Raw genomic sequence first — 72089 nt, forward strand, 5'->3', positions numbered from 1 at the left:
ATCTCACACCAATCAGAAGCATTGTGCTTAAAAAGTGACCCTAGCAACGCTTTCGCAATCTCTATGTTCAATCTGAACAGTAGAAAAGCTTCAGAAGATCTGAAGTTAATCAAGCTCTGATATGGACTCAACTCACTTGAACGTCCAGATGTTCTGATGGTGTAGAAGACTCTGAAGATCCAGAAGCTGAAAATTGAAGACTCTGAAGTCCAGAAGCAAAATGGCTCTGAAGACCAAGTACTTCTCCTCTGAGTTCAGATTCAGAAGATAAAACGGTCAGAGGATCCATGCTTCCCACTGACTCTGATCAACAAGCTTCACAAGTTCCAACACGAAGCATTCCTCTGATCAGAAGTCTACTAGGTTAAAGGTCAAGTCACTATCCAAAGTACAAAAGCAAATGTACTATCCTGACGACCTAACCTAACATTTTCAGCCACAGCAGAAGCTGGAAATTCCAGATCTGCCCTCCAACGGTAGCATTCCCATGCAATGTTCAAACCCTAATCCTTGGAGTATATATAGAGGTTGAAGATTGAAAGATGTTGTTGGAAGAATCTCATACGCGCAAGCTATATTCAAATCTTCTAAGCATTCTTTCTTCATTGAATTCATTGTGTTTACTACAAGCTTTTAAGAAGAAATTTCTTTGTAATTAATATTTCTTAAACAGTTGTTTAGTTTACCTTTAGGAGATCAAGGTTGATCGGATCCTAAAGAAGACTAAGAGAGTGAATCTTAGTGTGAGCTAAGTCAGTGTATTGTTAGTCACTTGTAGGTTTCAAGTGCAGTTGTAACAATTATCTGATTAGTGGATTGCCTTCATTCCAAGAAGGAAGAAATCACCTTAACGGGTGGACTGGACTAGCTTGAGTGATTCATCAAGTGAACCAGGATAAAATCCTTGTGTGCTTTTCTAATCTCTTATCTTAGGCACCTTACCTGTGTCTCGAAAGATTTGCTAAAATCTTAAGGTGGAAGTTTTATTCTGAAAACGCTATTCAAACCCCCCCTCCCCTTTCTACCGTTTTTCATACCTTCACATGTATCTAACTATATTTGAGTGAGGTGCCGAGGATGTTTTTCTTATTTTCAAAAAGCAAACATGTTATGCACATGCTTATGATATCACATGTTATATATATACAGAGTTGACCCTCGCACTGCCTTGTTTGTCTGTTTTTATTTGGGCGGTCGGCTAACTGTCTAATGGTCGACAACTAGTTCGTGAGGGTTTTCCATTCGGGGCGGATCAGAGCAGAATAATTAATATTAAGCCTTCCCACGATGACCTGGACTCTATGAGGGAGGAGGATGAGGGTCGATGAGATTGGACTAGGGTGTGGGTGACTAGAGCCTACTCTTATGAGACACTTGATGTTTTGACCGACTTTATATTTGGGGCAAGGTAGGTCCCTTACGCATTACTTTTTGGTGTGGTTCTCTGCCGTTGCGAATCACATGGAGTAGTCGGACATAGAGGTCTAACGGAGGCCATTTTGGGCTGATTATTTCCGTCTTTCACTTGTAGTATATTTGGAACTAATAATGCTTTATGAGAACTTGTAAACCTTGCCTTCGGGTCTATGTTCTAACACTTTGGGGTTTGTAATTATTATGTTAGGTTTATGCATTGCATGTTGAGAAATGTTTTATCCTTCGAAAGGAAAAGAAAACAAAAAAAATTTACTTGCATATTTTATATTTAATTTAAACAGGTTTTGTGACCCTTGAAAGTTGGGGTGTTACAGCGAATTCCTTCAATGACCCTAGTAGTCCATGCTAAGCAACATTAAATAACACATTTAGCGGTAAGTTGAATCAACAGCGGTTTTAATCGACGATGGTCTAAACCGTTGCAAAGATTATTGAGTGATGGTTCCCAAGCGTTGAGAATTTCAGTGTCGGGAACACTTTTACGACAGTTTCCCAAACAGGGCAACCCATAATTAGATCACATGATTTAAATGTGATTTTTAAGTGGTCACATGATGATCACATGACTATTAATTATTTTAATCTTGATCATTCATGATTAGATATAACGGTCATGATTTATTCATATGTTATAAAATGACCATAAATATAATTAGTTATAATTAATTTTTTTACAAAATAAAAGTTATAATTAATTAGGATCCAAGTGAGTTGACGTAGTGATTCAACACTTTGTCCCTTAAATAAGTTAAGTGTTTGTTTTCCAATTCTTGTTAATGAAAAAACTCATTGGTTAGCATCTTATACCTCTTAGTGCGATAGTGAGACGAAAGATTAGTCTCACGACTACCGGTTGTGAAAATTACATAATTATAAAAATCATAATTAAACTAATTTTTTGTATAATTTTTAAGAGTAGAAGACTAGAAGTCATCATTATAAATTGAGATTAGTTTCCCTGCACTGACAATGTAAATAAACTTTACACAATCATGCAATCACATCACAACCTCCATTTTGCTAGTTCATAATTAATTTGGAATTTTATAATATTTAAAATAGGGAATAGATGGATATGATTAAATGACTATGTAAAACTTTTTAAGTCGTCAACTGCATAGAAATTAATTTGTTATAAATTTGCTTAGCTCTTTTAAATTATCGCCTCTACTTTATTATTTTTTTCCGTCCCTGCATATATATAGGGGTGGTAAGTGACCATATATAGGATATAAACTGATGAAAGCAAATGAAAAAATGCATCGAATAGAGGCGCGTGCTACTGCCACCCTAGAAAGTGGAGAATATATGAGAAAGTTGCTTCAAACTTGGTTTATCCAAAAAAAAATATGAGAAAGTTGCATGACACGAGGGTGACGAGCATGATAAAGGAGGTCAATGTAGAATTATGCTTTTCTGAGAAGCCACTTTGTCCCCATCCTTTTGGAAACCAAATTTGATGACACATATTATATTATATAATTACATAAAAAAAATGAATACTTCAATTAATCATGTGGTGATCAAGCTAAATAGTAACCACTAGTTTATATAACTAATTCATCGAGTCTCATTAGCCCTATGAAAATAGAATATCAATTAATCATTTTGGGCGGTTCCAAACCCACACGAGTTTTCCCAAAAGATATATCCATTAATTGAATTGGTAAGCTAACCATTTGAATGGAAAGCGATTGATAAACATCTATTTTTAGACATTCTTCATACATACTGACCCGACGAGCTGGAGATGGTCGAATCACGAACCTTCACGCGCAAGGGGAACATAAAAAGAAAAAGGGGAACATCAAACAAAGTGTCAGACAAAGCTGGAGTGGATGGATGGCGGAGGAGCACCGAAGATACATGCAGGGACTCTGATGTCTAAATCAGTAAGGAAATTTCTTATTCTTGAGGTTGGGTAGAGGTTGGTATTTATAGTGGTTATGGGTGTCTTGGCCTGAGGGGTGGCAGCGGCTTGAATGCTTGTGGGCCCTTAGATCCTCTACCTTGAGGCAGGATATCGCGGTGATGGGTGTGGTATGTAACGCCTTGACTTTCAGGGGTCACCGTTAATAATCTGCTAAAATAAATATGCAATGTTTTCCAAAGGGATTCATAAACACGAGTATATATTTTTCTCTTCAAAGTGTTTCCAAAACATGTCATGCCTAAACCCATCTGTAATTAAATTGCATCTAACATTGAACAAGGCAAGTACCCGAGGGTAAATGCGAAAGCACAAAACCTACAAAAACCTAACAAGAATCAGATTCAACAAAGAATCCATTATGCAATGACACCATAAATCCGACATACTCCCTACGATCTCCACATCGGGGAACCGCAGGAAAGCAAAGCACCAGAACCTACCCGAAACCTCAAATATAAATTCCTAAAAACATTATGCAAGCTTTAACCAATAATGGTAAGCTCTATATCCCAAGACTCTAGCCCTACACCCGACTCTATTCTTCGAGTCTTCCGCAGTTCTTTAAGCCCTCATCTCCAACTCGCACAAAGGTTTAACTGCATCGAAGATTCTCCATCGCCTAATAGTGTTAAGCGATCAAACAACAAGTAGCAATCAGAAATGGTTAACTCCATGCAATTTACCACATATAAAAGAGAAAAGCATGCTATTCAAGTTTAAGTGCAAAACATGGCACATAAGCTAGCAACTTAACTCAAGACAGATAACAACATATATCCAACAACATGAAATCAAATCATATATCAGCAAAATCAACGATATGGTTTTAACTCAGATATCAACAACTTAACAACATAAATTAAACTCAGATATCAACAACTTAACAACATAGATCAGCTCAGATCAGATGACAATAACTTCAACAAAATAACATCAAATCATATGTTAACAAAACCAACAACATGAGTCTATCAATAAAGTCTCGTAAGACAAGACAATGATAGGACAACACCTCATCATCGCCACTTATCGTCACACAAGGCGGGACAATTGGGTGGACATAACCACCACATTGCCACTTATACGTCACACAAGACGAGACAATCAAATGGACACAACCTCATGACCGCCACTTATTGCGCCACACAAGGCGGGACAATCGGGTGGACACAACCACCACATAGACACTTGGGTAATTCAAAACATTCAAATAAATAAGCTAACAATATAATCCAAGATAGATATAAACAAAGTCAGCAACATAGAATTAGATCATATATAAACAGAATCAATTGACATAGAATTAAATCATATATAAACACAATTAACATCACAGTATTAAATCACGTATCAACCAAATTAGCTACATAGAATCAGATCATATATAAACAGAATCAATCAACATATAATTAAATCATATATAAACACAATTAACACCATAGTATTAAATCACGTATCAACCAAATCAGCAACATAGAATTAAATCAAGTATCAACAGAATCAGATGTTAGTGCCATATAATACAACTATATGCTGCTACAAGGACGAAGTGTCAAGCATAGTTCTTCGGTATAGTAGGAAGTGACGGATATCCAGGCAGAGTTGTATCGTTCCTGGCTATACCTGGAAAAATAGGAAGTGACAGTCAGCCAGGCAGAGTTGTATCATTCATGTTTCTGTCCGGCATAGCAAGCATAAATGGTTAAACCAGGAGAGATAGGACCGTCTTGACTATGGCCAAGGTGGTAAGCGAAACCCGAGTAGAAATGGTTAAACAAAAGGCCTGTGTTAGGATCGTCTCAAGGTGCCCAGCCCATAAGTGGCAATACCGTTGTATTGTCTCATCGCCAGGCAGAGTTATTGGACTGGGCGAGACCCCAGGGTCCTTCGCCCAGGGGCACTGGCCTAAGTCGAGGAGCGCATCAGGGACTTGGGCCTTTGTCTCGAAGGCCCAACTGGTCCATTAGGATGATTTAGAGGCGCTAGGCCCAACTCCCCCAACTATAAATAGGGGACGGTGACCAATTGTAAGGGACTCTTAGCTCATTTGAGAAATAACAAGCTGGAAATTCAGTTACTTTCTCTCTCTAAGTGGTTACGCTCTCATTCTCTCTAGGAATTTCACATCACGTTCCTTGCACCTTAGGTACTATACCTCATCTCAATGTTCATGATGGAACATTTGGCGCCGTATGATTCACGGACTACGTGGATTGCAATTTGGTTTAGAAATATTCGGTTTTCTGTGAGGTTTTCTGCGATTTGAAGATTTTTGGTCGAATTTTTTGGTTCATCAACGGATTCTGATGGAATTGTTTCGCCAACGGTATAGCGAGGAACCAGAGCGGAGCCACGTTTTTTCCCCGCGCACCGAAAGGCTGGGTAGACATCGCCGTGCGGAGGCACGCCGAGCACTGAGCGGCGACTTAAGACTGCAAAATGAGTGTTTGCAGGAGCAATTGGAATACTATCACCTTAAGCAGTGGAATGAGGAGGAGAAGGAGGCGGAGGCTGTTGCAAAGGTTGAGCCGTTCTCGGCAGCGGTGCGAGAGGTGGCCATACCAGACAGTATGACAAGCCTCGTATTGGAGACGTACGACAGACGAACCGATCCGCAAGATCATCTGCTACGTTTCAATGTGAAGATGGTGATAAGCGCGGTTTCTGATGCGGTAAGGTGTAGAATGCTTTCGTCCACATTCCGAGGCGCAACAATGACCTGGTTTATGGCCCTGCCACAGGGATCCATAAGGAAGTTCCGCGACTTTGCGTCGAAATTCCTGGGCCAGTTCTCTGCCGGCGAGGTCGGGGACCTATTTCAGATTCGGCAGGCGGAGCGAGAGACGTTGAAGCAGTACGTGGAACGGTACAGCGCCGCGTCCGCAAGATTTGAAGAGGCGGAACCTCAGACATGCGTATACGCTTTTAAGAGCGGATTGTCGTCGGGAAAGCTAAGTTGTGAGCTGAGTTGGAAACTAGCGCGCTCGATGACAGAGGTACGCACCCGAGCGAGAGATGACATCATGGAAGAAGAAGACGACGCATGTAAGAGGAAACGGTTGAAGGCAGCAAAGGTGTCGCTGGCGAGGAAACGGATACAGGACGAGGAAGCAAGTAATGTGCTGACGGTTAAGGAGGTTGGCCAATTAATTAAAGAATTCAGGGAAAAGCGTTCTCGGCGGGCAACTAACTTTCGCCAACGAAAGAGGCCAGTGGGGAACGCGGGCGATGAATCGGCAAAGTCGCTCCTGGAGGCGGCGGTTGTGGAAACAGGCTAGGATGGCGAGTACGGAATTGACCCCTGGCACGATGTCAAGGGCCGGTCCAAGTGGTGTGAATATTACAACTTGGGGGGCCATAACACCAGTGACTGTTTATCTCTGAAGTGTCAAATTAGGCGGTTGATCAAGGCGAGGCAACTACGGGTTGCAGGACATGGGTTGTACAGGGACAACATGAAGCGAGCGCCAAATGCAGGAACCGAGAAGATAAATATGGCGAGAGGAAAGGAAGCAGAGGAAGACATTGACGACAGGGATGGAGCGATAGCCAGAGCGGTTAATGCAATCACAGGGGGCCCTTACGGCGACAGCGTCACATCAGCGGCAAAGGAAAAGCGGGAAGAGGCGGCGGCATTGGTCCAGGGATATCCTACTCCATTTGGGTGCCGACATCCAGATATAGTAGTATCATCCGCAGATTTTGAGGGAATTAGAGCCCATACAAACGGTCCGTTAGTGGTAGTGGTAAGAATTAATGGGTTCAATGTGCAGAGGGTGCTTTTGGACCAAGGCAGCTCAACAGATATCATCTACGGGGACGCGTTCGGACAGTTGGGGCTGACGGACAAGGATTTGATGCCATACACATGAAGCCTGGTGGGTTTCTCGGGAAAGCAGGTTCAGGTACACGGCTATGTTGAGTTGGACACAGTTTTTGGAGTGGGCGAGGACGACGAGCTCCTAAGGATAAGGTATCTGGTCCTACGGGTTGCAGCGATTTATAGCGTAATCATAGGTCGAAACACTTTAAATCGCCTCAATGCAGTAATATCCACGGCCCACCTCGCAACAAAGTATCCACTGCTCTGCGGAAGGAAAGGGAAAATAGTGGAAGAACAAGAAGAGGCGAGGAAGTGCTACAACATTAACCTTAACTTGAATGGTAAGAGAGGAGCCGGCGACGGACACAAGTGTCATGAGGTTAAGGTAGTGGAAGGCGGGCAAGAGCGTCCGGCTACACAGAGCCAGAGCGACGCGGGCACGCGAGAAAGGCAGGGCAGCAAAGAGGCGAATAGGACGAAGAGAGAGGGAAGTCAGGGCGAGGGAGCCCGGAAGGCAAGACAAGGCGGATTCCTTACTCGTACAGATAGCGAGCGGTATGGCGAGAGCTGGGACATGGATGCAAGGGGCATGCTGGCGATTGAGCCTAGGCTCACCCATGAGCAGGAACGGCGTCTGAGTAAGTTGGTAGAGGACAACATTGACCTCTTTAACTGGAAACAAAGGGAAACTACTTCCAGGGGGCGGTCCACATTTAGCTCGCCCACACAGAAGGAAGAGGAGAGGGAAGAAGGGGCGGCGTTGAAGGCAGGAAAAAGGGGAATTCGTCGGCGAGCTGGGACTGAAGGAAAGGGAGAGGTAGAAGGAAAGGATAGTCAGTTGCAGTGTCGTCAAGGTAAAAGGAAATGCGGACAATCAGAGGATAGGAGTAAGAGGCCAACGAAATCAGCCCGACGTACCCAGCAGGGCGACAAGGATGGAATACTGGGTACGATACTCTGATCAAGGGAGCGGTCGAACAGTGAGAATATGGCGAGGAAACAACTGAAAAACTAGGACTAAAAATAAAGATGCACTCTTTTTCTCCGACACGGGAGTTTTTTAACGAGGCATCCCTCGATGTAAAAATTTACGAAAATCAAATACAAAAGGATATTCTCAGCAATACTCCTAATTATTAAACTGAGACGGCAGCTTGGTGGGAAAAATTCCCTGAAGGTGGCGATCCCTACACGACCTTGATGTCTGGGGATATCTCTGGAAAGTCGGCGCTGACCGTAGCCCCTACAGGCGACGTGTGCGGATAAGCTTCTTATCCAAAGAACCTCCCCGAAATATGGGCGAGTCAAGTCTTCCCGAAATGCAGGCGAGCAATTTAAACTAGGCTGAAAGTCTCGGGAAACCTATATGGCCAATGGGCCCTGAGCAACTGTAAGACCCCGCCTAATAAGGCTGGTGGGGCCACACCTGCTCTTACGGGAAATATGTGTGTGAACAAAAGCCTCGGTCCAATATCGAGCGGAAGTCCTAGTTATACATGGCACACTCTCAAAGCTTTAAGCATTGAAAACACGTGCTACGCGACAAGGAAACGAAAGGCGGAATTCATGGCGACACCGCCCGTAATCACGGCGGCCCGCTCGCCTCGCCCAGTTATGGCGATCAAGGCCGGGTGGCTCGCTCGCCTCGCCCATCTATCTATTCACTCGTTCTCATTTTTTCCGTTCATTATCTATTTGCTCTCGCATTAATATCAGCACACATCTAGAGGCATTTATATAAAAAAACAACAAAAACTTTTTATTCATAACATTCTTATTACATCTTAAAATGGATATTTTTTCTCATAATCCTACATTGACGACGAAACTCTGTTTTTTCAAGCTCCAGGCGGTGTTGTTTGTACTCCAACTGGACCAAACTCTGACGAGCCTCCTGCCTCTCAGGACTCTCCGTCGCGGCCTTTCAATAAAGCCTCTACCGCTCGAATATCGGCATAATTGTCCATCTCCCGCTGGAACAAATCCTGGAGCTCCTCCACAAATGCAAGGAACCCTCTGAGTTTGTTGTCCATCTCGAGGCTTAGACCAATGCCCAGCAACCAATTGGTCAGTTGGTAGACGCTAGGATCCTCCGGGTGCCTAACGTTGATATAGAGGTCCTCATCAAAAGCTTTTTTCATCAGCCCGCTAATACAACTTTCGAAGGATGCCATTGTGATGCTTGAATTAGGAAACAGATGAGATGTGAAGACTGTTATGAGTTAACGACCATTTATACCCTAAGTTCTGTAAGACCCTAACCTTGCTTATGTATTGCTTAAGTGATTTATTGAATAAAAGTGAAATTTCTAGTGAAGTTTGAGTTAATTGCTAATCTGTCCGTGACATTGTGTGAATTTTTGAGAGGTCTTAAAGAACTAATCTTAAAAAGCTTCCTTCATGAGAGTTGTAGCTCTCTGAGTTAGCTAAATTATCTCGTTAGATTCAGATCATTCCGGCCTCTGTAGCCCGAGATAGTCATGTTTTAGTGACGGAAGGTCAGGCTGTATTGTACTAGCAATTTTGCTAGAAGAAAGTCTCTTAATTCCGAATTTATTTCTTTAATATCAAGGGAAGGAGTTTGCCTTGATTTATTTTATCCTCTTAATCAGTAGTTAGGAGAGTAATTAGTTGGACTTGGGCCAAGTTATGAGGGGAGAAGAGAAAAGGAAAACCTAGCCCATGATGTATGCTAGCCGAATTCCATGAGGAAGGAAGAAAGGGAGACCTTTGGTTGACTTGTAATGCTAGAATCAAGGGGCTGATGGGGGTTATGTTCCCTTGATTAATAAAAATCAGTTTTCATGGAGAGGATTAAGAGCTAATAATGAGCATTGAAAGCTTTGTCTCCATTTGAATTTGAAGTTTTTGTGAATGCTTTGAGGGAGGGTGTTGGGCCACGAATTGGAGGGCAAAATGGGAGGTTTGCTGCAGCTTTGAGAGACCTAATAAGGCTAAGTTAGAAACCTAACCACATACTCTCATTTTCCCACACAAATTCAGAAGAGAAAAGAAAAGAAAACAAGAGACATAGAGTGAGAGAGGGTGGCGGCTAGAGAGAAAGAAAGAGGAAGAAGAAGAGGAAAAGCAAGAGAAACCAAGAGAAGATCAAGAGAGAAAGAAGGATAGCAAGCAAGGACTGTGAGGAGCAGCAAGGAGAGGGTTTCTTCATTCATCCTTTTCATCATCTCCCTCATTCCAATCAGCCAAGGTAAGGGTAGAGTTTAGGTTTCTTGATGAAAATTTCATGAAAGCATGATTAAAGGTTGAATCTTTATGAAGATGAATGATGCATGAGAATGCATGAGAGGTTTAGGGCTTGATTATCAGCCATATGCTCGTGATGCCTACTGTTTAAGATGATGAGATGATGGATGCTATGCCTCTTTGCAAATCACTATTATAGATGTCACTCTTGCTATGATTTTTGCTTAGAGCTGATTCATGATGATTCATATGCCTAAGATTGATTAAATTCTTAATGATTATGATGAGATGTTGCTACTGGAATTTAGAGGAGGAATATGTGCTGTATGTTTGCTGGGACATGGCCTAGAAACCTTGGACACAAATGGTTAGAAATTAATTTGAAGGTAAAAGTATCACTGCCAGTTTTCTGTACTGGACAGCGCGATTCAGAGCCTAATATCACCTAATTCCGGGTCTCAGATGAAAACGTGATAAACTAGAAAGTTGTAGATTTTCAAAATAGCTTTCCAGACATGTATAGTATGTCAATTTAGGCTGAGAAATGAATTCTGGAGTCCAGTTTTAATGCACACTGTTCCTGCTGTCTAAATGCTAGGGTTCGAGTAGAAGAGGAACTTGGACAGCAAGGAGCAGATTATCCTAGCTTCATTCTTCCATTCTTTTCAGATCAATAAATCAAGGTAAGAGCTGATCTCTAGGACATGGGTAGAGTTTAGGGATTTCTATGTGAAAAGCTATGATTTCATGTGTACAAAAATGCGGTTTTGGTGGATTTTTCTTTAGCTTTTTGATGTATTGATTGTTGCTGATTGCTACTGGAATTTTTACCATATTTGTGAAGCTTGTGTGATGCCATGATCAGTAGGTTAATGTTTGGCAAATGACCCCAGGTCTTGTGTATGGAAACCATGAGTTTATGCCAAATTTGCCTAGATTTTCACATGATTTTAACATGTAATTGTGACATGATCAATTCTGGATTTTTGGAGAGTATATGCTTATGGTTGTTGGCTGGAAATTGACTTGTGAAGTTGAGATGGAAGGAAGGAAGAGTTTTAGAAAATCTTGGACCCTTTAGGGTTCGGCTAAGCCACATTTGTGGTTGTTGGCAAGTTTTCTTCCTTCCGATTCATGCACAAGTTTATGTGATGGCTTGATTGATGAAGTTGCCATGACTTAAGTGTTGATGTACATGAGAATATGACTATGTGCTTGATATTGCTTATTTGATGCCTGATTTGAATATTGCCAAAAGGCCGCTCATCCAGCTGTAATTCCTTTTGGTGCTGTGGTTATTATTGTGATTATGTTGTATAATTCTTGTGAAGATGTTAAGACTCTAGGTTGACTAATAGAGCCCTAACAAAGAGAAATGAGAACTTAATCGCTTGCAAGTAAAATGTGATGTAATTGGAACATAGGTCTAGTGAGGACTATGGACCATGAGAACGATGGTATCGTTAGAGACAAACGGTTACTTGCACGCGAGGGTGTTTTGTGGGTTGTACGGTGTGTCCCCACGTGATTTGGTTGACTGCGGTCACCTTGTGATTCTGTGGACGGACGGTGTGTCCCCCCCACATGAATGAGGGTTGTACGGTGTGTCCCCTCCGAGAATTGTTCATCTGCGGATGATCGTGATTATGGCCATTGGTGTTGAGGTGGTTGTGTGAATGGTGAGGTCGTTAGCCTAACTGGACTTAGGTGACTGACTTTGATACAACGTAAAGATTATGCTTATTATACCTTGTTATTTATGAGAATACATGAACATGTGAATGTTTCTATGAGAACATGTGATCTGACCCTGTTATTTGTCTATGTGTTTATTTGGGGGGGGGGGGGGTAGATGGTGACCACCACGATATTGGGGACTATCGTGAGATGGGAGATCGTTCTGAGTAGGCCAGCGGAAGACCGGCTCTGGAAGACCGACGGTTCCGGAGTCTAGAGAGTCTATGTCGGCGATGTGGAGCTCTTAGGGAGGAACAGATCTGGGACGGTTGTGGAGAGGCAGATCCTTAGGGATGGGACTGTTGTGCTGCCACATCCTCCCGCTAGGTTTCATCAGACTACAGTGGACGAGGAGGAAGAGGATCCTTCGGAGGACACTACAGTGGAGTCACGGTTGGTCGAGGAGGAGGAGGCAGTGGAGTCTTCACCACTAGAGGCCAAGTCAGGAGTCTGTGCGCAACGTGTACCTGGGTGTCCAAAGTGCTTTAGAGTGGGACCTCGGAAGAGCGTGATAAAGCTGGAGTAGTCTAAGAAGAGAGCGCGTGGAGCGGGAGCTGACGTTCCGGAGCGGGATCAGGATTAGAGTGTTCCTTTCTGTGGGGCTCGGAATTCGTGTCGAACTATTATTTATCATTTTTACTTTCGGGTTTTCTTTTGATGTACTTTGATGTAGGGCTTCAGCCCAAGGTTTAATTTATGTACTTTGGAGTTACAGTTTCTTTATTTATGAGTATTTCTTATTTATTCCGCAAATTTATTTCGTAAAGTTTCAAGAGTCGCAATTAATGAACCTTTGTCATTAATTCAAGATTAATAATTGAACGACGAAAATTCTTTACGAAAATGGTGATGTTTGGTTTACTGTGTGACACTTGAGAAATCGGGGCGTTACAAGTTCAATCTTCAGGAGTTATTTCCAAAGCGGTTTCTCGAGGAGTTTTTCAAGAAAATGATGCAACTCGTAATAAAGTCATAAGTATTCCTGGCCGGTGGTCAACGGTAACCCTCCGTTGGAATCTGGGGAAGAGGCGTTTAAGGTGCAAGGGTTAGGACTCTATAGGAGGGACGATTCGCAGGGTTCACATCCTAGGACTCTGCGGTGCAAATGCCCAAAGCTCGTGGCAGGAACAGCGTCGACGGAGAAGGGAGGCTTAAGCAAAAAAAAAAAGGCGGGGGGGGGGGGGCGTAGCGAGGCAGAACACAAACGGAACATGGAATTTGCATTAAAAGATAAACAAGAAAATAGACCGCGGTTACAATATCGACATAAAAACTGCTAACAATCTTTGTTTCCCTCTACATCTTCTTCACTCAAGAAACGCTCGGCGACGAAGCCTAGGGGATCGTCGATACAAACCAACCCAATGGGGGTAACTTTCTTGAATGCTCCCATTTGGTGAAGATCGATCTGGGGATAGAGGTGCTGGACTTGGGCTTTGGCGAGGAAAAAGCCACGGACGCGCTAAAAAACGGCGGAAGCAGCGGCGTCTAACCTCATTCTTTCCTCCAAGGCCTTCGCGTCGAGCTGAGCTTGTGTCTTCATTGTGGATAAAGCTTCATCCTTCTTCGTCAGTTCAGCATGAAGGTGTTCGAGTTCAGTCTCCATTAAAGAAAGGGCTTGATCCTTGGAGGCCACCAGATCCACTTTTGCTTCGGATTACTCCTGAGCCTCCTGCTGAAGCTTCGCAAGGGCCTTCTCCAAATCAGAGATTTTTCTGTCTCGGAACTCTAGGCTAGCCTCAGCACGGCTAGTTTGTTCGGCCAATTTTTTGGCAAACGAGGTCTCTTTGGCATTTAGTTGGGCACGGAACGCCTTCTGCTCCTCGACAAATCCAGCGTTAAGGGTGCGGAGGCGCGCCACCTCTGATCGCATTACCTCGGCATCCTGGGCGGATCCCTTATATTGATGAAAAGCGTGGAGCGCCGTCGCCAATGCGCCCTCTGAAACCCTGTCCAAGCCTTGTTGCTTGACCACCTCATCCATCCTCGCAATTTATGCTGGTGTCAGGGACAGAGAATATGGAGGCTCTTGATTTGCAAAGCCCTGGGGCGGGGCGGGGCTATGACTGGGCAATGAAGCGCTAGCAGATGGCACTGAGTTTTTACCAGGAGGCGGTATGGTAACTTTCACGCCGGGGTGTGGCTTGTCGATGGAACCGCCCCGGGCGCGAGGCGAGGAAACCGGAGTCACCAGTGAAGGCTCGCCGGGTTGGTTCGGCTTGGGAGTCTCCTCAGGCCTATAAAAAGCTACAGAGATGACAGGAGTTCTTTCCCCGCCGGAAGACAATGTAGCAGCCGCGGAGTGCGGTCTCTTTGGGGAAGGGCGTGAGGCCTCCTCGCCGAGAGGCCTCTTCCCACTCACTGTTAACAAGGACGTTTTGTCGCCCTTTAGGTTAATTCGGGGAGGGAACGAGACGTTTCCTTTCTTCTCAAAGGCGGTCAGAAGGCCCTCGCTGACTTGGCGTATTCTCTCTGAAGCAAAGAGCGGCAGGGGTAAGCTAGCAGAAAGGGGAAAGATGGAGTAGGTAGTGAGAAAAGATTTACCGATTACACGAGTGCAGTCTAAAACCGGGAGTCTAGCCAGGAAGCTGATGACAGCTTTGTCCTCAGGGGTTAAGGAATCTTCAGGTGGGTCAATTACTGGGAGCGACATTGATGCGAGGAAGCACGGAGCATATGAAGGGGGAAAAGGGAAACCTAATTCCCAAACTGGTGAACATGTATTCATACGCATAGAAGAAGTGGGGAACACCCACGTGGTTGTCTTGGGGACGGAGCCAGGGACGTTCAGCGGTTGTGCACACGCCGTAAATCATAAGGTTGTCAAGAGGTTTCTCATGGCAAAACCCACCGGATTCCGAAGAAATTTCACAAATGGATGACCATTGATCCAAGTCTGATGGTTGGTTGGGCATCGTCCCTGCGGGCAGGGCCCTAACGACGGGAACTGGCAAGGATTCCCAGGTTCTAGTTCGGAAGGCAACGATGTCCTTTTCTTCAAGCGGAGCTCTCCCTGGGGGGGCAGATCAACAAGAGGAACGCACCGTAGGGAGGTGGCGACAGTGACGTCGCGTTTGGGGTTTCTGGTACGGCGCTTCGGTGTCATTATGAAAAGGGGTATAATAAGCAAGGGTCACCTTAACGTCGTGGAGATATGCTGGAAGGAAGGACGGCGCGTGGGAAGCTATGAAAGTAAAAACAGTGGTTTGCAGAGGAGGATTAGCACGTCAGAGGTTAAGGGATAAGTGGAAAAACGTCTTTATAAGCAAAAGGTAATGATTAAGGAGAACGTGTGAAGGGACGTTGTTGAAAAATGTGGAGGAAATGTGGAAGATCGTGTCCCGTAACAACGGGAGAAATGATTGTGGTTGCGGGATTTCGGGAAGTGGGAATGACTCAGTAAGTGGAAATTGCGAGCAGTTGAAGATAATTGGCCCAGTATCCAAAACTGGCAGGCTTTTCGAGGATTCGAGGGGACGTTTCAGGGGAGCAGTTGAGATTTTGCAGACCTAGGCTGCCACGTGTCGTAGGCCCTAAGGCATCAAGGTCTCAAGGTGCAAGACGCGTGCGTAGCCACGACGGGGCGAGCGGATCATGCGTCATCGCCACAAGCTGGCTTGTGGACTTAAGCCGCCAAGGGAACGTGACGAGGCGTTCAAAATTTTAAATTTTTAGGCTTTAGATTACCAAGCCATGTTGGCAATTGTTCTTTGTTTCCGTGCCTTATGTTTAGCATTAGTTTGTTTATTACGTCCATCGCCTTGCCTCTTTTGTTTAAAGACACACTTAGCTCTCATGCTTCGAGCTCGGTGTCTTGTGGACTGGGCGAGACCCCAGGGTCCCTCGCCCAAGGGCGCTGGCCTAAGGCGAGGAGCGCATCAGGGACTTGAGCCTTTGTCTCGAAGGCCCAACTGGTCCATTAGGATGATTTAGAGGCGCTAGGCCCAACTCCCCCAACTATAAATAGGGGACGGTGACCAATTTTAAGGGACTCTTAGCTCATTTGAGAAATAACAAGCTGGAAATTCAGTTACTTTCTCTCTCTAAGCGGTTACGCTCTCATTCTCTCTAGGAATCTCACATCACGTTCCTTGCACCTTAGGTACTATACCTCATCTCAATGTTCATGATGGAACAGTTATATTTATCCGGATTGTGTCAGGATGCATTACAATGGCACCCCATGCATCTAACTATATTTGAGTGATGTGATGAAGATACATTCGTACTTGTGATATGTTGCTTGTATTATACCTTATTCTATGAGTTGACCCTTGCACTGCCTTGTTTGTCAATTTGTGTTTGGGCGGTCGGCAAACTTTCAAATGCTCGACAACTGGTTCGTGATGGTTTGCCATTCGGGGAGGATCCGGAGCGAATGATTACTATTCAAAATCCCGACATGGATCAGGACTCCATGAGGAGGAAGAGGGTTGGTGATATGGGACTAATGTATGGGTGACTAGAGTCTACCGTTAAGAGGCGCTTGATGTTTTGGCCTGTTGTGTCTGTATTTTGGGGCAGGGTAGGTTCCCGACTTGTTACTTTGTGTCGTTTTCCGCTGTTGGGAATCACAGGGAGTATTCGGACGTAGAGGTCTAGAGGAGACCATTTTGGGCTGAACATGTCCTTCTTTCACTTGTAATATATTTAGAACTATTGATGCTTATGAAAAGTTGTAAACCTTGCCATCAGGCCTATGTTCATGGCGCTATGATTTGTAATCATTAAGTGAAGTTTATGCATTGCATTATGTGAAATTTTGTATCTTTGGAAAGGAAAAAAAAATGAAAAAAAAATTACTTGATATTTCATATTTATTTTAAAACATGTTACTATTGTGACCCCTGAAAGTCGGGGCATTACAGTCTACATCTTCATGAAGAATGTGAAACGAGTTCCTTTTGATATGTGACAAGCTTAGTTTATTTTAACAATTGAATACGAACTCGCATAATCACGTTCATGAAGAACCTTTTCTCTTTTTTTCATTATTGATTAAATCAGTTATTGTTTATTAGCCATCATTCCACCATCCCCTGATATGTTTTGCAGAATTGGTTATTTTGGGTTGGTCATTGGTACTCACTAAGCAATCTTTTTATTAGTTATTCAATTGTACAAATTTCAATCTATGCAACAAGGGTTTCAATTTAAGAGTTTTTGTCCACTTTGCTAATCATTTCTGATTCTTCTATTTCATTTGTTGTTTACTATATTTTTAATAATCAAGGTATTCATTGATGTATCAAATACAATAGACATATTCCTAGTGCACTGGTAAAAAAACACTAGTTTTTTTGAGTATATTTCCATAAGTTTCTCAAATCATTACAAGTGTAAGTGAAAAATCATGATGTTACCCTACCTTAGGGAATTTAAGAACTTAATTTTCTTGCGAAAGAGTTTTCAACAAGTCTCGTGGTGTAATCTGAATGCATGGTCTACATTGTATTTTCTGGAAAATAATACCTTCTATGTTGCATATTATATTTTTGATACATTGGAAAATCTATGTTGCATATTATAAGGACATGCTAAAAAAGCAAAAATAGAAACAACAAAAAAGGAAAAGAAAGAAGAGTGAAATGAAAAAGAAGGTACTGAGAGAAAAGAGAAAGTGAAGGTTGTGGAAAGGAAATTATTTTGCTGAATCTTGGAGTTGTGTGTGTCTAAATCTTGCTTGATTTTGAATTATTTCTCTATTGCCCTTATTTCTCTTTTATAAATTATTTCTTGACCTTGGTCACGTTATGACCTTAAAATGTCCTTTTAATATTTGTGTGCATTTATTTCAAAAGTTGATGTATTAGAATCTTATCAAGTCTATGATATATTCATGTTTTCATGAGCTGCTAGAGAGTAAACAAATGCAAGCCTAAAACACTTGAGAGTAGAGAGTAGATGCATCCAACTTTGATGTTCAATTGACAATTTTTGTTGGCTTAGAATAAAAGTGATAAAATTCATGTTTGACTAGTCTCTGTGAAACTTGAAGTGAATGTTCAATTGCTCATAACTTAAAATTACTATTCCTCAAAAGGGAAGTGAGTGTTGATGTTTTGTAGCTGCAAGAAGTGCTGATCTAGACTTTGGGTGAGTGATTTTCTTTGAAATATTGTTTTGCCCATGAAAGCAAAGAGTTCAGCGTGGGGTATTTGATCAATGCATGATTGATGCACATTATTAGTGATATTATAAAAATGATTAGTTCGATTGTGTGCATTAGTTTGATAACTTAGCTGAGTTCTAAACTAACACACTTATTTTGGTTTTTACTTAGAAAGTGCTTAATTCATCAGTTTTACCTTCTATGACTATTTGCACTAGAATATATTGAATCTGGAGCTACAATGGTTGGAATGGGACAAATAGTATGCCATTGGAAAGTTAGAAAAAAATTATACATTGTTCATGTTGAGCCCCACTACTGAATATCACTAACTTGGCCAAAATTTATGTGCCAGATTGATTATATCGTTGGTTCTTGTGAATTTGAACAGTTTGGACTAAAATGATCATATCTCGAGCAACATAACTTGAAATTAGCTAGACGTCGTTTGAAGCCATGCAAAGCTAATTTAAAGGACTACAACTTTCATGAAGAGACAAATTTAAGATTCTGCCATAATCTGGGCCTTGTAATGGACCGAAGTGAGCGTTGCTGCTGCCTGGTGTTTGGCTATCAAATTTGAGCATAATTAAAGGTCACTTACTCCTATTGAGCTTGGGCTCGTGAACATCAAAAGAAGGTTAGAGAAGACTTGAAAGACAACCTGATCATTATTATAATTAGACTGGGTTGAGACCTTTGTTAGATACTTCTACTTCATCCACTTCATCTTATTACCATCTTTTGCAATCCTTGTTTCCTAGTTTCGGTAGTTGTTTTTCTATGGATTTCTAAACTCTTAATCGATTTAAGGTGTAACCTTCTTCTAGATGCAGAATATATTTTGTTTAATGAAATAATATTTCTTGCTTTTAACTTTAGTTTATCTTTCTTCTCCCTTAAGCTTTTTGCTCTAGCTATTTTAATATTTATCTAAGAAGGAAACTAGTGAGAAGCGATTGTAATCAAAGTGTCAGAGATTATTGTAAATCATACTTCTTTAAGGAATTTAAACATCTAACACCAATTAGTTGGGGAATCTTATCTTTCTTCTCCCCTAAGCATTTTGATTTGTTTTAATATTTATCTAAGAAGAAAACTAGTAAGAAGCGATTGTAATCAAAGTGTAAGAGACATTTGTATTCATACTTCTTTAAGGAATTTAAACGTCTAACATTGATTAGTTGGGGACTCAGTGACTTAATGTTGTTCTTGTACTTAGAAGGGACAATGTTCGCTTTTTAACTTGAATAAATCAAAGATCTAGATAATTGTCTAGTAGAAAATGTGTAATATAAACTCATGACTGTAGTTGAATATTTTTTGTGATTAAGGGTAGTTGCATCTTTTTATTGACAAACAAACCAACCAAAGCCTGACATTATACTCTATTTATTTGTAAATTTACTTTAACACACCTGCAACAATGCGCTCGACATCCCCACAACTTTAATTTTTAGATCCGTCACTGCTTCAAGTAATCGTTTGTTTAGAGAATTTCAAGTAAAGTGAGACAGGGTCGATGTACAGCTAGCCCCACTTTCAATCTAGTGAACTAAACATGCCCAGAACCTGAAAAGTGACCAAATAAAGATGTACTGAATGACTAAAAAGCCTTCTAACATGGTAAATCATTTGCAATGCACACCGAACGCCTTTAGCAATCAAACCCATGTCCAAGGCAACCAATTCTTCATAACCTAACTAGCTATTCCGATGAACTAAACTGAAAGTTACCAAATAAATAAATAAAAACTAGGGAATATTTTTTAATTTCAAAAGGTTAGTTTTTTTCAGGATAAATATGTCACTGTGAAGCCACTTGACTCCCTGAGTCGTTGCAAGGTTCTGTCTTCACTGATTTCCTCTTGCGACCATAATCTGCTGAGTACCTGAAACAAACAAGAAAATTGATTACCTTGAATAATTACAAAGATTTTGGACAGAATATCCATAGAAGCCACCCTCAAAAAAACCTGTCAGTGAATGTTTGCATCAGAGTTGTCACGATTGATTTTGGTTAAAATTGATCTTAATAAAACTAATTATAGTAGATGTGAGTTGAAAGTAAAAGTGATTTATGCTTAGAAATATTTACGGAAAAAGTGGCTTAGGTCGGATAATGTTACAAAATACGGTAAAATCTCAAAATTGATTATGTCTAACACAGATGCTTGCTCTCTTTAGCTTCTAGTAGAAGTGATTTTACGACTAAAGTTAATTCTTCAAATGACTCTCAAACATTTATTATTGTCATTCAAAATTGATTTTACTCTACTATAATTGATTATGCGGTTTTCCAACCGAAAACCAAACACACTAAAAAAAGCTGAAAATAGATTATTTGATGGTTAAATTATCTTTTTTACAAAATCATATACGAATAAGCTAAAAACAAACTAGAAGCTGAAAGCATTGGTTTCAATGAAAAAAAGACTAGCTAAAAGGGAGTTTAATATAACATACCCTAATTGCAAGGAAGTATCTGAAATCTCGTTATCCTCTGAAGCACAAACTAAAAGGGGTTTTGAACTGCTCATTGAATTCGTCCTATCCAACGAAGTGAATTCAAGGAACTGTGTCTTTCTTTTATTTTCAATCTCCTTAAGCTGTTTAAAGTAGATTGTTACAGGACATTGAAAGTTAATTTCATTCACAATATCATCAGTTATAATAATATTTGAGTCAGGGTTTGATTTTTACTTGTTTTCGCAGAGCTTCATTCTCCATCAATGCCTTTTCCTCCTGCAGATATACATTGAGAACTTAATTAGAAACAAAGGCGTATTCAGAATTTTCTTCCATTAAAGTAGAACCCATTATTTACTACAACAATGAAGAAAGAATGGCTGAAGAAGAATGTGATTTAACCTCTAGAAACTATTTATAGAACTTTTGCCTTTAGTTGTAATACAAGTGAATCTTCATTTTACTCTCTTAGTAAGTTAGTCACTAGAAGAATGAAGTTGGTACATAAATCCCTGAGTGTGTAAAACATAGGTCAAACTTGACAGATGTTTTACATATTCAGAGACTTCCGAACATATTTCTTCTTCTAGGACTAACTTGTTAGCAGCGAAATCTTTCAAAAGACTAAATTTACTATTCATTCCATAAAACAGCTTTAGAGCCAAAGCTATCCATTCTTGTCATGCGTTTTATATGTATTCTTTTGGACATGATAATTGCAAGTGGGAACATGTACCTGTAACCTGGACCTCGTGAGCTGTTCTATAAGCATTTTATCCTGCAACATTACAAGAGTACATAACATTAATGACAGCACCTCAATACATTAGCAGGTCTTGAACTTGAGAAATTATTGAATTTGGTCACTTAAAATTGATGCGAGAAATTGAAAGAAAAATGAACATATTTATAATATAATTTAACTGAATGAATGGGAATTCCCTAGTTTCCGACTTCGACCAAGGTTCCATTTGGAAGAGCTTATTTAAGCTAATCTTATAGCAAAAACGCTTATGAAAATGTTTCAGGGAGAAATGTAAATAGCTTATGGCATACCTATAAGTTGTTTTTGAACTTAATTTCATATACTCTTTAGATTAGTATGAATAAGAGCTTATGCGCACTTGTAACATATTTTTCAGTTTATTTCAAAAAGTTTCTCAAATTAACTTAACAATAAACGCTCACTTAAGTTTTTGAACCCAAACGCACCCCAAATATCTTTTGCAAAATACATCAATATGTAGAAATGCATCACTCTGGTCAGTTTTACTTGAAAAGATATCTTCCTTTGCCGTGATTCAAATTGAAATGAGCTTTATGTGTCAAAATAAACAAAACAACAAAATCATATTAGTACCTTCTTGTCTTTGACAGCACATAACCCATCCGTCAGTTGATTTTCTAGTTGATGCAGTTCTGAAAAGCTCAATCCATCAAGCCCCTTACCCAACATCCTTCTATACAACATGAAAATATTATCAGAACCAAATCTGAACCAGGATTTTGATAAATAAACACAACAGATGATTAGAAAACATGTAAAAATTTCATTAGGTTGTTCACTAATTATTTGTTATTCATTACATAAAGTGTCAGCATAACTTACAAGTTTTCTGAACGAAGCTGTGTTATTTGATCGTTCAGAATGTTTGTATCAGGCACCATAACCTATTCAAAATTTTGTAAAAATGGTACTTCAGAATATGTGCAGAAACATAAGAAAATTAAGAGGGTGGGAGAAATAAGGATTTATGATACTATACAAACAATGGTCCCGTTTGGATAAAGACTAAAGAGCACATATTGGAGCGTATCTACTTAAAAAAAGCATTGAATAAGTTCCAATAAGTACTCTTTCATCGGCATCGAAACAGGGTCGGTGTCAGACAATACATTTGTTGAGGGCTCATCAGTAGGTTGCTCTGCACCATGCGATCCCTGGCCTCTGCCGTACCTTGAAAGAGTATGCTCCATGCTTGATAAATAAAAAAATTCCTTTGATCAGAACATAATAAACGCCTCAAATGGTATTAGTACTGAAAATTAATTTTAAAAGGGAAATATCATGCATGAGATTTGACATGCGAATTAAAATTAATTTTGCTGGAATAAAATCTTATATCACATTGCTTTCTTGGGGACCAAAAGTGGAAGCAACCGAAATTTAAATCCTAATTTGTTGGACAATCACTAATCACAGCAATATTTGGCAGTACAGTTGTATAAAAGCACAAGTTACCAATTGATTCTGTAAATCCAAATTTGGAAATCCTTATATAACTGATTCTATATATATGACATCAATTACTTCCCTTTCTACACCTACCACCATTTGTCTCTATTTCCTCTGATAGGATTCTTATTAATCACACATGATTTACCCGAATTTCATCACTCTCTAAATTAAAACCCTACAAAAATCTTTGTTCAAAGATGGCTAGAATTTAAATTTACAAAAAAAGTCTCCACAGTTTCTTTTATTTTCTTTCAATGAAAGCCAATATTCCCCTTTATTAACTCGTCAATAGTGCTCCAGAATGAAGAAGGGGTGTTTATTTAACTAGGTCCATAAGATTTCTTGTCTGTGAAAACAGAGCTGCAAACATACCAAACACTTCCTAGCAAAAACAACAATCATACTAATAACAATAATTTATCTATAATAAGAATGACGAGTCCTCAACGCAAAGGTAAAGTTGTCACCAAGTGACTTTGCGGTTCAAGCAGTAAGATTTGGTTGTCAACATTAGATTCAAAAAGTGGGTCTGGCCGCTCTCTCCGGACCTCGGGCATGTATGGAGCTTTATAGCACCCGTTTTGCTATGATTTATCTCTAACAAGACTATCTCATCCTATGTCCCAAAAAACTCCATAAAACCCTAAAAAGAGAAAAATTTCAAAAATTTGAAAAGGGCATACCTTGTATTTGAAAACTTATAAAGCTTGCCGGTGCTAGAGAATATGATGACAGCAACCTCTGCATCACACAAAACAGACAACTCTCTGGCTTTCTTCAGCAACCCATTACGCCTCTTGGAGAAGGTAACCTGCCTGCTGTTCAAATTCTCAATCTTCTTTATCTCAATCTTACCCCTCCCCATGCTCTTAATCTTCACCAAATTATCACTGAACCCAACACCAGCATTCAGAATAGAGGGGCATGAAAAAAAGTTGAACCCAATGAGGCTCTTCAAATATATATATAGATAGATAAGATCACGAAAACACACCTATTTTGTTGCTGGAATTGGAAAAGGTTGGGATTCTCCAATAAAGGAAAGAGTCTTCAAAATTAGGACTCTAGAAGGAAAGGTAACAGATGGATTACTATGTGTGGCAATTAATCCTAATATGGTATTCTATTTACTTGGGGAGTAGGTAATGGCCACTTTAGGAACCTTTCTATGATGCATTGTTTGGATGGTACTAGGAATCCTAACAACTTTTCTATAAATCTTTTTCCAATTTTCAAAATTCGAAACCTGGCATGTTGATTTAAATCAGATTTTCTGATGCACTAAAAGTAATTGTGATTTTTTATGCTTGAATTTGGATTTGATTTAAACTAACTGATAATGGAAAATAAATATACCGTTCTTTAATTATGTATGTTGCTCTTCAAAAAAAAAATGTATGTTGCTTAAATTAGAACAATCTTATCCCACTTCATCTACATATTTTTTGTGGTATACCGGAAAAATTGTAGTAATATATTTCATAGTATTTTTTTTTATTTGATACATAATATCATAATTCATACAAATTCGGATTATTTTTTAAAAGATATACAAAAAAAAAATTGAACGTACAAAAATATACAAATTTGGATCTTTGTTCTTTTTGACAGTATACAAATTTGGATCTTAGTTAAATATTTTTAATATTTCTATAAAATTATTAATTTAATTAGATTCATTAAATAATAAAATATCTATACTTAAAGAAGGAAGTTTCGTTTCCCAATCAAAAAAAGAAGAAGGAAGGAAGTACGAAATTTTCACACTTGATGATTTGTCTAAATCACTGAAGATTCGCATGATATTAGACTCATATTTTTAAGGTTTTTAATGGTATGTTGAAAAAAACAGGGATTTAAAGAATGTCCATTTTAAATTTAAGGTACATGTTAGGCTGTACTCTGTTGAAAATTATACTTACCCACAGTGGCGGAACAAGAGAAACATAGAAGCCAGACAAATTTTTGTTTTTGATGATTTATGTAACACACCGATTTCGGTGGCGTCACTTTAGTAACCAAAAGTAAACTTAATGCGAAAAAACGTGAAATATTTTTTTTCGATAATAACTAAGACAAGACTGAATTAAATAAAACCCAACAATAACAATAATCAGAACTAATATACAATATATAAACAGCCCCCGCTGTAGTAGTAACCTCGTCACGAGTAAACCTCCAGTGACGGAAAGAAAAGTGTAACGCCCGAAGGCAAAAGGTACAATCCACAAGAAAGGTCAAGTGTCCGCAACACCATCCCTCAAAACTGAGAATAAGCTGGCCCATCGGCCTGAAGCAAGACCTCCTAAGTCCAACCAACTCTCTGTGATTCTCGTAAAGAACCACACAAAAAGCTATAGGTGGGAAACTACCCTGTCCCCAAAGAAAACAAATGATGTTCAGAGCTAAGACTCTACTCCTGCACTAATCCCATCTCGAGGAGCTCACACTAACGCTCAATCCTACAGGCTAGCGTGATCGTCGTCCGAATCTGAATCCAGAACGACTAAGTCTAGGTACATCATCCGTCCTCCGCTCGCTATCGCGATGCGCTCCTGTTCCAGCATCCCAACTCTAGTTTCCCCCGAAGGGTGAACCGTCGCGAACCAGTCCGCCAAAGACATCTGACAAAGGGCGTTTGTCCGCCAAAGCACACACAGAAGACGCGAGGGTCAACTCCAACGAATTATGTAAATAATAGCAAGGATAGATACAGATAATAGAGTAGCCACTTAGGCTTATAACTAGGGATAACATCCTAGGGTTGCATATTTCCACAAAGAATATAACGACAGTAAAACACAGTTAACATGCATCAAGTAGAACTAACAAGTATCAAACACACTCATCAACTATGTCAGTATGCATGTTGCATGAAATGATATGCAGGTTAACCCAGTCAACCAATATGCAATCCGGAACGGATGGACATCATCGGATCAGCCCTTCACCAGCCACGGTGGTGCCATTTCGGCCCGTGATGCCTCTTACTCCAACATCATCATGTAGTCAGATCAGCATAAAACCCGAAGGCCTGCCATTTCGGTCTGCTACTAAGAGTCGCCTAATAGCGCTCTTACGCGGAAATCCGGGTCTTATGACCATTTTGGAATCCACCGAGGTCCGGTATCACGCCGTGTATTAACCTCCAATCCACCGAGGTCCGGTATCACGCCGTGTATTAACCTCCTATGTATGCATGAGTGCAATGTGATTTGCCAAACAACGTCTCCGACCTCACTCGACACGTCGCCACGTGTTCTAGGTAAATTAAAGTTTCTAAAAGCTTACCCTAAGGTAAAAGTCGATTCTGCGACAAAGTACAATAATCATAAAATGAGTGCAAACACTCACGATAACTCTTCGAGTCATCAATGCTCACACGAAGTCTCACGCTTCAGTGGAGTCTCACACATTCACAAAGTCTCACGCTTCAGTGAAGTTTTATGCTTTCACAAGGTCTCACGCCTCAGTGAATTTACACACTTGCACGAAGTCTCACGCTTCAGTGAAGTTTCATGCTCTCACAAGGTCTCACGCCTCAGTGGAGTTCCATGCTTTCCACAAGGTCTCACGCCTCAGTGGAGTATCCCGCATTCACAAGGTCTCACGCCTCAGTGAAGCTTCTCGGCTCATCCCTTGGATGGCTAACAAATTGCTCAACGAGCGAAGAAGTACCAACATACTCAGAACTTACCAAACTCCTCAACACTTGGATCCGACGACACTTCTCGCTTTTCCAAAACCATGATTTGACTTCCAATGCCTTCCTTCGAGGTTGTTATCATTACTTAAAGATTTTGAGGTTATTTAAGGTCTTATGAATTTTCTTTATAAAATAGATTCCATTTTGTCTTATCGCAAGTCTTATACATTTGCAGGATCTCCCAATCCCAAGTCGCTTCCAGAGGATGTCTCGATCCACTAAACAAAATTAAGGCCCGAACCTCGTTCGTCCTATCAAACTTTCTCAAAACTCTCGAAATAAAATCGGCATGACCTGCCCGCTATTCTCACCATTCAGAATCTCAGATTCCAGTACAGAGCATATTTAAATCATCACAATCAACAACATGTCATATATCAATAAATCGCATCATAAACACTTAGCACTTAGCATATAAAGCATGCACCACACATCCTAGATTACCCACATAGCACATAGCATGTAAGACAATCTCAAAAACATTCAGTAGATGAATCATCTACATTGTCAGCCGAAGCCTCAGAAAACATTTTCCAATCACACACAATTCCAGTGCATAAACAGTAAACAATGTCGAAACATCGACCCTAAGCATTAACTAGAGATTCAGTGAGTAGCCCTCACCTGCAGATTCTCCAGGATTATCTTCTAACTCTTCCTCACAAGCAAAGCGTTGCTCCTCAGGAAATTCCTCAAAAGTTCCTTTAAAGCAAAGTCACAGAAATACTATCAGAATCTATCGAGAACTAAGCTATCGATACTTACTAAGGTTACACAAAGTAATCTATACTCTAAGGTACGATAATCTAGCGCGAAAGACAAGTTTTCGGAAAAGGAAATTTTCCTCCTCCCCCTTAATAGGGCTCGGCCACTTTGGCTAATTATGGGGCTCGATTTTTCTTCGATCAAACTTGGTTCCTATGCTTTCATAAGCCGTAACTAAGGGTATTCTGAACTCGGAAAAATTATCGGATCAAAAACTGTCGCAGGGGTATTTTGGTCATGATTTTTAACTTAGGATTTTCAAAACTGAAATCCCAAAAATAAAATTTTGCAGGGACGTTACTAACGACGTTTATGACAACTAATCCTACTAACACTAAGCTAGGGCGATAGTTTACAGCCTAAAGGTTGGAACTTTACTCAAAAACTACATAAATGGGTATTTTAGGCTAGAATTGATTCCGGCGGAATTCCGGCGACATAACGGAAAATCTAATCCGGCAGAAGTGATCTTGGGCACATATAGAAGAGGTTTAGAATCAGAAATGAAAGATTCAGGATAGTTTTGCAAAAACCCATAAACTATCCACTCAGAAAACTCTACAGAAAAGCTATGGAAAAAGCGATCGGAGGTAAGGATTAGCGACTATACCTCGAAGCCTTGAAGCAGCAACTGATTGATCGACGATCAAGCAAGGTTTGAACAAAAACTCTTCTTCCTTCTTCCTTCTTCTTGGCCGCGGGTTTGAAGAGAGAAAATGGAGGAGAATTTGAGTTTTTCTTCCTTTCTTTGCTATATATAGAAGGTGGAAATTCGCGGGAAAATGAAAGTTTCGCGAATCTGATTTTTCCGGCGTCATTCTCCGTGAATTAATAGATATGTTTTGGCAAAAGAATTCCAAAACTATAAAGAGGTCTCCTTGTATTTTTGGCAACTAATGCATAGTCGGTATAAAACTATTTTACCCGATAAGTTGCTTTTTGCCTCGAATGTCGGAATAGAAAATTTCCTTCGGAAGAAAGATTGAAATCATCAAGAGAAATGGGTGTACGCGTGTAGAATATTCATTTGAAGCTCTGAATAGATAAAGTCCCCATAGTCGGGTGATTCTAGGGTTTTGAAATACCAGGGATTCGGTTTCGGCAAACTTCCGATGATTGGAATCGGACGTTCGTAGATCCTAGAGTTTCGTCTCGAAACGATTGTGATATATGGAAAAAGAGAAGTTCTAACATGTCTCTGAAGATTTTTGGAATTAACTTCCGTCGTGCCTAAAAGTGAAAATTAGCTATATACTAGGGTTTCTGACCTAGGTTTAAGCGTAAAACGATCGTGCTATAACTTTTATCGATCGTAATGCAATCCTTGAACTTTTCCTGAACTTTCTCCTTCATAAATATATTTCATTTAATAAACTTTCGTTCAGGTTTCCCTTCGCCATGCATCAAACCTACTGGTAAATGGAAATCTCTTCCACTGATCCTAAGCTTAAAATCTTGGGTCTTACAATTTAGTCCCTCAATTTTGCCCTTTCTCATTTTTTTTGGCCCAAAAGCTTACATGTTCCAAAGAATTTTTTATTTCCTTAGGCTCCGTTCGGGATGGTTTTCGATTTTTTGTTTTAAAATTTTTAAAAACCAAAATTAGTTTTCAGTTTTATAAATTCAGTTTTAGTTTTGTGATTTTCAGTTTTAAAAAAGTTGTTGTCTGTAAGACCTGGATTTACTGAACTAGTTACTTTTCCGACTCACGCGTAGAATCAGTGTAAGCGTGACAGGAGTTCGCCGTTTGAGAAAGATTAATGAAGAAGAAAGTTCAGGAATTGCTTGAGGAATGTTTCATAGTTATTTTAGGAGTTAGTACGAGTCGTCTGCACACCTGCCTTATGGCGAGAGTGTCCAGAATAGGCTAATTTCGCTCTTAAAGCAACGTTTAAGTGAGATTTCAAATCCTTGGAAAAATAAGAAGTTCTCTTTATTTTTCCTTCGACCAGTGTTTCATTTCGGAACCCTGGACTGTACGCACGATAGTATTCACTTCTCAGAAGTCCGACGACGCTAATTTCTTTGCTTCAAAAACCCTAAATTCAATCACTGAATGAAGACTTTTTCTATTCGGAGCTTTTAACGAAGTTTCCACCCGCGTTGCAGATTTGTTTCGATGTTTCCAATCTTTCTTCAGAACGAAGTTTTGTTGTCTGACCTTCACAGCAAAAAGTAGTTTTCGGGACAGATTAACTTACACCGCTTTTGGATCGTTTTGGATCGTTTTTCCCTAATTATAGAGATTTGTTTTGAGTTCTGGAATTCTGTCGCCAGAATCTCGCTTAGAATTCACCGATGAACATGCTGCAAAAATCGGAATCGCGAAATTTTCATTTTCCCACGATTTCACCTTCCTATAAATAGTAAAAAAAATCAAAATATCTCCCATAACTTCCCAAGGAGGCCGCGAGTTTGAGGAGAGAAAGGAGGAAGGAGATTTTCGCCGAAACTCGACCGATCTTCGAGCTGTTTGTCCCTACTTCAAGGTATCGAGGTAACTAGCTTGATTCTTACCTCTGATCATTGTTTCTACTGCGTTTCTATATCTCTTTCTGTGCTCAAAGTTTCGAGCTTTTCGTAAAACTATCCGTTTTTCTTGATTTTTCGCTTGGGATATCTTCTGTACTTGCCCAAGAGCCTAGAACACTCGCCGTTGTTCGCCGATTTTGATCGAGTTGTCAAGGATCTGAAAAACTGATTCAAAACCCTTTTTGTGCACATATCAAAACTTTAATGTCGAAAATTCGCAATCCGACTTCGTGCCTTTAGGATTATTTGCTACAAATGTCGTTAGGAACATCGCTATCAAATTTGTTTTCCGAAGTTTTAACTTTGAGTTTTTGAGCTTTTATTTTGGACCAAAACGCCCCTGAATAGCCGTATTTTGACCCGGTTGTCCGAAAATTTTTCCGACAGTTTCTTTACCCTAGTTTTACCCTAAAACTACCTTGTAATTAAATTAGATCGAAGAAAAAGAGCCGGAGCCTTTTTCCTCTTGTGGCCGAGAGCATGTTTGTGTGTGTGGGGGGAGTTTTTCGTTTGCGAAAACTTGTCTTTTCGTACTCGATTGTTGTATTCTGAAGCTTTGATGTTAATGAGTTGTATTGTGATTGAGCTAATCGATTTTGTTTGGATTCTGCTTTGTTTTCTCTAAGGTTCAGTTGAAGGAACTTTGGGTTTCTCAGAGCAATTGTGTGAAGAAAACCTAGACCACGAGGCTGGAGCAACTCGAGGTTAGGGCAACTTACCTAATAGTTAAGACTGCATGATAGGCGTCGATAAATTCGGCTTATGGTTTACTTTGATATTGATTATGATGATGAATTAATGTTATGATGTTTTCCATAACTTCTGTAAGACCCGGATTTTCGGAACAAGTTAATTTCCGACTCACGCGTGGAATCAGTGTAAGCGTGACAGGAGTTTGATATTTGAGAAAGATTAATGAAGAAGAAAGTTCAGGAATTGCTTGAGGAATGTTGCGTAGTTGTTTTCGGAGTTAGTGCGAGTCGTCTGCACACCTGCCTTATGGCGAGCATGTCCAGAATAGGCTATTTCGCTCTTAAAGCAACGTTTTAAGTGAGATTTCGAACTCTTGGAAAATTTAAAGTTTCTCTTTATTTTTCCATCGACCAGCGTTTCATTTCGGAACTCTGGACTGTACGCACGATAGGTTTCACTTTTCGGATGTCCGCCGACGCTAATTTCTTTGCTTCGAAACCTTAGTTTTGAGCGAAGGATGAAGACTTTTTCTATTCGGGACATCTAACGAAGATTCCGTCCGCGTTGCCAGACTTGTTTCGACATTTCCAATCTTTCTTCAGTAGGAAGTTTTGTCGTCTGAGCATCACAGCAAAAAGTAGTTTTTCGGGGCAGATTAACCGACACCGCTTTTGAGTTTTTCGATATCGTTTTTCCCAAATCCTAGATATTTGTTTTGAGTTCTGGAATTCTGACGCCAAAATCTCTCTTAGAATTTCTCGGTGATCGTGCTGCAAAAATCGGAATCGCGAAATTTTCATTTTCCCGCGATTTCGCCCGCCTATAAATAGCGCGAAAAAGCAAAAATCTCCTCATTTGCAACCATTGAGGCCGCGAGTTCTAGAGGGAGAAGAGGAGGAGAGATTTTCGCGAAACCTTGACCAATCTTCGTGCAGTTCGTCCCTACTTCTAGGTATCGAGGTAACTATCATGAATCCTGCCTCTGATTTCTGTTTCTGCTGAGTTTCTGAAGTCGTTTCTGTGCTCTAAGTTTTGAGCTTTTTCTAAAATTGTCCGATTTCTCTGTTTTCTCGCTTGGGTTATGTTCCTTATGTTCCCCTGAGTCTAAAACCTCTGTCAGTAAACTCTGATTGCGATTCATTTGTCCAGGATCTGAAAAATTGACTCAAAACTCTTTTTGTCTCACATTTCGAAACTTTATTGTCGTAAAGCTATAATCTGACTTCGTGCCTTTAGGATTTGTTGTCACGGATGTCATGAGGATCGTTGCTGTCAAATCTGTTTTCAGAACTGATAACTTTGAAGTTTTGAGCCTTTATTTTGGACCAAAATGCCCCTGCGTAGTCGTATTTCGACCCGATTGTCCGAAAATTGTTCTGACAGTTTCTTTGTCTTAGTTTTACCCTAAAACTACCTTGTAAACTGATTTGATCGAAGAAAAAGAGCCGAAGCTCTTTTCTCCTTATGGCCGTGGGCTATTTCCTAAGGGGGGAGTTTTTCGTTTTCGAAAACTTGTCTTTTCGTACCTGATTGTCCTATTCTGAAGCTTTAATGCTTTGTCTATCGTTTATGTATTGTTTTGCGATCGAACTAATCGATTTTGTTTGGATTCTGCTTTGTTTTTCTCCGAGGTTCAGTTGAGGGAGCTTTGGAAGACTCAGAGCAATTGTTTGAGGAGAACTTTGTTTGCGAAGCTGGAACAGCTCGAGGTTAGGGCAACTTACTATATAATAGCTATGAATGCATGATAGGCGTCGATCAATTCGACTTATGCTTTACTTTGATGTTGATTATGTTGATGAACTGATGTTGTGATGTTGTGCATTGTTGGATTGTGCGTTTTGACGCGACTTCGGAGTGGAGATTCATTGATCTGGTGATCTTTGATGTTTTGGGTTGAATGAGTAACCCTAGGAAAGTTCAAACGAGGGGTTTGGGACTTAGCCATTTGTTGGGATTCGTTGGTTTACTTAGACTTTCCCCGGGAAACTTCTTTTGGGTGGTTGGTTTTCGGAAAACCTAGAATGAATAGAATTTTGTAAACTAAAGACTTGGGAAACTTAGACTTTGAGAAATAAACTCATAACCTGACTAATTCAATTCGAAACGTTTTTACTAAATGAATAGTTATAGGAGAACTAAAGGGGAAAACATTTACGAAAGACGGGGAAAAGTCGACCTTTGTTGTGGGTTTGGAGAGTTATCGGAATTGGGGAAAGCCACTAAGGTGAGCTATGGTGATGATTGAAGTCACCGAGTACTTTAGTACTCTTGGGGAGTGTTGTGGAGCCGTGTTGTATTGACCGACACCTAGTGCTCTTGTTGTTTGGGCTGTGTTGTATTGACCGACACTAGACCCTTGCGTTTTCTTGTTGGAGTTGTGTTGTATTGACCGACACTTACTCCGAGTTGTGTTGTATTGACCGACACTAACTCATGGGTTTGTTGAGATTGGGTTGTGAGCTAAACACTTTCGTGGTAAGGGCGATTCGTTGTTTGGCTAACCACGTTGCATTCAATCGGGTGAATAACGGGAATGGTTCACCTGTGCATATCATGGTGAATAACGGGAATGGTTCACCTTGCATTAATGATGAATAACGGGAATGGTTCATCATTCGGTGAATAACGGGAATGGTTCACCAAGGATGAATAACGGGAATGGTTCATCCAGGATGGATTTCATCCAGGATGGATAACGGGAATGGTCCATCCATAGTGAAAATGCTTCACTTGTGGCGAACGGGAACGCGTCACAAATCCGGATTCATATTGTGCATTTCACGCATACATTCATGCTGACTGAGACTGTGTGCTGTTTGTTTATTGAAGCAATGTTAGAGCCATAACATGCTAGGATTACTTATATGCTTATATAACAACTTATATATATACCCTGTCACATGTTGAGTGTATATGTACTTATTGCTGTGAGTTGACCCTAGCGCCTTGGCTTTGTTTGTATGTTTGTGTTTGGGCGGTCGGCCTGCTGCCAGATGTCGATGGCCGACTGGTTCTTGGTGGTCTCTCCCTCGGGGGGGGATCAGATATGAGCTGCAGGATCGGGATGCCCCACCGCTTGGGTGACCGATGTTGCTGGTCACCGGGCGACGTATCGGGGAAGGGTCGTGGAGGACCGGACTGACGAGCGTGGACGTCTGACGAAAGGAGTTCTATGGCGCATGGAGTTGAGCTTCAACTTGCCGACTTCAGATCGTGTTGGGTTTGGCACTGGGAGGTTAGGTTTGGGCAGGCGTCATGTTTTGTGTAGAGCTCTGATTCGTTTTGCTTTTGGGATCGGGTAGGTTTCCGACGCATGACTTTTCGTGTGGTTCTCTTACTGAGGGATCACAGTGAGTCAGTTGGACCATAGGGGTCTTTGCTTAGGCCATATTGAGGCCGACTTTCTCCTAGTGGTTTGTAATTATAATTTTCTCACTTACACTTCTGGGTCTGTATATATTTGCCTACGGGCACACTGCTTTGGAGTCACTGCGAGTGCGCGTGACATGGAGTGCAGCTGAGGCTGTACATGTATATATGTTGTATATCGGTTAGTTTAGTAGTTGGGTTTTGTCTTTACTTCCTTATCGTTTTGATTTAAAGGAAAGAAAACGAAAAAAAAATTACCTGTTTTCCGCGTAAAGATTATTTTTGGTTACTAAAGTGACACCTGGAAATCGGGGTGTTACAACTTCGGAGTGGAGAATCACTGAACTGGTTATTTTTTATCTTTCGGGTTGGGGAAACAACCCTAGGCAAGTACAAACATGGGGTTTGAGACTTAGCCGTTCGTTTGTATACTTAGACTTTCCCCGGGATTTACATTTGGTGGGTTTTTGGAAAACTTAGAATGAATAGAATTTTGAAAACTAGAGACTTTAGGAAACTTAGACTTCGAGAAATAAACTCATAACTTGACTAATTCAATTCCAAACATTTTTATTAACGAATAAAACATAGGAAAACTAAAGGGGAAAATAATTGCGAAAGACGGGGAAAAGTCGACTTTTGTTGTGGGTTCTGGAGAATTGCTGGACACCAGGGGGGTGAGCCACGGTGATGATTGAAAGTCACCGAGTACTTTAGTACTCTTGTTGTTGGAGTTGTGTTGTATTGACCGACACTAAACTCTTGGGTTTCGAGATTGGGTTATGTCTTTATTTTCTATCGCTTTAATTAAAAGGAATCAAACGAAAAAAAATACCTGTTTTCCGCGTAAAGTTTATTTTTTTGTTACTTAAGTGACACCTGGAAATCGGGGTGTTACATTGTCAACTTTATAAATCCCCAATAGTCACAAGAATTATTAACTTTATGAATTCACGACAATGGATGATAACGGCGACATGATAATAGATGAGTCAGGTAATGGTAGCCGTAGTGGTAGTGAAGGGTTGCGGTCGGAGTGGCGAGGGTGGCGATGAAGGTGGCAGTGGTGGGTAGTGGTGACAAGGCCGGCGAAGTGGAGGTAGTTATGGTGACGATGAAGGTGCGGTGACAGAGGTAGATGTTACCTCGTGGCCCCGACAATGGTTGTGGTTCCAACAACGTGGTGGTTGTGACGACGATAATGATTATTATGGTGGTGGTGGTGGTTGTAGTGGAGTCGGTGGTGGTGGTGATGTGGAAGTGGTGGTATTGGAGGGTGGTAGTGGCAATGGTGGTGGTAGTGGTGGTGGCAACGTTGGAGGTGGAGGTGTTGGAAGGTGTTGGTGGTGAAGATGGTAGTGGTGGTGGATGGTGGCGGCGGTCAGGTGAAGATAGTGAGGGTGGCAGTGATGAAGTTACATGTTTTCAAAACTAAAAAGCATAATCATAAAATCAAATTTTATGGTTTTAAGAAATTGACTAAAATGGTTTTGAAATTCAGTAAAAACGTAGTTTAACTTATTTTTGTCAAACATATTTTATTTTTAAATTTACATTTAAAACCAAAAACTGAAAAACTAACAACCACCCTAAACAGACTCTTAGTTTAATATTATTTACTTGGATAGGTAATTCAAGTAATATTTGGTTTCTTATTTAAATTCAAAACTGTTTTTCCAAATAAAAGCTTTGATCATATTTAGGGGTGGTCGCGGTTCAGTTTGGACCAGTTTTAGATGAAACCAAAAACCGATCCAATTATCAAAATTCATTGGTTCGGTTTCGATCAATTGTTAGTAAAAAAATTTCCAAAACCGATCTGATGATGAACGGTTTGGATCGGTTCAGTTCATTGGTTTCACAACTTTTTTTTGTTGGTAAATATGAATTTCACAACTTTAAATATATAGCAAACACATATGATTCACAACTTAACAATGCATAAAAATGAAAAATCAATAACTCAATCATAGTGTAATCACAAATCCATAATCCATAATCCATAATTCATAATCAACAACTCAAGTACTTAACAATGTAGAAATGCTTAAATTAGTGTTTAATTTTAGTACCATTACAAATTAATAACAGAAAACAAAGACATAATATGTCTAACAAACATAAAATCTAACATTAACAATATTTCTTCAAAACATCATTTCTTTAATATATATATATATATATATATATATATATATTTAAATATTTTATAAATAAATATATATCATCGGTTCATTGGTTTTTAATTTTTCAAACCGTGAACCGAACCAATCTTCATTGGTTTTTATCGATTTGGATCGATTTTTAACCGAATAAAAAAAAAACCAATCAAGTTACTTTGGTTCGGTTTGGTTCGTCAGTTTCATCGGATCGGATCAATCCGATGAACACCCCTATATTTGACAAGGACTCGTGCCCTCAGCATTCTATTCTAAGTAGGAGGATATCGCAACATTTTTTTTTGAACTTGACATCGCAATTTTAATATCATTCTTAATTAAAGAAATTTTTATTTTTAGAGTTATTTTCTAAAAAAAGCTACGAATGATTTTTTTTTTACGGTTACGAATGAATTAATAATCTTTTTTTTTTTTTGAATGGTAATGAATTAATAATCAATCGTATGTTTATATCATTTGGTTTCAATATTTAGAGAATTAGAGTGCTTTCATTTAAGTTTATAAAAAATTAATTTTAAGCTCTCTAAAATCAATAATTATTATATATTTTTTTGTGATAAGCCAATAATTATTATATATTTAGAGATTTTCTCAAAAGTATAAGTTGATTTTTTTTAAGTGATAACATGAATTAAAAAAAAATTGTTTTCTGTCTCGTCTATAGCCTATTCAAATAATGTGCATTTTTTGGTTTTTTTTTTTTTGAAAAATGATTATTTTTTAAACCCGAGACAAAGTGGTACAAAATACTTGACGATGCGTCCACTTCATCTGCTGGGGCGCAGAAGACAGTGAGGGGAATCCACATCGATCTTGGAGATGGAGGCTAGAAGTAGAAGGTTCATGAGTCGAACAAGGTGTGTTGAAACCTTTCATCCATCCTTATTTTCGATTTTTGAGACCCATTGTTAGTTTGCTGGAGTTGCTTCTTTCTGGAATCGGATGGGCTGTGAGTTATGTGTCGCAGCTGCAACGGAAGACCATAGTGGTTGTATTTGGTTGTTAGTATCCAAACACAGGGAGTTACGATTACAGTTATTGATATACAACTCAGGTAGTCACAGAAGAAATAAGTCATCATGGTAGGATGTGGGTTAGCTCTTCTTTCTATATGAGCCCAAAACCTGCTGGCAAACATGAAGAATTGTGGAGTTATTTGGGACATTTGTGAGGTACTATAGCAGACCCCTTGGTTGGCACTTTGGGACTTCAATGAGTTTTGCTCTCCGTCTGAGGTTCAAGGTGGAGAATTTAGCGTGGCTAACGATGATGGAGAAAAAGTTGAAGAAGAAGGATAAATGGCGTGTTGGGGAGAAGAACTTTTATTGTGTTTCCTTTCTTTTGTAATTATTTGTTTTTTTATTTAATTTTAATTACAGATGTGTTATGAATGAGGTGAGAATCCCAAGTAGCAAAAAAAAAAAGAATGAGGTGAGAATAGAAGAAAATAGGTGTAAATATATGAAAGAAGGGAGGGTGTAAATATATTAATATAATTTAATATATCAGTTGGAATTAAAAAATTAAGTTTTGGAATTTTTCAATTAAAAAAAATTAAAATGTCACGTGTAAAAGCTGAGTAGGCTAAAATTGAAGTCACACCACTGTCTGGGAGCCTTTATCGTTAATTGGATTGAAAAAAAAATCTAAGGACTCAATTTGATGCGAAAATTTTACAAGGATCGGAACTGATTCCCTCTACAATTACAGGGGTCAATTGACCATTTAAGCCTAAATTTAAATTTAATTCATTTAATTTATTTTGAAGTGACAAGTATATTATTATTACTTTACGTAAATCAGAACATAACTAGAATGTTTTAGTTTATTTTATTTAATGCAATTTCAAGTAAGAAAACATTTCTTTCAAAACAAAATTTTTTTGGTATATCGGAAAAAAAATTATACCCTCTAAAGATCATCATGGACTTTCTCCACCCAACTCATGTATCCCCTAACTCTTAAGAAATATTTTTACAGATGAATAAAAGTCATAGAACCAAAATCAAAAGTCATAGAAAACAAATTAAACAAGTGTTCTACCAAAAATATTACCAATATTTTATTTTTGAAAAGAATATTACCAATGCTTATTGGTTTCCACTAGATTTGCTCTAGAGCAGGAAAAGAAAAACAGGCCGGCCCGTGTTTTTAACCAGACTAGTATTTCAGGTCTGACCCACTTAAATTTAGCAACCCACTACTAAATTCCCACCCTATCTATTATTTTCAGAGGGTTGCTATTACTTACAAAACGAAAAAACCGAACAATTGTAAACATGGTATCGTGATAGAAGGAATTGCAACAGAGCTGCTGATTATATGTCCAAATATGCTCTTTCTTTTATTAATCATGTATGGTTTAATATGGGACCTGGCGATCTAGGAAAAATTCTGTTAGATGATTGCTTGGTTTCCCCTCCTTTCTTTTCCAATTGAATGAAGTTCTTATTTAACGTCAAAAAAAAAAGTTTCAGTGTTTTTTAAAAAATGAAAATACACTAAATCATTTCTCTTATTTTTAAACCCTAAAATACTCGTTTTAACATATTGGGATTTAAAGCCCGGTATATTTTTTTAAGGCTTAATGGTCAAATTGGTCCCTGTGTTTGTAGTGATTTTTGATTTTAGTCCCTACTCAGAAAAAACTAGCCGATATCTAGTTATAGTCCTCGCCGTAGGGCGAAGCTCCGGCGAGATTGCTGAGTGGCAGGCTAGAGCTGACGTGGCATGCCACATGTAATTTTTAATAAAAATTTTAATTCCACATTAATAATTCCCCCTTTATTCGGGTTTTATTTCATCTATTCTGGATTTAACTCACATCATTCCTCTATTCTGGATTTTTTTTCATTTTCTGGGTTTGATGATGAGTTTGAAGATCAAGATGAAGATGATTAAAGAAGGATGAAGGGGAAGAAGATGATTAAAAAATATGAGTTTTTGTATTTTTTAACTTTAATAATATTGTAATTTTTATTTTTTAATTAATTAAAAAATTATTTAATTTACTTATTAATTATTTATGTGGAAATATAAATAAATTAAAAATGACGTGGATAAAGCCACGTTAGCTCTGACCTGCCACTCAGCACTCTCATCGGAGCTCCGTCCTCCGGCGAGGACTAGAACCAAAATGCTTGCAACTGCAGGGAGATATCGGCTAGTTTTTTCCGGGGAGAGATTAAAATCAAAACTTGCTACAAACACTGGGACCAATTTAACCATTAACCCTTTTTTAACCATTGAAATTTAATTGCAGGTACTTTATTCATTTTAAAACAAAAGCTAATTAGATTTAATATTTTTTAATGTAATGTCTCTTAACATATCGGATTTTAAAACTCAGTATCCGGCATGTATTATTGTTGATTTTAGGAACAACTTTTTTTACATTACTTGTGTTTCACCAAAAATTTCTTGAAAATAGCAAATTAGGACAATCATGAGATTAATCCTTCAAAATTAAGATCACATTAAGTGAGTGGTAGACCTCTCCCAACAAATGCTTCTTCATACGCATTGTCTAGAGATCGAACCCTGGACTAAATGCTTAAAGAGATGTTAACACCAAAATTCTCAGTTTGGAAATTAACCATTGAAATTTGGTATATGTGAACGCCTGAGCTGTTTCGGTGTAGTTCTATCTTGTTGTCACATTATTATCGACTGCACATGCTGGTCGAGATATTAAAGCCCCTTGTTGGTCGAAATTATGCCAAGTAGGCAAGACAATAAACCCGTGTGAATTGATCAAGCTTCTTTTTTTTTTGGTAACAACAAGGAAGAAAAACAACAAAACAAGAAACTAAGCTACTACATCCTGACAAAGCAAGGGAACCACAACATAAGGCGGGATCGTCCAGGCCTTCCAATCCCAATTCTCACGAACTGCCATTCTAGCCAATGCATCTGCGATCTAGTTTCGCTCCCTCTGGACATGAACAATTGTTACAATCCAATTCCTTGCCAGCAAAGTTCGACCTGCTATGATCTCATCACTATGCCAGAAGTTGCTCACATCCGTGCTGCCCGTCAAGACCTCCTGCACATGGGTATAGTCAACGAAGCACATAATGTTTCGATATCCAAGCTCCCATGCGTGTTCTAAGCCTCGCAACACCGCTGTTAGTTCTGCCTTGAACGCGTCTCCCGCTCCAAACGCTGCTGCAAACCCGGAGATCCATCGACCATTGCTATCTCTAATAACTCCTCCTCAACCCATCTTATTCTCTTCCCGAAACCAGCTGCCATCAGTATGAAGCATTACTTCCTGGACAATATCACTCACAGTGGACACGGCCTAAGTTACGCCTCCTCCCCAACGCTGGAAATCCCCAACATCATGAGCAATTTGAGCAAGACATCACCTGGCTGCCAAGGAGCCTGCTCAGAGACGAAGCTATTGCGCAACTTCCAGATATTCCAAATAATTGCATAGAACAAAGCATTGCTGACATGCAATTGAGAAAACAGCCAGTACCGAAGTGGGGCACCCGCTGGAACACCTGCGAGCGCTCTCATGAATTGACTCCAAACCCCACGCTAAACCTGGACATCGACGGAGAGCATGGTCCCTGTCCTCCGACGGTGCGCCACAGCAAATGCACGCTGCTGTGCTTGCAAGGTGGTTATGATGCCTCTTCGCGTTTATCAGCCACGCGTTTCTGCCTGCAAGCCAAATGAAAAATCGAACTTTTTCCGGTGCTTTAGCCTTCCAAACGAGGCTCCACAATCGGGATTCATGGCCTTCATCTTCCAGAATCAAGTTGTACGCTGATTTTTCCGTATAGCATCCATTATTCTCTTCCGTCCAAAGAAAACGATCCACCCCATTAGGCGCCACTAGTACCTGAATATTCCTGATTTCCATCTTGATCTCCTCTGGAATTTGTGTATAAAGTCTATCAAAATTCCAAGTTCCTTGCCTCCAACAATCCGCTATGACCAATTTCGTGTGAGAGATGTGAACGTATAGAACTCTACAAGGCAACAACCATGTACCCATCCAATTCGAATACCACAAAGATGATGATCCATCTCCAAGTTTCACGTCGAACCCCTGTTGTACAACATCTAGAGCCTTCAATATTCCACGCCAAATGTAAGACCCCCCACCCCCAACCTGAATTGTTCACTCAAAATTGAATCTGTACGGCAGTATTTCTCAGTGAGGACCTAGACCCAAAGCTTGTTTTTCTGATTCATCATGCTATGCATAAGTTTGCCCAATAAAGCTTCATTATTCTTCCTTGCACTTCTAACCCCTAAACCCCCTTTTGATTTAGGTTGAATTAGGTCCTTCCAAGCTACTAAATTCCAACTACGAGTATTGCTGTCTTTCCCCCACACATAATTCCTCACTAATCTGTCCACTTGCTCACACACTGAATCCAGAATCCGTAGGGATTAATTGCATAGCAATTGATCAAGCTTTAGTAAAACAACTCTTTGTATTTTCGACCAACATATATATCAGATCATTTAATTATTTTTTTATTTTATGTTTTTATTAATTATATTATTTACAAAATAAACCATTTTGTTATGATTATAGACGTATGCTAAGTGTTTTCCCTCCTTATTAATATATATATTTAAAAAGTCACATGACTTCATGATTTAATCTTTTCTATCTATGATTAGAACGGTCATGATTTATTCTCATATTGTAACGCCCCGATTTTCAGGGGTTACGGTAACAACCTGATAAAATAAATATGCAATGTTTTCCAAAATGATTTATAAAGCGAGTAATTTTTTTCTTTTGAAATGTTTTCAAAACATGTAATGCCTACACCCAACAGTAAATAAAATCAACATCAAACCTTGAATAAGGCAAGTTCCCGAATGTATGAACGAAAGAACACAACTACAAATCTAATAAATGAAATCAGATCTAACAAGGAATCTGTTATGCCACGACACCCTAATCCGACCTACTTCCTAAGATCTCCACACCGGGGAACTGCAAGAAAGCAATGCATCGGAACCTACCCGAATCTCAAATGCAAATTCCTAAAAATTATTAGGCTAGCTTAAACCAATAACGGTAAGCTCTCTAACCCAAGGCTCTAGCCTTAAACCCGACTCTACTCTTCATGTCTTCCACTAATCTTCAAGTCTCCAGCTCCGACTCGTACAAATGTCAAGTTTCATCGACAGTCCTCCATCGCCTAATAGCGTTAAGCGCCCAAACAACAAATAACAAATAGAAAGGGTTAACTCCATGCAATTACCACGTATAAAAGGGAAAAGCAAGCTATTAAAGTTTAAGTGCATAACATGGCACATAAGCTAGCAACTTAATTTCATATAGATGACAACATATATCCAACAACATAAAATCAAATCAGATATCAACAACATAGATTTACTCAGATATCAGCAACATAATGACTGATTGAAATCAGTTATCAACAAACTCAACAATATAACATCGAATCAGATATCTACCAAAACCATATAAGTGCCCTGTAGTATGACTAGGTGTTATTACCAAGACATATCAAATCAAAAGTGTCTCGCAAGACGGGACAGTCACCTGGTACGAAACCCATTGACCTGTCACTTAATATGCCACAAAGGCCACTCAATACGCCACGAAGGCCACACAGTACAACCCAACAACGCATATGTACAAATATCAACACAACATATAGCTACTTAGCACATGCTTAGTAGGTGATCCATCCCAACATCAACCACGACAACAATCAAAACATCCACACGAAAGCAATAATGACAGAAACCAGTAAACGGCCGAAGCCTCTCAGAAAACGGAGACACACGTCTCAATAGGTTCACTCGACCGAAGCCTCCAGAAAACATTTTCCCAGTTCAACATAATAATCATAATCCAATGCCAATCAATATAAACATCTTCATCTCAAACGCAGGCAGTGCGATAAAAGCTGGCAAGACTCAAAGACGCTCTAAAACTGAGTTACCCTTACCTTCGTGAGTAGAAGTTGTGCATGGAAGTTGCGAACCTAGAACAAGGAAACACAATTGTCAACACAAGCCCCACTAGAAACAACACTATCTAATAACACTAATTGAAACCGGAAAGAAAGCTTTTAAAGCTTCAGAGTTCCTATTTAGGCACGAATTGACAACAGAACTTCGTTTGCTAAAACGCGCATAACTTGAGCTACAGAACTCGGAATGACACGAAACCGACGCCAAAATTTAGACAATCGAAAGAGCTACGTTATAGCTCAGGCCATACAGACCCAAAAATTATTTTTGGACAAGGTACCATAACACTAAGTTTCGGCCACTTCTAAAAATAGGGTTTCCCGAACTTTTTCTTCGATCTAATTTAATTCTTAGGTATTCTTAGGTGATATCTAGGCCAGGGAAACTCTCAGAAAAATTACAGGATCGAGAACGCGATAAAAGAATTTTTCCTCCCCCCCTTGGTGAGCTCTCGGCCTCTCCCTCAAAATAAGGGTTCCGACACTTTTCTTCGACTAAACTTGGTTCCTAGGTTATATTAGGTCGTATCTAGGATAGATTGAAGCTCGAAAAAATTATCGGATCGAAAACTAACACAGGGGTATTTTGGTCCAAGTTTTAAGTTCAAAAACTCAAAATCGGAATTTTGAAAAATAAATTGGATGAGCGTGATCCTAACGACATTTATAACAACTAATCCTACTGACGCTAAGCTCAGTCGAGAGTTTTCGAACCGAAAAGAGGAACCTCTGTTAGAAAATGGGTATTTCCACTAAATTTGATCTTTGCGACATTCGGCGAGATTCGGCGAAATGTAATCTGCTAAAAGTACTCTTGGGTTAGTAGAGAGTAAGTTTAGACATTGAAATCAAGTTATTTGGACAGTTTTACACAAAGCTCACACTTTGAGCACAGAAAGACATAGAGAAAAGCGTTAGAATTTACGATCAGAGGTAAGGAAAAGCATCAGTATCTCGAGGCCTACGTATAGCAACTGTCAGTGCGACGATCAGTCAAGGATTGCAAAAAGCTCTTCTCCCTCTTCTCCTCAAGCTCACCCACGGCCAAAGCATGGAAAATGATGAAGATATTTCAAATTTTGGCTATTTATAGGTTGGTCAAAAACGCGGCAAAACAAATGTTTCCCGATTCCGATTTCTCCTGTGCAATACTTCGTGAATTCTGAGTGGGTTTCCGATGTCAAGTTTCCAGAACTTGAATCAAGGTTTTGGAATAAATGAAACGATCCAAAAAGCGGTATGAAATAATTCTACCCGAAAAACTACTTTTTGCAGCAAATGTCAGATGCAGAAACTTCCTTCTGAAGAAAGGTTCGTATCATTGAAAGGAATAAGACAATGCGGATGGAAATTTCGTTTGAAGCTCCGAATAGAAAAAGTCTTCATCTACAGTTCGTTTTAAGGTTCTTAAGTTACGAGGAACTCGGTTTCGACAAACTTCCGAGAATCGAAATCGATTGTTCATACAGTCCAGGGTTTCTTGTCGAAACACTAGTCATGGAAAGGAATAAGAGAAGTTCTTATATTCCTCTGAATATTTTTAAATTCTGCTTCTACAGTGCTTTAAGAGCAGATTAGCCTTTAACTAACGTTTTCGCCCTAAGGCGGAAGTGAATAAAACTCGTGCTATAAACTATAGCGACTATAGTACCATTCTTAGTCATTTCCTGAATTTTCTTCTTCATAATATTAATCCAAACATCAAACACAAGTCAAGTTCCCCTCACGCTTACACAGAATCTTATGCGTGAGTTGGAAATTAATTATTTATTTAATTCTAAAATCCTATGTCTTACACATATTCTCATATAAGACCATCTTTCTCATATGATAAATCTCCTATATATATATATATATATAAAAACTTCCAAAAGAAAAAACATATAACTATTTTTCAAAAAAAATAATAATAAGAGAACCACTAATCCCCCAATGATGGTGTGACGATTGCAAGGGCTACTGAGCTACCTGATCATCCCATGGAAATTGGTGGTGCTGTTTTGATTATGGAGGTATATGTGAATTATATAGCAGTAAAGAAAATGAATGAGGTAGTAGTATTTTTTTTGTTACAAGGTAATAGTATTTGATATATGGTCTATCTATTTATTTTTATGTAGCACTATTTGAACCAGTACATTAATTAATTAAAAAATGAATCTAAATTTAATTTTCATTTTGCTGTTTATAGTCTCAGGCTCATATTACTAGTTCGGCTTGTGGTTTCTTCTTGAAAATGATGATGCAATCTGACTGTGTGGTTTGTGAAATCTGGTTTAATTTGCCTTCTTCTCCTGGCCGTGGTTTTAAGTAAGGTTTTAAAGTTTCCTTTTATATGAGATATGCTATGGAGGAACCAGCTCATAGGCCAGCCCGTGTTTCAAAACTGAGCATATATATATTCTGATTATTTTCCTTCTGCTTTGATTGATTCAGTTTTTATAATGTTTTAACCTGAATAGTAATTTAGGTGGTTTGCTATCTGCATATATACAAGAGCTGGAAAACTTTCCTTCTTGGCCTCCTTGAGTAATTATGCCAACACAATATTCCTTGATTTATGGGATGCTAATATATATTACAGGAAAGCAATGAACTCCCATTTCATGTATGAACATAAATCTTAAATTATTTCAAGAGCAAAATCAATTTATGATAAAAAAAATAATTCTCTCAGTATCTGCTTATTGGCTTAATTAATTCTGAGATAAGGGTGATTGAAACATGTTAAGAAAGTGCATCGCATACAGTGATCAGTGATAATGTGATATCCATTAGCTAGGTGGCGGTGTTATCCATTTATACAATTAATGTCAATGAAAAATGGCAGGTGATGAATTTGGAATTTTATATAAATAAAGAAACAAATTAATAAAATCTCTCAATCTCCTGCAATCACATCTTTTCTCCCTCATTTTGTTTTATTCTCTCATGTAAATTTTTTACTATAAAAGATAAATTACACTGCTGCACTCTCATCACCGCCATCCTTTGTAACTCTCTTTTCTCCATCTGGTCTTCTTCTAATACTTTTGTTCTCTCTTTGTTGAGTTTGTATAACAATGGCTGACTACTGGGGGGATCTCTATGCCATCTTCCAAGATCCACCACCTCCTACCACCACCACCTCCACCACCACCAACACCACACCACCTTGTTTAGCCAGTTTTACTTTCAACGAAAATTACAATAAGGCCTTTTCTTTTCCCAATATACTGCAGCAACCTTTAATTATAACCAGTTGCTTGTATCGTTCAGTTCCACCACCTCCCATCAACACCAACATCACACCACCTTCCTCAGACAGTTTCACTTACGATGCAGGTTATAATGAGCCATTTTCATTTCCCATCGACACCAACACCACACTACCCTCCTTGACCAGTTTTAACAATGAGCCATTTTCATTTCCCATCAACACCAACACCACACTACCCTCCTTGACCAGTTTTAACAATGAGCCATTTTCATTTCCCATCAACACCAACACCACACTACCCTCCTTGACCAGTTTTAACAATGAGACATTTTCTTTTCCCATCAACACCAACACCACACCACCTTCGTTGGCCAGTCTCACTTTCAATGAAGAACCTTTAATTATAACCGATGAGTATGTTGATGAGCTAGACCAAATGCTCGCATCCACCACAACAAGTACTACAACTACTAGTAGTAATAATGGTATCATTCTCAATCCCAATTCCCTCCCTGATTTTGCAGGACAAAGCCACCACCTTCCTCCTAATCCTGTGCTTCTTGCCCCTCCTTCCAAGGAACCGAGACCACATATGCAGAAGCAACAGAAACAGGTTTTTCAAGTTGAAACATCCAGAGAATTAGCCAAAGGAAGGTACCAAACTTGAAATTTTTTGTTTCTTAATGGATTTCATTGGTTTGCATTTCGGATCCGGGTTTACTGCAGTCATCTATTGACTGCAGTCACTTAATTTTGTCCTACGATTCACATCGGAAGGTTAATATTTGATCACGATAAATAGAATATAAATATAAATGTAAAAAATATGAAACAAAATCAATATGCATTTGTGACTAAATCCTTACTTTCGTTTTATATTTTGTGTAGAAAAAGCGAACAGAAGAAAAAGGTGCTCCATGTCACTGAAGATGATAAACTCTCATCAGATTCGTGGGCATGGCGTAAATATGGACAAAAATCCATCAAGGGTGCTCCAAATCCAAGGTAACCTCTCAATAATGATTATATCCTTTGATTTATTTCTCGATTGGGAAATTTGATGCTAAAACTTTTACTCACATCAGAAGGTTAATATATAGTCTATTTAAATAGAATATAAATAAGGGCGTTAGTTATGGTGGTACTCTTAAATATTTTCATTTCTAAAGAGGTTGCAGAGAAATCAAGACGTAAAGTGAGAAATTTAAATGATAATCACTAGTACATGTGCTTTTTCACCAATTTCACGTTGTGTCAAACGGCATTTCTCTGAAAAATATGATCCCTCTCTCTTAATCAATCGAAATGCAATTTAATTCCTCACATTTCTTTTTGCATGTTGTGTAGAGAAAACAAACAGATGGAAACAGTCTTCTATGATGAACTCCCACCTTCAGATAAGTGGACATGGCGTAAATATGGAACAAAATCCATCAAGGGTACTCCACATCCAAGGTAATTAAGCTCTCAACATGTTTATATCATTTGATTTGTTTCTTGGATGTAGGAACTATTTTATATTTATCATATTCCAATCCCTGGATGTAGGAACTATTATAAGTGTAGCAGCTTCAAAAATTGTACCGCGCGAAAGTGGGTTCAACGGAGCAGCAGTGAAGCACACAAGTTCATCATCACGTACAAAGGAGAACACTCCCATCAAGAAGAAGCTGTCTTCCTGCTCCCATCTCCATTTTTTTAGCCATGCCCGGCCTCTAGTTTTTCTGTTTTTTTTTTTTTGTTACAAGAGCGAGGTTCTAGTTTTACTGTTAGATATTTTATGATTCTCATTTACATTATTGATGATTTTACCCTTCTAATAATATTGTGAACGTATTTATTCCCTAAGCTTTTGTGATAATTATAGTTTAGTGTCACATCGATGACTATTATTGTATGATTTTTTTTACAAATTAAATCAATTATGATTATTTTGTAAAAGTTCTTTCCATTAAAACATACTAATCAAAATATCACTATGGTTCCAATGAGGAATGGATTTACTGATGAGGGATGGACAGTGATGAGCAATTACGGTGTAGATCGATGAACTTCCAAAATTAACATAATTTTATCAAGTTTTTTTTATTATGAACTTTTAGAATTGTATCATATTTGCTTCCTGGACGATGCTGCGCTTGTCATAATTTGATAGAGTACGTGGCTTCCTTCCATTTTGTAATCGAGTCCTTTTCCAATCAATTTTCGTGATTTAGAAATTAGGATTTGCTTCCCACAATATCATCAATTCATTATTCTTGGGTGCGTGGTTGAATGACGAAACGCATGCATGTGAAGACAAGGCTAGCCTAAAATATATACAAAATTTCATGTGAACACCTGCTGGATGCCCCAAATTAATAGGTTCCTCCACCAACAAAAGAATCTAGATACCATATTAAAATTTTGGGATGCAAGTTCAACCCGAAAAGCTAATTTAAAAGTTGAGGGTTGTTATACCTTAATAAAAATTATCTATGTCATATCTCTAATTAATCTGAGACTTTTAATTAACTAGTTGGTTACCAAATCAAAGAACAAACGTATAATAGGAGAACGATGCTAACTTGAAGCAAAATAAAAAGAACGGCGATGACACTGCAGCTAATGGAGGAGCTAGAATGATCCCAGGGAGAGAGCACTTTGACAGGAGAACAAACACGGTGGTTTGAAGAAAAACGTTTATCGTGTAGCTCTTCTTTATGGGATGGGGTAATTTACTCTCCATTACAAAATGATTATTTGACATACTGATTCCTCTCACTGCAGCATAATAATATCTTTCTTTCTCATTAAACTTGAGATAAATTATTATTTTAAATAAGTAATTTAAAATTCACAACTATCGTACAGTTTGTTTGAATGAAAATTACTTGGGTTATGAACAACCTGGAGACGAATTTTCTGCACTCGTTGGGAAGGAGTGACCCTCCAGATTTCGCTATACTCCTTTGGGCCATCTGGAAGCTGCGTGCAAACTTTGACTTCCAGGAAATTCTGTTTGAACTGAGATGTATGGTACCTATAGCAATGAAAATGAAGAGCTTGATTACGCCCATAACTTACATGTTCTTCAAGACCCCGTCGCGGGTTGCGCTAGATGATACGAAGAGGTCCAGATTGATTGGGAGTCACCGCCTGATATGATGTTTGGCTGAAATGTAACACTGATGGTTCTGTTCGTGGTCCAGCCAACTCAGCGGGATGTGGAGGAATGTGTCGCGATCACCAAGGTAACTGGATGTTTGGTTTCCGCCGCAACCTGGGCTCATCCAACGTCCTTTAGGCAGAGCTTTGGGCTATATTTACCATGGTTACTCTTGCCTGCGATAGAGGTTGGCGTAGGATCGTGGTTGAGAGTGACTCCCTAGTTGCAGTGAATCTGGTAAACGAGGGTTGTGCTATTCTTCATCCGCATGCGTCCCTTGTGATGAATCAGATCTGTGTTCGCTTGGCTAGAGATTGGACTGTCGTTTGTGTTCATGTCCGACGTGAGGCGAACCAAGTTGCTGATTGCCTGGCTAATGCTTCTCATGCCCTTAGTATGGGTTTGCACTGCTATGAAGCTCCTCCTCCTAGTTGCTTGAGTCTCTTGTTATTTGATTGAATGGGAGTTACTTTCCCTCGCACTATCTTAGTGTAGTTTCTTTTCGTTTTCGGGCATAGCCCTCCATGTAACGAAAAAAAAGAAATGAAAATTCTGAAATTTTATGAAATTTTGTTATCTTTATAAAGGTTCCGAAAATTAGCTCAAGTGATAAGAGATAGGGGACAAAAAGGTTTGGAAGGGTGAAGGGTCCTAGATTCGAACCCCGGGAATGACTAATTTACTAACATTACTGTCAACTAACATTTGTCTATAAAAAGAAACTATTATAAAGAATTGATAGTAAAAATACATACAAATAAATCATTTGTCCAACTTACGTCAGTAAAAATTTGTATAAAGAAGATATAAATTTTTAAAGTAATTAATTTATGAAAAACTGTTTTGTTTTAAAAAAAACTTAAAAATGTGAAATAATATTTAGAAATCGATAGTATAATTTGGTCAGTAAATTATTGTAATTATATAAGTACAAAATTTACAACATCTTTTTTTGTATTTTATAATTAATTTATAAAATATAATTTATAATCAGTTTATAATTAAACTCATATGTTCCGCATGTGGTTCTTGTTTTCTTCTTGAAGTGGATGGTCCAAAACTCCAATGATGATGCAATCTAGCTGTGGGGCTTCCGCTTAGTTTGCAAGGTAACAAATTCAAAAATTTCATGGCATGTGGGCAGTCCCTTAAACAATGAAGAAAATGCTCCCCTGGGGAAAAGCATAACACACAGGTCGAGTGTTACTTCATGAACATCAAGATGAGGTATAGTACCTAAGGTGCAAAGGACGTGATGTGAGATTCCTAGAGAGAATGAGAGCGTAACCGCTTAGAGAGAGAGTGTAAATGAATTTCAAGTTTGTTATTTCTCAAATGAGCTAAGAGTCCCTTACACTTGGTATCCCTCCCCTATTTATAGTTGGGGGAGTTGGGCTTAGCGCCTCTAAATCTTTCTAATGGGCCAGTTGGGCCTCCGGGTGGAAGGCCCAAGTCTCCAGCCTGCTCATCGCCCCAGGCCAGCGCTCCTGGGCGAGGGACCCTGGGGTCTCGCCCAGTCCACAAGACACTGAGCTCGAAGCATGTGAGCTAAGTGTGTCTTTTAAACAGAAGAAAACAAGGCGATGGCCATAAAAAGCTAACTAATGCTAAACATAAGGTATGGAAATGAAAAGCAATTGCCAACATGGCTTGGTAATTTAAAGCTTAAAAATTTAAAATGTTGAATGCCCTGTCATGCCCCCTTGGCGGCTCGAGTCCACAAGCAAGCTTGTGGCGATGATACTGGATCTGCTCGCCCCGCCATAGTTACACACGTGTCCTGAACCGTGACCCCTTGACATGTGTCGAGCCTTCGCCACGCGTTGCGCCCTGAAGCGACACAAAAGTCAGCAAATCCAAGGAATCTCAACCGCTATCTTTAAAATGTCCTTTCGAATCACAGTAGAGCCTGACAATTTGAATTCAAACCAATAAGTTTCAACCGTTGTAACTTTCATTTAATGCGCTGCTTTCGTGTCCCGAAATCCGCGCCGCACTCCCTTGAGTGATCATTCCACCTTTGCCATGATGAGGCACGATTCCCCAACCGCTGCTTATCCCAACTTTTAAAATCTCCTTCCCTCACTCATTCACCACTTCTGTAATTCCTACAATCTGCTGAAATTGACAAACTAGCACTTCCTTCTAGCAAAAATGACTCCCCAACGCCGAACCAAAGGATCCTCTCGATCCCGCAGCGCCGCTCCCGCATCTCCTTCTCCGGTTAACCCTCCCCCCTCCGGGGGATTTCCCCTTACTGAAGATGAAAAGAACGCTTTCTGGCACCAAATTTTCGCCACCTTACCCCAGTCCATAACTCAAGACCCCACTCAGGAGGCTATCTGCCAACCTTCTGAGCAGTCCATTAACAAGTCTATTGCCGAGACAGTCCGCCAGGCCGGCGGACTTTGCCACGAGAAGTCCCTCGAAGATGTCCTCATCACTGGTCGGGGCTTGGAAATTCGCCGCCCCTGGCAGCACCGCACAATCGAACAAGGCGTGAAGCAACCCCACTTCTTTTATGTTTACGAGTACCTCTTCCTCGACATGGGGATCAAACTACCCTTCTCCCCTTTCCTCTGCCAGGTTATGAGGGAAATCAATGTAGCCCCAAGCCAACTTCATTTGGACGCTTGGGCCTTCATTCGGTGCTTTGAGATTCTCTGCGACGCCGTTGGTCTTGAAGCAAAAACCTCCCATTTTTTCTACTTCTACGGCGTGGAGCCAAAATCCTTGAAGACCCCGACTCCTGGGTGGGTCTCTCTGAAATCTCGTACGAGCCGGCAGCGCCTCTACCCTTACAAGAGCAACATTAAGAAGGGACCCGGGCGCCGGTTCTTCCGCATACTCGTACATCCTACCTACCCTGAAGCTTTCACCCGTCAGGATGGGACCGCTCTGTTCCCTTTCTACTGGACCGAGAGTCCTCGCGATGTTCCGCAACCCTATGATACATCGCTGAGTGATGAAGATAAAGCCATCCTTGGCTTTTTCGCTGGGCTCCCCATCCTTGAGTGCTCACAGTTGCTTGAAGCCGCACACAAAAACACCCTCCGCTCATTTCTAGGAAGAATGAACTCCACCGAAGTCGCGCCCTAGTTGTTGACTCACCTGAGTTTCCCCCCGTTTTTAATACTAACGGGGTTAAGAGGAAACGTGTTGTCGCGGATGCTAATGCTGAGGTCGTCGCTTCCCCTCAAAAGAAACTGGCCAGAAGATCCGGTGCTGCCCCTTCTGAAACGACCGTGGAGGCCTCAAGCATCGTTGCTCCGGGGTCTGGCGATTCAATACCAGACCCCATCCCTCTGCTGGAGATTGACAAGCCGGCTCCGATGTCTACCGGCGATGCTGTCCAACCTTCTCCAACTAGAAAATCCCGAAAATCCAAAAGGGTCGCCCCTGACACAAATGAAGACCCCCTCGCCTCAAAAGTCAAAAAAGAAGAAGAAGAAAACCAGGAGACCCAGGGCTGGCGAAACATTTGCCCCTCGCCAAGACCTGGTGGGCGGGGAAAAGCCAGACCCCATGGGCGATGCGGGGTCCTCGCCCTTTCCTGAGAAAGTCACCGCTGATCAACATGTTTCTGAAGACGCTCCCTTTGGTGCTCCCCAAACGACCCTCTCTCTTGACCGTTCATGTCATCAAGCTGAGGCAAGCCCACCTAGGGTCTCCCCCGTTCCCACCATGAGTGACGGCAATGAATCAAACTCCTACTGCCTCGCTTCCGCTTCGCCATTCTTCCCTCGTCGCTAGTCATTCGATTGTTAATGAGCAGACATGCTTTGTTTCAAATCAGCAGCCCTCCCATGTTGACTTTATGCTAACTGACCCTGTTCTTGGCAGCATGAGAGGAACTGAGACTCCTGACCTTGATGATGTGGCGCGAGAAGCCATCTCGTGCCTTTTGCATGCAGGGTGTCTCTTTGCCAGGTTGTCGCAGGATTCAGCCACAGCCGCTGAAGCTGAAGAGCTCTGCCAGAGGGCTGAGGGTTACCGCCACGCCACACTCGAAGTGCATGGTGAGCGTGACAAGTTGCTGACCCAAGCAAGGCTGGCGGCCAGGGATGAGGTCAGAACCGGTATCTGAGGTCAAAACTCTCCGGGCAAGGCTGGCGGCCAGGGCTGCTGCTGAGGCCGTGGAAGAGCGTGGTCGCGGTTTCTTCCTCGCCAAAGCTCAAGTTCAATATCTTTATGAGGGGATTGACCTCAGCGGGACGGGAGCTTTCAAGAAGGTTACCCCCCAGGGATTGGTCAGCCCAGACGATCCCCCGGGTTTCAATGCTGCATATTTTGCGGCTGCTGAAAACGCAGGAGAAGCAGAAGACGTTAATGTAGTGTAAATATTTTGTATTGATTTTTCTTACCTCTTTTTTTTTGTAATTAATATCACCCCACGTTATTAAATGAAAATTTGTTGCGATTTCGTTTGTCCATTTTTCTCATCGTTCGCGCCCTTATGCCCTTTGGGCTTTGCATTTTGTGCTCGTGTAGCGATTTTGAATGTGTGCTAGCGAAACTAGGACTTTAGTGCAGTCTTGGACTGAGGCTTTCTCCTTCACACCAATATTTCCCGTAAGAGCAGGTGCGGCCTCGCCGGTTTTATCCCGGCGAGGGCTTACGGTGCTAGGGACCCAATGGCCATATATGTTTACCCAGACTTATGCCTAGTTTTTGTTCTCGCCCGTATTTCGGGGAGGTCTCGTTTGCCCATATTTCGGGGAGACTTTTTGGGATAAATTGCGTGCCCTTGGACAAGGAGCTTTCCCGCACACATCGCCAATGAGAGGTTAGCGATTCGTGCCAGACTTTCCGGAGCAATCCCAGACATCAAGGTCGTGTTGGGATTGCCACCTTCAGGGAATTATTCCCACCGGGCGAACGTGACATGTTAGTTGAGTTGTTATCTGGGTAGCAGCGGTTTGCGTCGGACTTTCCCGGAGCGATCCCCAAACATCAAGGTCGTGTTGGGATCGCCACCTTCGGGGAATTTTTCCCACCGAGTGACCGTCGTATTGTATTCCAGCTAGGAGTATTACTTGAGAATATCCTTTTGTATTTGAATTGTAAAAATTTTACATGGGAGGGATGCCTCATTAAAAAACTCCCGTGGCGGAGAAAAAGAGTGCATCTTTATTTTTTGTCCTAATTTTGGTTTTGTTGCTGTGTCCTCGTTCCCGCTTCCTTTGCTGCGTCCTCGGCCCTGCCTTCCACACGCTTCCGCTTCCAGCCCCTCGGGTCAAAGTATCATCCCCATCACCACATCTTTCGAGCCCGACGTGCTCGCTATCCACTCATCATTATTTTTGGGCTGACTTCCTTCCATGCCCGCCTCGTGACAATGAGGAACTTCTCCTATCTTGCCCTTCTGCTTGTCGCGGTTGGACGTCCCTGGCTTGAAAACTACCGCCCATAGGCTTCCAATATTTTGACTCTCTTTTTGCTTTACCCGGGCGACGACTCACTGGGCTCCTTTTCCTCGCCTTCCTCCTGTTATCTCTTTTCTCGCCGCTGCCCTGCTGGACGATTCTCTGACCCATTCCTTGAATCGTGATTCCTTTTCCCTTTTGCTCATCTCGCCCTGAATTAGGTTTCCTGAACATTGGCAGTTCCCAGAGTTCCGGGTCCTTTGAGCTCCAGCTGAAGAGGTCAAAGTTGTCCTCTACCAGCTTCTCTAAGCGTCTCTCTTGACTAACCGTGAGCCTGGGCTCGATTGCGAACACCCCCTGCTGAATTTATAAGCCTCTAAGTCTGCAATCACACTCGTCCAACGCTCCTCTGCGTGAGCATCCGTGAACTGTCTGTCCCTTCCTGTCCTGCCATCTATCCTGACCTGTCCTTGGTTGCTCCCTGATCTTGCTATCTTCCTGTCAACCCCCTGCTTCGATCCCCCTTGCCTGCCCTGATTACCTTGGACGACCTCAACCTCATGACACTTGTGTCCCTCGCCAACTCTTTTCTTTCCATACAAGCTGAGACAGTTGTTGTAACATTCTCTCGCCCTCCTTTGATCAACTACAATCTTTCCCATTTTTCCACTCATCAACGGATATTTCACCGCCAGGTGTGCCGTCGAAATTACTGCACAGAGGCGATTGAGTGTGTTCTGTCCAATGATGACGTTGTAGGATGCCACAACCTGCAACACAAGATACCTTACACGGAGTAGCTTGGCGTTATCGTCGATACCAAAGACTGTGTCCAGATCTACATATCCGCGTACCCAGACTTGCTCGCCCGAGAAGCCTACCAACGTTCCTGTATAGGGCATCAAATCTTTGTCCGTCAATCCTAATTGATCAAAAGCATCGCCGTAGATGATATCAGTGGAGCTTCCTTGGTCCAAAAGAACCCGCCGCACATTGAAATTGTTAATCCTTATCATCACAACCACGTGATCGTCTTTGTGTGTCTTGATCCCTTCGAAATCTGCCGACGATATCACAATGTCTGGATGCTGGAAACCGAATGGAGTTTCATACTGTTGCACTGATGTCACTGCTCTCACGTGCTTTCGCCTTGCCGACGCTGTGTCTCTGCCCCCGCTGAAGCCACCCGCGATTGTGTTTATTGTCCCAACTGGCGGCTCAAGGTCTTTATTAAAGGTTTCTTCCGCCCCATTCTTCCTTATTGCTAGTGTTTCCTTTTTGTAAGCGGTTGGAGTACGTCGGCGTTCGTCTTGCGTGCGATCATCCTGCTGACGGCCCCCTTTGTACCGGTTCCCTTGTTATCGTTCTCCATTCCACCGATCGCCACGGTCGTTCATCTGCGATCGTCCCGCTCGAATGAGCCTCTCAATCTCGTTCTTCAGGGTAAAGCAATCTCCCGTTTCATGGCCCGCCGAGCGGTGATACTCGCACCACTTCGTTTTATCCAACGTCGTTCGGGGCGGGTCGGCCTCTTTCTCGCCTTCCTCAACCGCGTGGGTTGCCTTGACCTCTCGAAGCAACTCCGTCAAATATGCATTTAGACTCCTCCCTGACTCTTCTCGCCGGCGAGGGTCAGCTTGATGCCACGGTCTGCGGCGCTCAAAATTTTCCCTCTTGGGGTACAACGGCTCCTTCACAGCCTTCTCTCATGTCCTCACCTTCATGTCTCGCTTTTTGTTGCCCTCTCCTCTCTCCTTACTCCGTTTCTCTTCTGGCGAAGCGTCCTCCTGTTCGTCGTCTTTCTCCTTTTTTGCGCGCCTTCGCTTGAAAGCATCATCCTCCTCGTCCAGAATGTAGGTGTTCGCTCGCGTCTGGATCTCCGCCATGGACCAAGCCGGCTTGCGGCTCAACTTGCTATTCAGCTTCCCCGGCTGTAACTAGTCCTTGAAGGCACGCGCATAGGCGTGCGGCTCTGACTCCTCAATTTTTACTGATGCTGCGCTGAATCGTTTTACGTACTGCTTCAGAGTCTCGCCCTCGGATTGGCGGACGTTGTAAAGATCTTCGATTGTCACTTGCTTGGTTTTACTAGTGGAAAACTGAACAAGGAATTTGGATGAGAAGTCACGGAAATTAGTAATGGATCCTCGGGGTAGCGTGGTAAACCACGCCATGGCTGTGCCTTTGAACGTAGCTGGAAACATCCTGCACTTCACAGCGTCGGAAGCGGCACTGATCACCATCTTTGTGTTGAAATATAACAGGTGCTCCTTGGGACCAGCTTTCCCGCTATAGGTTTCAAGGACAATATTCTTCATGTTATCTGGTATGGCAACCTCCCTCACTACCGCTAAGAACAGCTCGAATTCAGCTACGGCCTCCGCTTCGCGCTCCCCTTCATCTTGTTGCTCGGAACGATAATATTCTAGCTGTTCTTGTAAATAATCGTTTCGCTGCCATATATCGTCAACGCTACGGATCAAGCGCCTCCAATCTTGGTCGGAGATCGGTGCCTGTGGTGCCGGAGTCTCCTCCCCCGAAGCTCCGAGTGAGTGCACTACTGATTTCTGCTGCTCCGGTGAAGTTGGCGGAGAAGGTAACGGAGGCGTTGGAGAAGGATGTGGAGGTGGTGGTGGAGGAGGAGTTAACTGATCGGTTTCTTCACGGCGAACTTGCTCGCGTCGCGGCCTGCCTCTCACGCGACGTGGAGGCGAACTGCGCCGCCACTCCTGATCCTCGTTGCGTCGTCGACGACATGTCTCCATCAATCTTGGTTAGTGAACCGGAGAATTTCAAGCGGAAAACTAAAACTGCAGAAAATTCACACAGAGAATCGAACTTCTCTAAATCCAATCGCGATCCACGTAGTCCGGGAATCAAAATCTACCGTTCCCCACAGACGGCGCCAAATGTTCCTTCATGAACATCGAGATGAGGTATAGTACCTAAGGTGCAAGGAACGTGATGTGAGATTCCTAGAGAGAATGAGAGCGTAACCGCTTAGAGAGAGAGAGTGTAACTGAATTTCAAGTTTGTTATTTCTCAAATGAGCTAAGAGTCCCTTACACTTGGTATCCCTCCCATATTTATAGTTGGGGGAGTTGGGCTTAGCGCCTCTAAATCTTTCTAATGGGCCAGTTGGGCCTCCGGGTGGAAGGCCCAAGTCTCCAGCCTGCTCATCGCCCCAGGCCAGCGCTCCAGGGCGAGGGACCCTGGGGTCTCGCCAGTCCACCGAGGAATCGACTAACGGGCACCGGAATATTCCAACTCTATGAAGGCAGCGCCAAACAAACAACTTCAGCTTCTCTAGAACCTTGAGCTTCCAAAGTCCAAACCAAGCTCCAGTCCTCTAAAGGAGGGTGGTTTCTATCCTGAGTAACCAACCAAAAGTATGCATCCTCAGTCCTCACTATATAATTACATGAACTACTGTTGTGCCAAGCCCATCCATCATCACAGTTACTCGTAAGCTGTCAAACAACGTTTTCACATCATGGGGAAGCTAGGTAGTGAGAGCTAGCAAGTTCATGTGACGATCCTCAACAATATCGCCAAGCTTCAAATCAGTATTGGAAATATTGACAAATGGAACCTTCGGCCCAATGGTCCTCGTCCCATTCCAATCCTCATACCAAATCGAAGTGTTGCCACTGCCAACATGGAATTTTAAAGTTGTTTCTGATCTGGTCCTTAGCATGGAGGATTCCTTTCCAAATCGATAAGGACTCTTGCTGCTTGTCACATGCAAAAAAGAAGCTTTAGAGAGGTATTTGTGCTGGAAAACCCTTATCCAAAGTTTTTTAGGATTATGGAACATGTTCTAAAGTTTTCTCCAATAAAGTCGAGATTATGGCATGCATGCTCCTAATGCCATGCCCTCCCTCCTTCTTACTGGCCAAAACTTGCTCCCAATTCACAATGTACCATGCTTGAGCCCCATTACCCTTCGATCAGATAAAGCTATGTATTATCTACTCCAGATGGTTCAACAACCCTTAAGGCAACCAAAAAACCTACATAGAGTAATTGCGAATGGAAGCAATAACTGATTGGATAAGATAGAGACAACCTGCCATATTCAGCATGCTAGTTTTCCAAGAAGTCAACTTCCTCTAAACAATCTCCAGAATATGGTAAAAATCAACACACCTAAATGTGTCCACTTTCATGGGAAAGCCAAGATACTTGCCAATACAACGAACAAAGGGGATAAGAGCAATCCTCTTAATCTCATTGCGAATCTCAGTGCGCACACCCTTGGAGGTAATAACCTTAGACTTGGCGATATTAACCTTGAGGCCGGAGCTATTACAAAAAATCGTTAGAGCACTAATAATAAAGTTTATTTGGGAGGTAGATGCTTGGCAGAACAAGGGTACATCATCCGCAAAAAATAGGTTGGAGATGGAAGGACCCCCCTGCAGCCATACAAATAGGTTTCTAAGTGCCTGAATCCACCAGATGCTGAATATGCACTGGCAATCTCTCCATACACAGAAAAAAAATATAGGGGAAAGAAAACCACCTTGACTGAGAACTCTCCCAAGTCTAAAAGCCAATAGTTGTAGGAACCCCAAAAAGAGTTAGCGTTTTCTGAAGGAAGTCCCAAGAAACATTATCATAGGCCTTTTCCAGTCAATTTTGAAAGTAAGAGTCCATTTCCTAACATTCAATTTACTCATTTGATGGACAATTTCTTAGGCAAGGAAAGCATTATCCATAGTTCTTCTACTTGGTAGAAAACTATTCTACATAGGCCCCACGATATCATTCAAAAACGATCGCAATCTATTATCAAGAACCTTGGTTATCAGCTTGTAAGTGACATTGCAAAGGCTTATTGGTATGAATTCTTTTACCGACGTGGGATGATCCACTTTGGGAATAAGAACCACAAACGTCTCAACCAACTTATCATCAATCAAATCTGTCTAAAAAGCATTACGCACATGCTGCCACAAGGAATCGTCAACCAAATCACAATATATTTTGAAAAAGAAAGGTTGAAATCCATCAGGCGTATCTTTTATTTTTCTATCACATCATATATCATATCAGTTATTTCGCTCTTTTTTGTTCTTGTTTCTTTAGGTGGGAGTGTAATTAGGAGTGAGAATAGGTTAGGCTGATGAAGACTTTTCTTAAATAGGCCTAGACTATTTAAAAATCTCAAGGCCTAAGTCTTGTTTGTTACCTGTCATAGGCATTTTTCCAGGCATGGCCTGCCCGAAGACCTGTTCTGACTTGATAACCTATTTAAAGGTTTGTTTCACAATAACACTTCTATGTTTGCTAACAAACATATATGTTAAAGAGACTATCAAACTTATAGGTTTGCAAGTTAAATTATACTAAAAGAAATATTTCTATAAACAAACTGACAATATTATAAGCTACTAGGTAGAAATGAAAGTAAAGTAGATTATATTAATTTTTACAGTCTAGAGTTTATTTAAAATCATACTTCATATTAAAATATTTAAATAGATTATATTTTTGAATCATTCTATACTTAGATAATCACACTCAAACTTAATCAAACTTCTAGCAAGAGAGTGATATATATAGAACTATAAAAGAGGGAAATAAAAGATATATCATGTGATGTGGTAGCTAAGGAAAGAAGATAGATATATGGGAAAAAATTTGTGAAAATGAAATAGAAAAGAAAATGAAGTGTAGATGAATTAAAATTTTTAAGATGGAAGAAAAAGTTTGTTACTTACAATAGAATCCTAAAACCAATATATTTATATTAATTACGTTTATTTAAATAGTTGTTAAACTAACAAGACTTTTTGAATGACCAGATTGTAACATTTTTAATTAAATAAACTTTGAAAAAAAGCTTAAGCCTTATCTATTTATAAATTTAGTCTGAACTTGAGCCTTGTGCAGGCTCTGCCATCTGCTTTGACCTATTCTGACCCCTAACTTTAATAGAGGTGTCAACAAACCATTATTACTCCAAGGTTAGCGAGGATTTCCTTAGAGTAGCGTTGAGATGAGTGACATCATCAGATGTTTTCTCGTGTATTGTGTGAGTGAGTACAAAACGCGCTGGAAATACCCATGTTCTTAACGTGAGACCAGTCATCTAATCGAGATGTTACAAATGGTATTAAAGTCAGCATCTCCCAATACAGTGTGGTTCTAGGACAAACCAAACAGAAGGTGGTGGACATGTGGCATCCCAGGCTGACTAGGGAGGGGAGCGATAGCCGGTGAATGAGACATGGAAAAGGAGCGACTCTTGACAAGGTTTCTAGGCGAAGGGCTACATGAATGAACAATTCCAAACAAGAGGCATTTCAAAACTGTATAAGTATGAAACTATACAGCTAAAGATGACATAAAAGATTTAATTGATAATATTACTCTTAACTAGGGGTGTTCGCGGATTGGATTGGATCGGTTTTGAGGAGAAAAATCATCTGATCCGATCTATAGCGGTTTGGATTGGATTGAATTATTCGGTTTTTGTTTCACTTTTTTATATTTTGAAATTGTGTTGTATAAATTTTAAAAATATATAATATATGATACATAATTTATAACATAGTACCAAATTTTTAAATTGTGAGTATAATTGTTTACTTTGATGCATGTATATAGTTCAAATAATTACTTGAACTTTTTTTTATTAAAACGTAATTTTATAAATAAGCATGTGTGATATAATCAATATATAAACAATAAATATGTACTATGTAAGTGTAAATGGAATGATATATGTATAACTAAAAGTATACATATTTGTGAATGTTCGGTTTGGATTGAATTGGTTCGGTTTTGGAAATCAAATCCGAAATCCGATCCGATCCAATAAATAATTTCAGTTTTTTCAATTTTCAGTCCGTTCGGTTTTCGGTTTGATTGGATTTCAGTTTTTTTGGATCGGTTTGTCGGTTTTGTTTGGATTGGTTCGGTTATGAACACCCCTACTCTTGACAACAAGATGGAGTATTTTCCGATGTACGGAAAAAAAAAAAAACAAGATGGAGTCAAAACTCATATAAACTCAACATCCTTGGAGAAATATTATGAAACTTTACATGTTCTTCAGCTATGCAGTCCTCCTCCTCCGCCTGAGAAAACCCACAATTTGACAAACCCTTGTCTGCTTCACTACCGCAGCGTCGATGGCCCTACCGGAGAAGTTATAAAAAACGAGCAAAACGAGCAATTTGAGAAAAAGTGGAAGCAGTTAACTTAAGTTTCAGGGAATGACATGCTATTGATGGTGGACTCTCATCGGAGAAGGTTAATTCCAGATGCTGCTGTTAAATTTCAATCTTTATCATCTTCTGTAGAATTTGGTTGATGCTTCTGTAGAATTTGCTTGTTTATTGATGTTTATTGCCTTTTGTGTCCTCCCTGAATGCTGATTTTCTCTCTATTTATTAATTTTTTATTTTTGACTAGTAATTTGGCTGCAATTTTACTTCTGTTCTTTGTTCTGATTTCATTTTTATATGATAACATGCGGCTAAACCGTTTGTACAAAAGAAGATAAATTGGACCACTTAATCAACTAGTAACTATTGAATGAAATTTCATTGGCCTTCCACATGTCATTAGTATTCCAAGAGCAAACTATCATAGATCTATAGTTGTAGATCAGTGCAAGCTATCAAAATGCCAAGTTCATATTTTAAGCATACATTTTCACAATCATTTTCCTTACTGGTGTGCTAGAAATTCTAAATTGATTCAAGATTTACACAGACTTGATACTTTGTTTAGTTGAACATATTATTAGATGACTTATTTATAGGCCAGAACACCAAGTAACTTTCAGTATTAAGCACCTGCTCCTAAAAGACATAAAAATTCATTAGGCTTTAAGTTACGCTAGCGGAAGTTGATCTCAGCGTTTGTGGTACATATAAATTAAGTATATATGCACTGATTTGCTGTTTTTTTAAGTATTTTCTGCTTTGATTTGATTTTTGGCATTAGACTTTCCTGTAAATTTTTTTCTATAATTCAATAGTCAATTTGTTTTATTATCATATATGCGGCTTTTGATGTGCATCTAGTACTTAAATATTTCCTCACGTTTAAATCTACAACTAATACCGCACTTTGATCAAATTCTCATTCATATAACAACGGACGTGGCAATAGTTGATAAAAAATCAAGCGAGGAATTGATATTCAACTTGAAGACTTGGGAAATTGGGTGCGTTATGAGTATTTTCAGTTTGTAAGCTACTTTCCTCATCTTTTCTTTCAGACAAGAAGGAAACAATACAAGTTTGATATTTAAACTTCGAAAAGGAAGAGTACCCTTCTTAACCAATGTCTCTGCATTCTCTATAGATTGTATATTTGTCATTACTGCACTGAGTTTGAACTTTGACAGTTTGTGAAGGAGCTATAGAGGGAATCAGTCTTGGAGAAGAAGAGAGAGGAATTCATACAATGACATTCCTGAAAAGATTGGGTATTTTTCGATCAAGGAGATATATTTTCAGCAGCTGAAGTTGTAAAAAATTTCATTTCTGCAAAGAATATATGGCTATAAGGAAAGCTAAATGCCCGACGCAACCGAGTTTAATCTTTGGTAGGTACAATATGAGGAAACCTGATTTGGGTTTTCTATGCTTAATTATATGGGATTCAATTTCAAACTAGTCCCTCTCGCATCTCATGGAGAAATCTTTTTCTATTATATTTGGTTTTTCTTCTCTACTTTTGGATATATAACTTGTTTTCAGCTGACGTGTGTAACACCCTCTAAATCCCGCATAATAATATATCATAAATCAGAGTAAAATGCATAACACAGAGGGTGTCACACTTATTCTCCAGAAACATAAATCAAAACACATGTCATGCTCATAATAAATACATAAATTTTCCAACTTTAATGTCGCAACATCATATGCATAGCACAGCGGATTTATTTCAACTCCAAAATTTAACATAAAGAGAGTTCATAGGTAACTCTTAACATCAAGGTACAAAACTAAACGTTTCCCGGTGTTACATAATAGAGCATGACTCCCCTAACTAAACCGTAAATGAAAGACTAGCTCCTCCAACTAACCCTCGCGAGAAGCTCCACTATCTTCGGTACCTGAGCGATGTCGCATAGAACATCATTCCAACAGAAGGGTGAGAACTCATATCATATGGATAAGCATAATAATAAATAATGTAAAAGCTTATCTATGCTCCACATAAATTACTCACATTCACTAACAAATAATAAATTATGTAATTTTAACATAATTAATCAAGTTCACAGTTATGGCAAATACTCCATAAATTATAGCTCAATTAGAACATATATAATAGTCTCTAATTACCACCACATCAAATCTCTCCAAAAATATCACCATAACACATATGACTCAAGTGAGACCCGTGCAAATGCCTTTGGTACCAAAGTTGTTATCCTTAGCGGTATCACCGCGTCCACTCCAGACAGATAACCACCAATAAAGCCCTCGCTCTAGGCTTCAAAACCACTCCAGTTTTGGGACAAGTCACTAGCCTCCACGAGAACTAGCAAACATTGCCTCTTGACAACTATGCAGTGTATTGTGCAAAACTCAACTAACATATGCATATTCAGACCATCTCCAAGTCCAAATTATTTTAGCATATTCATCACCAGTTGCACAAAACACATATTACATGTTATCAATTATACAACTTGCAATCACAACAACTTAGCATCTCAAACATAACATCAATTCAGAGACATCATATAATGATTATTAAAAATAGATGTAAATTATATAACAGGTTCTGCAACTATTTCCTAAAGACTGGATTTCTCTCTAAATTTTCCCAAAAACTCGCGACATGCTCATGCTCGCCATCTCGCGACATCTCAGTGCACAATTCGCCATGTCGCGACATCTCACGACATCTCCCTACGCAACTCGCCATGTCGCTGAATAACTCGCCATGTCGCGACATCTCACGACATCTCCCTACGCAACTCGCCATGTCGCGACATCTTGCGACATCTTCCTGCGCAACTCGCCATGTGCGCGCACCACACATCTAATGAACTATTAAACAGATGTAAATTATCAAATATACTCAGAAAAATCTAATATTTTTATCATGGTTCCGTATACACGTTTTGTAAACCTCTATAAATTTTCAAGTCACAATTCGAAGTACAAAAATCAGGAAAAATCGTACACTAACCGCAGTTCGTAAGAAACTGGACAGCTTAACCTATACTCACTAAAATACACATAACTCGAGCTACAGACGTCGGAATGACGTGAAACCAGTGGCAAACGTTTCGTAACAGAAAAACCTACAACTTTTATGAAGACTACTTCTTCAAATTCGGCCATTAACATAGCACGAAAAAGGGTACAAGAGAACGTAAATTTCTGCGCATCATGCAAGCCTATCATCTACCCCCAAAATCATCTAAAAACCAAACCCTAACTATTTCAATTTGGGAATTTTTGCAACCTAGGGTTCCTAAATCATGATTTCTATCATTATCCACTATCATACCAATCCATAAAACATGAATTCAAACCCTTACCTCTTGTAGATCAGTTCTAAGTTTTCTCATCTTTTCTCCTCTCCTTCTCTGCTTTCACGTGTTTCTTGTTCTGCTTCTCTTCTAATCCTTATTTTTTTCTTTTCTTTCTTTCTATTTCACTCCTAACCCTTAAATAGTCATACAATGGGCCCCACTCTCAATTACTCACACTAAACCCTAAAACCTTATTTATCTATATCACATAATCACTTAATTATCTAACAAAATCACTTAATTACCATATACCATAATACTAATTAAAATAAAATAATAAATAACCTAATAACAGAAAATGGGGTGTTACAACGTGAAGGTGCTGAGTTGGGTTGATTTATTGGAGTTTACTAGTTTCTTGATCTAATTGTATTAAGAGTGTGTTGGATGGAGTAATTATAGGGAGTAATGTAATTTTTTATTAGGGAATTTATATTACTGCAGTATAAAATATATTAGTTGTTAGACTTAGATCTGTTTCATTTCTTGTTATTTGTGCTCCAATATCTTCCTCTTGTGCTTCTATATTTTAGTTTCCTATTTCTCATAATTTTACTATTTCTCATTTGTAGAAATGAATTTTTTATTAATTTTGGAATGAATCATGAGCATTCTTCTTTTGACATTCTAATTGTTGAAATAATTTTGGATACACAAACTGTTTGATGAATGATTGCTTAAATTTATGGCTTTTGTGTTTCTCCTAGTTACATGGTGGCATGAGTTTAATAGGATATGGTTCATGAAGTGTCAGGGGGCTGCTCTTTTTAGGATTGATTAATGTAGCAAATAGAATGCTTCTTTGTGTGAGAATCAGAAGGTGTGTGTGTGGCAAATTGTATGCTGATGTGGGGTAAATTTAGATTGCAATGTTTCTCTGACTTCCACCTTTGTCTCAGGGTGTCCTTGTTCCTCTATTAAACTCTCTGCCTTCATAATCCCTTCTTCTGTTTAAGTTGCCATTGCCTCATCCTGATCCTCAACCCTTTTAATTTCCTCCTCTACCTCTTTTGAGAGGATCCTTCAGCAGCATCAGGTGCAAGTGGTTGTTTCTTGTCATCATTTGGAGCAAACTTTTTCTCAATAGCAGAATTTTCTTATTCTTGTTTGAGGTCAGTTTGATCTTGCATGTTAATGAAAGCATGTTCACTGTTCAGGATCTTTTGAAACGTCAACAACTTCTTTCTGTGTGTTCATGTGCCCTGCTTCTAGGTTTGAGTTGCCAGTCTTTTCCACTGTCTCAATATGTGACTTTTGGGGTGGTTGATATTCAATTGTGTCACCTGGTTTCTCTGCACTTTCAGATGATGATGGACTTGATAGGCTCGCTGGCCTCGCTCTTCAGGCAAAGGTAACTTATTATCTCATTCGGATATCTTCATTTCCACAACTGTCAGCTTTACCCCTTTTCCTATGTCACTAAGACATAGTTTGGATTAGCTTAAGAAAATGCCTTACAAGTTTACAAGTGTTTATTGTTGCTGATTTTTAAACTAATTTCAGAAGCTATTACTTGAGAAGAATTATAATCACTGAAGAATGATCTGAACTTATTACAAAACTGGCTGATAAATGAGTAATTGTGATTTTGAAGGGAGGACTTATGTGTCGGATGAGTTCGGAAGTCCTAAGGTTGTCAATGATTCGATGGGAAAGGGTGTTTTGATAATGGAGGTATGTGAATGTAACAGTGAAGAAAATGACGTAGCAGTATTTGATCAATGATCTACCTATTTAAACCAGTACATTAATTAAAAAAATGAATCTAAATTTAATTTTCATTTTGCTGTTTAAACTCTCAGGCTCATATTACTAGTTCGGCTTGTGGTTTCTTCTAGAAAATGATGATGCAATCTGACTGTGGTTTGTGAAATCTGGTTTAATTTGCCTTCTTCTCCTGGCCGTGGTTTTAAGTAAGGTTTTAAAGTTTCCTTTTAAATGAGATATGCTATGGAGGAACCAGCTCATAGGCCTGCCCGTGTTTCAAAACTGAGCATATGTATATTTTCCTTCTGCTTTGATTGATTCAATTTTTATAATGTTAGTATCGATTACGTCTTAATTTAAACATATATACATGCACCAAAACATTCCTTATTGAGTAGTTAAGCCAACACATTCCTTGATTTATGGGATGCCAATATTACAGCAATGAACTCACCCACTTAATTCATGTTTTCATGTATGAACATAAATTTTACTGATAATAAGGGCAAAATTAATGATAAAAAAACTGCAGTGAGTATCTGTTTATTATCTTAATTTAATTCTGAGATAAAGATGATTGAAACATGTTAAGAAAGTGCATCAATAGTACAGTGATCAGTGATATCCATTAGGTGCATGGTGGTGTGTTCCATTTTTACAATGTTAATGAAAAAAGGCAGGTGAATTTGGCATTTTATACATATAAAGAAACAAATTAATAAAATCTCTCAATCTCCTCCAATCACATCTTTCTCTCCCTCTTTTTGTTTTATTCTCTCAAGTAATATTTTTTACTATAAGTGATTAAATAACCCTACTACACTCTCATCAGCGCCATCCTTTGTGCCTCTCTTTTCTCCCTCTGGTCTTCCTCTTAGACTTTTGTTCTCTCTTTGTTTTGTTTATATACAATGGCTAACTACGGGGGGGATCTCTATGCCATCTTCCAAAATCCACTACCTCCCACCAACACCGCACCACCTTGTTATAATGAGGCCAGTTTTTCTTTTCCCAATAGACTGCAAGATCCTACTGGGGTGATCTCTGTAACCAATTGCTTGTATCCTTTACTTCCACCACCTCCCAACACCAACACCATTCCACATTCCTTGGCCAGTTTCACTTTCAATGAATATAATGAGGGATTTTCTTTTCCCATCAACACCAACACCACACCACCTTCCTTGGCCAGTCTCAATATTGAAGAATATATTGCAGCATTTTATTTTCCCAGCAACACCAACACCGCACCATCTTCCTTGGCCAGTCTCAATTTCAATGAAGATATTGATGCATTTTATTTTCCCAATATGCTGGAACAACCTTTAATCATAACCGATGAGTATGCTGATGAGCTAGACCAAATGCTCGCACACCATTGTCGCACCACAACCAGTACTACCAATACTAGATGTAATAATGGTTTCATACTCAATCCCAATTCCCCTCCTGATCTTGCAGGACAAAGCCACCACCTTCCTCCTAATCCTGTGCTTCTTGCTCCTCCTTCCAAGGAACCGAGACAACATGTGCAGAAGCATCAGAAACAGGTTTATCAAGTTCAGGCATCCAGAGCATTAGCAAAAGAAAGGTACCAAACTTGAAAATTTTCCTTTCATAGTGGATTTCTTTGGTTTACGTTTTGGATCCGGTTTCACTAGAATCATCTTTTGACTGCGGTCAATGGAGGTTAATATTTCATCACGATAAATAGAATATAAATAAATGTAAAAAATATGATCTGAGTGATTTTTTTTTTTGAAAATTATCTGAGTGATTTAATCAATATGTATTTGTGACTACATGAAATTAAATTCAAATCCTTACTTTCGTTTTACACGTTTTAATCAATATGTATTTGTGACTACATGAAATTAAATTCAAATCCTTACTTTCGTTTTACACGTTGTGTAGAAAAAGCGAACAAAAGAAAAGGTTGTTCCATGAAGATAATAAACTCTCATCAGATTCGTGGGCATGTCGTAAGTATGGACAAAAATCCATGAAGGGTACTCCATATCCAAGGTAATCTCTCAATCATGTTTATATCATTTGATTAATTTCTCAATTGAGAAATATTTTAACTTTGAGTCACGAATCAATCAATTTGAGTCTCACGTACATGGGTAGGTTAATATTTGGTCTAAATAAAGGCATTAGCTCCGGTACCTTGAAAATGAGAGGGTTTAGTCAATTAGTCCTATTCAGCTTATTATTTAGACTATAAGAAACAAAGTTGTAATTTGGAAAATTTGTTAAAAAAATCAGAGCAAAAGATATGAAATCCCTATTTTAAAAGAGTACAAAAAAATTACTTATAAATAAATGCTACAAAAATATTCATGCTATATGGCACGAAATACTTAAGTAACAAACACAAGTGCGTTTCCCTAAAAAATATGATCCTGCGTCTCTCTATCAATCGAAATGCATTCTAAATCCTTACATTTCATTTTACATGTTGTGCAGAAAAAGCCAACAGGTGAAAACAGTGTTTCATGTCACAGAAGATAAATTGTCTTCTTTAGATTCATGGGCATGGCGTAAATACGGAAAAAAATCCATCAAGGGTACCCCATATCCAAGGTAATCTCTCAATCATGTTTATATCATTTGATTTGTTTATCAATCGGGAAATATAATGCTAAAACTTGTGTATTTATCGTATTCCAATTCAGGAACTATTTTAAGTGTACCAGCTCCAAAAATTGCCCCGCTCTAAAAAGAGTTGAACAGAGTAACATTAAATCACACATGTTCATCGTCACTTACAAAGGAGAACACTCCCATCTCAAGCCCACTGAGAATGCCAAGAAACCCGCTGGTAATAATTGATGATGGCGTCGAAGATCAAGCTGGCTTTTTGCTCCCTAGCTTCCCCATTCACGTAGCCATGCCCCTCTAGTTTTGATTTTAGATATTTTATGGTTTTTACTAGTTTTGATTTTAGATATTTTATGGTTTTTATGAATGATTTTACTCTTTTAATAATATTTTGAGCTTATGTAATATTCCCTGATTTTTTTTTAAATAATTACAGTCCAGCTCCCATCGATCACTGTTATTGTACTTCAAATTTTTAGATTCTTATTTTCTAAGAAAAACTTCACAAATTAATTAATTTTGGTTATTTTTCAAGGTCTTACTTTCCATCAAAACACACTAATCAACATAATAAATAAATAAAATTAAATCATAGTTTTCCTAATTTTAAACCCTAATATCATACTTTCAAAAAAAAAACCTAATATCATATTATACAAATTCCTTCCAAAATTAAAAAAAAATTATCAATTTTTTTTTGAACTTTTAGATTGTATCATGTCTGCGATGCTGCGCTTTTAATAATTTGATAGAGTGGCTTCCTTCCTTCCTTTTGTAATCATCGAGTCTTTTTTCTAATTAATTTTCATGTTTAGAAATTAGGATTTACTTCCCACAATATCACCAATTCATTCTTCTTAGGTGGCTGCCAATAAAGTTACCTAATTATATATAGAAAATTTCTTGTGTTGGTTATGAAACCAAAGAACAAAAATAAAGTGGGCGTGCATGATTCATTCTAAAATATTGGCAAAGCAAGATGATTTGTTGTGTTTGAATTTACACTCTACGATTTCAATTCACCTTACTATAATTTCAAGTAAATTATGGAGAGTTAGATATTCAACTTTAACACTCCCTTATATGCAGTCACAACATTCTTTTTTTTTTAAAAAAAAATCTTATTTTCTATCTCTTCTCTTCTCTATTGGATGGTAGGGTGTAATTTAGCGGGTACAATAGTCCGATCCGCGAATCCGATCAAATTGATTTGAATTTAATGTCAAGTAACCACTTATCCTAAAAGCTTAAGTTGTTGGTAAGGGTCACATCAATTGTTTTATATTATATTCAAAAACACTTAACACATTATGGTGAGTTGAATTGAATCATCGGTTCGGTTCGGTTCTTTTTTACTGCATCCGATCACCATCGGTTCGAGTACCAGATTTGGGGATTGAAAAACCAGTCAATCTGAACTAACCCAATGAATTGAGATTGTTATTTACATTCAACCCAAACACGTCAGCCCATTACATTTCTTATTGATATTTGTATTGGAGATGTTGGTTTTATTTTGATTATGTCATTATCGACTGTTTTGTTCTTTGGAAATATTAGATTTTTCTATATTTTTATAATTTTTCACGTTTTTTAGAATATTTTCATGCAAATTTTTAAATAATATTTTTTAATTACAAATCCGACCATCCGATCCGAACCAATCCAATTGAGATTGTGATGGTTTGGTTCGGGTTTAGAAGAAAAACAGGAAATCTGAACCAACCTAAACTGAACATGTTTGATTTGTTCGGATATTTAAACACCCTAAATCCAAATCAATAGGGTCCAATTACACACCTATTGGAATTTTTTTTATTCCAAATCCGACCATCCGATCCGAACCAATCCATTTGAGATCGGGTTGGTTTGGTTCAAGTTTAGACGCAAAAATCAGGAAATCCGAAATAACCTAAACCGAATATGTTTATTGGTTCGAACATTTAAACACCCTAAATCGAAATCAATCTGGTCCAATTACACCCCTATTGGACGCTTAATTCTCTCTCCATGACCACGCACACATTGATTATTTAGCATGCTCATTCTTCTCACTGGAGCCCTAATCAACACATAACTAATACTCCCTCCGTCCCTAATTATAAGCTATTAGTTGTAAAAATCACGTTTATTAAGAAAGCCTTAATTGTTGCTTTGGTTTTTTAAAAAATGGTACAATCTTTCATATTTACCCTTATTTAAGTGGGTAGTAGTAGGAGGAAAGAGAATAAAAGTGGGTTTTAATTTCAAAATGTTGGAATTAAGAAACCAATAAATGCAAGAGTAAATATGGAAAGAAATATTAGCTTTTACAACTTTAGCTTATATTTAGTGACAAAACATAAGTCTCAACTTTAG

General features: G+C 39.5%; 3 protein-coding genes across 4 annotated transcripts in view; 2 read left to right on the forward strand and 1 right to left on the reverse strand.

The window, feature by feature from the left end:
* Positions 1-19994: 19994 nt before the first annotated feature.
* LOC130718444 (agamous-like MADS-box protein AGL18) lies at positions 19995-24082 on the reverse strand. Of its 2 annotated transcripts, XM_057569036.1 has the most exons (9): positions 23952-24082; positions 23641-23847; positions 22615-22696; positions 22328-22389; positions 22079-22178; positions 21455-21496; positions 20953-20994; positions 20716-20858; positions 19995-20141 (listed from the first exon to the last, which is right to left on the reverse strand). In XM_057569036.1, exons 2-9 carry the CDS (start codon positions 23820-23822, stop codon positions 20057-20059), a joined length of 738 nt encoding a protein of 245 aa, XP_057425019.1. In that variant the 5' UTR covers positions 23823-23847; positions 23952-24082; the 3' UTR covers positions 19995-20056. The 2 variants fall into 2 exon arrangements, with proteins under 2 accessions (XP_057425019.1, XP_057425017.1); XM_057569034.1 differs by lacking the exon at positions 23952-24082 and having other exon boundaries at positions 23641-23901.
* Positions 24083-46247: 22165 nt separating this feature from the next.
* LOC130719449 (WRKY transcription factor 28-like) lies at positions 46248-48086 on the forward strand. The gene is made up of 4 exons (XM_057570077.1): positions 46248-47038; positions 47273-47389; positions 47732-47839; positions 47933-48086. The coding sequence occupies exons 1-4, from the start codon at positions 46248-46250 to the stop codon at positions 48084-48086; spliced, it is 1170 nt and encodes a 389-aa protein (XP_057426060.1).
* Positions 48087-68038: 19952 nt separating this feature from the next.
* The window catches only part of LOC130719451 (WRKY transcription factor 23-like), a 6367-nt gene continuing 2316 nt past the window's right edge, over positions 68039-72089 (forward strand). The window contains exons 1-4 of the mRNA XM_057570080.1: positions 68039-68718; positions 69042-69152; positions 69597-69713; positions 69806-69951. Coding sequence (XP_057426063.1) covers positions 68039-68718; positions 69042-69152; positions 69597-69713; positions 69806-69951 — 1054 coding nt within the window. The remainder of the gene's footprint in view (positions 68719-69041; positions 69153-69596; positions 69714-69805; positions 69952-72089) is intronic.

This window comes from Lotus japonicus, chromosome 5, assembly GCF_012489685.1.
Source record: "Lotus japonicus ecotype B-129 chromosome 5, LjGifu_v1.2".
Taxonomy (NCBI): Eukaryota; Viridiplantae; Streptophyta; class Magnoliopsida; order Fabales; family Fabaceae; genus Lotus; species Lotus japonicus.

Bases quoted from the DNA above. Each gene is read 5' to 3' on its own strand.
- LOC130718444 (XM_057569036.1), bottom strand. From the start codon at position 23,822: ATGGGGAGGGGTAAGATTGAGATAAAGAAGATTGAGAATTTGAACAGC. The intron at 21,497-22,078 runs GTACTAATATGA...GTAATGTTGCAG, and splicing joins GTGCTGTCAAAGACAAGAAG to GATAAAATGCTTATAGAACA. The intron at 20,859-20,952 runs GTAAAAATCAAA...TACTTTAAACAG, and splicing joins ATGAAGCTCTGCGAAAACAA to CTTAAGGAGATTGAAAATAA.
- LOC130719449 (XM_057570077.1), top strand. From the start codon at position 46,248: ATGGCTGACTACTGGGGGGATCTCTATGCCATCTTCCAAGATCCACCA. The intron at 47,039-47,272 runs GTACCAAACTTG...TATTTTGTGTAG, and splicing joins AGAGAATTAGCCAAAGGAAG to AAAAAGCGAACAGAAGAAAA. The intron at 47,390-47,731 runs GTAACCTCTCAA...CATGTTGTGTAG, and splicing joins AAGGGTGCTCCAAATCCAAG to AGAAAACAAACAGATGGAAA.